The sequence below is a fragment of the Ipomoea nil genome, unplaced genomic scaffold, assembly GCF_001879475.1.
Source record: "Ipomoea nil cultivar Tokyo-kokei standard unplaced genomic scaffold, Asagao_1.1 scaffold0415, whole genome shotgun sequence".
In the NCBI taxonomy this organism is placed as follows: domain Eukaryota; kingdom Viridiplantae; phylum Streptophyta; class Magnoliopsida; order Solanales; family Convolvulaceae; genus Ipomoea; species Ipomoea nil.
In genome coordinates this window covers 579,714-651,802 of record NW_017616843.1, presented here as the reverse complement: position 1 = coordinate 651,802, position 72,089 = coordinate 579,714, and the positions used below count along the sequence as shown (strand labels likewise).

The 72,089-nt window shown below is 34.5% G+C and overlaps 5 protein-coding genes and 1 non-coding gene across 12 annotated transcripts; 3 read left to right on the top strand and 3 right to left on the bottom strand.

The window, feature by feature from the left end:
- The first annotated feature begins 8,891 nt into the window (after positions 1-8,891).
- Positions 8,892-12,674, top strand: LOC109172239 (cyclin-dependent kinase D-1-like). Of its 2 annotated transcripts, none has more exons than XM_019321389.1 (8): positions 8,892-9,278; positions 9,446-9,744; positions 9,829-9,937; positions 10,257-10,382; positions 11,046-11,281; positions 11,354-11,668; positions 12,193-12,311; positions 12,392-12,674. In XM_019321389.1, exons 1-7 carry the CDS (start codon positions 9,171-9,173, stop codon positions 12,248-12,250), a joined length of 1,251 nt encoding a protein of 416 aa, XP_019176934.1. In that variant the 5' UTR covers positions 8,892-9,170; the 3' UTR covers positions 12,251-12,311; positions 12,392-12,674. The 2 variants fall into 2 exon arrangements, with proteins under 2 accessions (XP_019176934.1, XP_019176935.1); XM_019321390.1 differs by having other exon boundaries at positions 12,380-12,674.
- A 12,906-nt stretch (positions 12,675-25,580) lies between these two features.
- LOC109172240 (cyclin-dependent kinase D-1-like) lies at positions 25,581-28,864 on the top strand. Of its 2 annotated transcripts, none has more exons than XM_019321392.1 (7): positions 25,581-25,915; positions 26,312-26,610; positions 26,694-26,802; positions 27,130-27,255; positions 28,003-28,238; positions 28,325-28,628; positions 28,748-28,864. In XM_019321392.1, the coding sequence occupies exons 1-6, from the start codon at positions 25,805-25,807 to the stop codon at positions 28,506-28,508; spliced, it is 1,065 nt and encodes a 354-aa protein (XP_019176937.1). In that variant the 5' UTR covers positions 25,581-25,804; the 3' UTR covers positions 28,509-28,628; positions 28,748-28,864. The 2 variants fall into 2 exon arrangements, with proteins under 2 accessions (XP_019176937.1, XP_019176936.1); XM_019321391.1 differs by having other exon boundaries at positions 28,740-28,864.
- LOC109172238 (protein DETOXIFICATION 16-like) lies at positions 28,808-35,366 on the bottom strand. 2 transcript variants are annotated; one of them, XM_019321388.1, is made up of 9 exons: positions 34,940-35,366; positions 33,608-34,152; positions 32,977-33,063; positions 32,835-32,891; positions 32,480-32,718; positions 32,211-32,329; positions 31,972-32,058; positions 30,768-30,848; positions 28,808-28,896 (listed from the first exon to the last, which is right to left on the bottom strand). In XM_019321388.1, exons 1-8 carry the CDS (start codon positions 35,210-35,212, stop codon positions 30,789-30,791), a joined length of 1,467 nt encoding a protein of 488 aa, XP_019176933.1. In that variant the 5' UTR covers positions 35,213-35,366; the 3' UTR covers positions 28,808-28,896; positions 30,768-30,788. The 2 variants fall into 2 exon arrangements, with proteins under 2 accessions (XP_019176933.1, XP_019176932.1); XM_019321387.1 differs by lacking the exon at positions 28,808-28,896 and having other exon boundaries at positions 30,467-30,848.
- An 8,764-nt stretch (positions 35,367-44,130) lies between these two features.
- On the top strand, positions 44,131-46,095 carry LOC109172138 (mitochondrial inner membrane protease ATP23-like). 4 transcript variants are annotated; one of them, XM_019321283.1, is made up of 2 exons: positions 44,131-44,350; positions 45,264-46,095. In XM_019321283.1, the coding sequence occupies exon 2, from the start codon at positions 45,320-45,322 to the stop codon at positions 45,890-45,892; it is 573 nt and encodes a 190-aa protein (XP_019176828.1). In that variant the 5' UTR covers positions 44,131-44,350; positions 45,264-45,319; the 3' UTR covers positions 45,893-46,095. The 4 variants fall into 4 exon arrangements, with proteins under 4 accessions (XP_019176828.1, XP_019176829.1, XP_019176827.1 ...); XM_019321284.1 differs by having other exon boundaries at positions 44,131-44,394; positions 45,291-46,095; XM_019321282.1 differs by having other exon boundaries at positions 44,132-44,350; positions 45,293-46,095.
- Positions 46,096-47,882: 1,787 nt separating this feature from the next.
- On the bottom strand, positions 47,883-47,963 carry TRNAL-CAG. The gene has a single exon. It is a non-coding gene; the product is annotated as a tRNA-Leu (tRNA).
- A 796-nt stretch (positions 47,964-48,759) lies between these two features.
- On the bottom strand, positions 48,760-60,613 carry LOC109172320 (DExH-box ATP-dependent RNA helicase DExH3). The gene is made up of 19 exons (XM_019321503.1): positions 60,147-60,613; positions 59,262-59,416; positions 59,057-59,144; positions 58,708-58,950; positions 57,681-57,776; positions 56,552-56,740; positions 56,304-56,463; positions 56,093-56,223; positions 55,602-55,769; positions 55,252-55,524; positions 54,424-54,618; positions 54,040-54,243; positions 53,673-53,742; positions 53,396-53,544; positions 51,860-52,165; positions 51,522-51,581; positions 51,272-51,424; positions 50,985-51,095; positions 48,760-50,028 (listed from the first exon to the last, which is right to left on the bottom strand). Exons 1-19 carry the CDS (start codon positions 60,489-60,491, stop codon positions 49,546-49,548), a joined length of 3,579 nt encoding a protein of 1,192 aa, XP_019177048.1. The 5' UTR covers positions 60,492-60,613; the 3' UTR covers positions 48,760-49,545.
- Between the last annotated feature and the right edge of the window lie 11,476 nt (positions 60,614-72,089).

Genomic DNA, 72,089 nt, shown 5'->3' with positions numbered 1-72,089 from the left:
AGCAAATTTGCAAAGAATATGATAATAATCCGAGGGCGAATGTTGATCGATTCGGGGTACATCAATTATACCTTCAACATTGTTTTGAATATCTGCAATAAGAAGTTATTTGTGAAGCAAACAACTATCCTTTTATAGGGAGGAGATCTGAACTAAGCCACAGAAAAATACCAATGAGATAGTCAGATATAAAGCTCAAACAGTGAAGTAACTTAATATTTACCTAAAACAAGCGGGGAGATATGTCACTCAATCATTCACTGCCCTCTGATGGAAATTATGTACTATGACAATGATTTTTATACCCTTGGAAAAGGGGAGATTTACCAAAAATATTGGGTGGCGAGGCATGCTGAGCAGATGACCCATACTGTCTTGGTAACCAGATTTGGAATTGTGAACGGCATCGAATGTTTCGAAGTGAAAAAGTTCATTGGCACCAACTGCGGAATGATGGCTATGGATTGATTGAAGTTGGTAAAATTGAATGGTTTGGTTAAATAAGAGATGTGTATAACGTGGAAGCATGACCCTAGTTATTGTTTGAAAACCCATTCATTAAAAAAGGCATATCCCACACCCAAAATCTTGATATAGACAATTGTATTGAGACCCACATAAAAAAAAAGCTTATCAGAGCCCGACACATTAGGGAGTACATGTAGTAAATCTCTTTCTATTCTTTAGGGAATATACTATGCGTACTCCCATTCTATACTCCTAATTTTTATTCCACACACAAAATCTTGATTTAGACACTTGTATTTGGAACGACATGAAAAAAATGGCTTATCAGAGCACGCCATATCAGAGAGTAACATTTGGGAGTACTTGTAGTAGAACTCTTTCAATTTTTTAGGGAATATACTATGCGTACTCCTACTCTATACTCCTAAGTTTTACTCCCACACACAAAATCTTGATTTAGACAATTTACTGGGAGCAATGAAAAAATGACTTATTAGAGCCCGCCACATCAGGGAATAACATTTGGGAGTAAATGTAGTAGAACTCTTTCGATTCTTTAAAGAATATTCTATGTGCACTCCACTCTATATTTTCAATTTTTATTCCCACACACAAAATCATGATTTTGACAATTATTGTGACCCACATGAAAATAATGGCTTATCAGAGTACGCCATTGGAAGTTCATATAATAGAACTATTTCTTTATGGAAAATACTATGTGTACTCTCACTCTTTACTTCTAATTTTTACTCCTACACACAAAATATTGATTTAGACACTTGAATTGGGCGTTCAACTGTGGGACCGAGTCCTTCTTGCTCGACGGTACAATCTGCTGAGTTAATGGGTATAGTCTATAGCTATGGCATAGGCAGCACGCATATTCCATTGTCTAGCCAAGATTTGATCGATTTTTTGTCCAGCAAATTTGCAAAGAATATGATAATAATCCGAGGGCGAATGTTGATCGATTCGGGGTACATCAATTATACCTTCAACATTGTTTTGAATATCTGCAACAAGAAGTTATTTGTGAAGCAAACAACTATCCTTTTATAAGGAGGAGATCTGATCTAAGCCACAGAAAAATACCAATGAGATAGTCAGATATAAAGCTCAAACAGTGAAGTAACTTAATATTTACCTGAAACAGGCGGGGAGATATGTCACTCAATCATTCACTGTCCTCTGATGGAAATTATGTACTATGACAATGATTTTTATACCTTGGAAAAGGGGAGATTTACCAAAAATATTGGGTGGCGAGGCATGCTGAGCAGATGACCCATACTGTCTTGGTAACCAGATTTTGGAATTGTGAACGGCATCGAATGTTTCGAAGTGAAAAAATTCATAGGCACCAACTGGAGGAATGATGGCTATGGATTGATTGAAGTTGATAAAATTGAATGGTTTGGTTAAATCAAGATGTGTATAGGGTGGAAGCGTGACCTTAGTTATTGTTTAAAAACCCATTCATTAAAAAAGGCATAATTCCACACACAAAATCTTGATATAGACAATTGTATTAAGACCCACATTAAAAAAAAAAAGCAGCTTATCAGAGCCTGACTCATTAAGGAGTACATGTAGTAAATCTCTTTCTATTTTTTAGGGAATATACTATGCGTACTCCCATTCTATACTCCTAATTCTTATTCGCACACACAAAATCTTGATTTAGACACTTGTATTTGGAACGACATGAAAAAAAAATGGCTTATAGGATGAAGATCTGATCTAAGCCAAAGAAAAATATTAATGAGTTGGTCAAATATAAAGCTCAAAATAGTGAAAGTAACTGAATAAATGTATATTTACCTGAAGCAAACGATGAGATATGTTACTCAATCATTCACTACACTTTGATGGAAATTATGTACTATGAGTCTTTGACAATGATTTTTACTTCCTTGAAAAAGAAGAGATTTATCAAAAATATTGGGTGCGAGGCATGCTGAGCCGATGACCCATAGTATCTTGGTAACCAGATTTTCAATTGTGAACGGCATTGATTGTTTGGAAGTAAAAAATTCATGGGGCACCAACTGGAGAATGATTGATTGATGGCTATTGATTGGTTGGGATTGGTCAAATTGGATGGTTTGGTTAAATCCAAGTTGTGTATAGTGGGGAGGCGTGAGGCTAGTTATTGTTTGAAAACTCGTTCACTAAAAAAGGCATACTCTCACACACAAAATCTTGATTTATACAATTGTATTGAGACCCAAATGAAAAAAAAAAATAGCTTTATCAGAGCCTGTCACATCATAGAGTAACATTTGGGAGTACATGTAGTAGAGCTTCAATTTTTTAGGGAATATACTATGCACACTCTCACTCTATACTCCTAAGTTTTATTCTCACACACAAAATCTTGATTTAGACACTTGAATTTGGACCGACATGAAATAATGGCTTATCAGAGCATGCCACATCAGGGAATAACATTTGGGAGTACTAGTAGAACACTTTCGATTCTTTAGGGAATATACTATGCGTACTCCTACTCTATACTCCTAAATTTTACTCCCACACACAAAATCTTGATTTAGACACTTTATTGGGATCAAAAAAGAAATGACTTATCAGAGCCCGCCACATCAGAGAATAACATTTGGAAGTAAATGTAGTAAAACTCTTTCAATTCTTTACGGAATATACTATGTGCACTCCACTCTATACTTCCAATTTTTAGTCCCGCACACAAAATCTTTATTTAGACACTTGTATTGTGACCCACATGAAAATAATGGCTTATCAGAGCACTCCATTGGGAGTACATGTAGTAAAACTTTTTCTTTATAAAAAAAAACTATGTGTACTCCTACTCTTTACTTCCAATTTTTACTCATACACACAAAATATTGATTTAGACACTTGAATTGGGGTCCAACATTGGGACCGAGTCTTTCTTGCTCGGCGGTACAATATGTTGAGTTGATGGGCATAGTATATAGCTATGGCATAGGCAGCGCCCATATTCCATTGTCTGGCCAACATTTGATAGATTTGGTGTCCAGCAAATTCGCAAAGAATATGATATAATTCGAGGTCGAAGGTGTTGATCGATTCGGGATACATCAATTATACCTTCAACATTGTTTTGAATATCTGCAACAAGAAGTTATTTGTGAAACAAATAACTATCCTTTTATAGGGAGGAGATCTAATTTAAGCCAAAGAAAAATACCAATGAGATGGTCAAATATAAAGCTCAAACAGTGAAAGTAACTGAATATTCATCTGAAATAGCCGGGGCGATATGTCAGTCAATCATTCACTGCCATCTAATTGGAATTATGTACTATGACAATGATTTTTATACCATTGGAAAAGGAGAGATTTAACATAAATTTGGGCTGGTGAGGAATGCTGAGTCGATGAAGCATACTGTCTTGGTGACCAAATTTGGAATTATGAACGGCATCGCATGTTTTGAAGTGAAATATTCATGGGGGCACTAACTGGGGAATGGTGGCTATGAATTGGTTGGAGTTGGTCAAATTTGATGGTTTGGTTATATTCAAGATGTGTATAGGGTGGAAGAGTGAGACTAGTTATTGTTGGAAAAATCATTCATTAAAAAACGCATACTCCCGCACGCACAAATCTTGATTTAGACACTTATATTGAGACCCACATTGAAAAAAATGACTTATTAGAGCCCGCCACATCAGGGAGTAACATTTGGGAGTACATATAGTAGAACTCTTGTTTTAAGAAAAATACTATGTGTAATCTCACTCTATACTCATGAAAACACATATCATATAGTCTTTCCTCACTAGTTTTTTTTCCACTAGGTTTTTCTAGTGAGGTTTTAACAAGACATGAGTGGGAAATAGTAATGTCGAATGGGGAAATTTGCGAATAAATATTTAAATATACAAACCCCACAATCCTGAAGATTATACCCTGAAGGTTTATGATTAGTTTATGGTTGTACTTTTTTTCCCCTTAACTAGGTTTTTCCCACTAGGTTTTTCTTAGCCTAAGGTTTTGAATGAGGCAACCTCGTATAACACATATTCTGAAAAACATCATGTACTCTTTTTCCCTGATTAGGTTTTTCCTCACAGGGTTTTTCTAACAAGCTTTTTAATGAGGCATGAAAATGTACCGGGATCTTTTCCTACTGATTTAGAGATGTTAGTTTTCTCTCTTTGTTTTTTATATGATATTATGTAATAAGACTTCCATTGATGATGAATGTGAAAAAGGAAGATCATATTTTATAACATAAATAGTAGTGTCAACTATTTGCATCAAATCAATATTAATTAATTCCAATAATCAATTAATAAAATCAACAATGGTTACTTCATACTCTTCAACATAATGGTGCATCCTCCTCATATACCAAAGGACAATTTGAGATAAAATTTTACTCTATGTATGTACGTAAAAAGACTTTTATTGAAATTGAAAAGTAGCGTCGAATTTTTTTTTTTTTGTGAAAGTAATCAGCCGCAATATATTAATGAACGAACATAGCAATGGAGTCAAAGCGGGACGGAGTCCCAGTACATAGAGTGAGCTAAAGTATGGACGTGTAAATTAAGCGATCTAGAAATAAAACTCAAAGAGCAATGAGAAATAAAGCCATAGATGCCCTGCATTGGTCCACAATGACTCCAACGTAGGACGTGATGGTCGTTGAGTGTGATAGGATGGAATTCTTCAGTTCTGAGCAGTCGGTTAGGAGGTCCACATCTGTTTCGTTCCCTGAGCCAAGATAGTGCCTCCTTGCAAGCTAATACCTCTGTCATAAGCGGGAAAAAACAGTCTGGTAGCTTTCCATTTGTCGCTGCTATGAAAGAGCCATTCGGAGAGAGCAATACAACGTCGTATGTAGCCTCCCCAGACGCCGGCTTGAAACCTGCATCGATATAGCAACGTGGCCGGATAACATGCGTATCTCCTTCGGCGTTGGGTGTCTCGGTTCGCTGGGAGCGGCTGTGGTGAGTCTGCTGATATGCAAGCATCGCCGCAGCTGCTCGTCTCCAGGTTTGGCCCGGCCGTCGCAGTGCTCCGTTCCATACGGCGGAGTTTCGGGCAGTCCACAAGTAATAGAGCACAGCCACCACACGTCCGTAATTCTCCTCCGTTAAAGCATTCATCACTCCCATAAGCCATACTAGAAAATAAGTTGTTACAATATTTGTGATAGGTAGCTCTGAAACATTCCACACAAGCCTAGAATAATCACAAAATATTAATACATGCATAACATCTTCATGTGCCAAAGCACACATTGGGCATGTAGGATCCACTTCTACTCTTTAAAAGCAAATTATTGGTGGTGGGGAGAATATCACATAAAGCACTCCATAAAAAAGTTTTCCATTTGGGAGGAACCTTTAGTTTCCATAATGTAACCATTTATCAAAAGCACCATTCACCCGGGTTATGCTCGTACTGGCCAACAACTTGTTTATAGGCATTCTTTATTGTGTACACCCCTTTGGGGTCATCTAACCAATACCACGAATCTTCATAATCTGGGCTCCCAGGAATCCCAGAGATACGAGTCACATCACCAGGATCAAACAGGTCAGACAGAATGTGAAGATCCCATGTATTAGTCTGTTGATCAATTAGTCTTGCCACCAAAGTTGTCCTCAGTTCTTCAGGCATAATCGTTGTATAAGCGGTTAATGTGTAATGAGTTGTGATATGACTAATTAGAATTGTCAATACCATAGGTATACTTCTCACATATCGAACTCATCTTTGAGAAAAGGGGGTTAGAAGGAGATGCAAACACCACATATTTGATAAAAATGCTTCAATGGCCTTGAGTTATTATCATGAGATTGGGGCTTGAAGGTAATTGAGAATCCAACGACCACGGTGGCGTTGACACCTAGTAGCATCTTTTTAATTCACTTGACAATGTATTACATGAGCTCTAACCAAGGATATACTATATCATCTACACTTAAATGGCATAGTCTAAGCCCTTAGTTTTACTATTGCTTGTTAATTGCCTTAATTACTTGTTTTATCTTTACACTTTGCACTTAGTTGTTCGTTGATATCCCTCAACTCATTCTTTGAATTAGCTTCCAAACACTCTACATTCATGTGATTAACCACCTACTATTCAACACCATTCCAGTCCACTCATTGAGACGATATCCGATGTGAGGATACCCTCTCACACACACTCCATTCCATCGCCACTTTACACAACTTTCAATATATAAAATATTATTTATGTATTTCATGTAAATATCTGTTAGGATATTTGTCATTTTAATCTAATTATTCTTAACTTTTTAAACAAACATCTTTTTCACAACTCTAACCACAACCGTTCTAATCTAACTTCCACACTCCAATTGTTGGGGGTCATACTAGGAACTTGGCAGTCGGCTTAGAAGTGGTTGGCCGGTTCGTGCTCTCAGGAGTTGCTCAGGCCACGGCCCTCGGCTTCACCTGCGAATTGGTGATTTTCGAAGGCTCGGAGGAAGTATAAAAAGATGCCGGAGGTCGGAGCCACGGGATTTGGAGGATCTTCCTTAAAATCGAATTATGGAACTAGTTACTTTATTTGCTTTGCTTTCCTCTTGTATTTTAGGGAGTAATTTTATAGCTTAAAGTCATACTTGGTAGGGAAATTTTTAGGAAATTAGTTTCCTTGTATGTACTCAGTTCTCTTGTATAAATGCCCTTACCCAAGATGCAAAAATGAGTCGAAAATTTTTGGAGGCTTAAGACAATTTACTATGAAATCATTGCTTTCTTTGCCTTCTATTACTCAATTTTACGCACATTTACTTCATTTTTTAACGATTGTGTAGGGCTATCCTAAAGAGATCCAAGTAGTTTTCCAAATTTCAGGAAAAAGGGATAAATATTTTTCATTTCAGTTACACTTGTATTAGACCGTCTCACGAATTATTATTCATGAGACGGGTCGGGCCGAGTTAATATGAAAATGTAATACTAATTAGAAATTAAGTATTACATTTTTTTTAGAGTAAATACCCAAAATGGTCCCTCGACTATAGCTAAATTCACAAATTGGTCCTCAACTTTTGATTTCACCCAATTAAGTCCTTAACTTTGTAATTTTAACACAATTTAGTCCTCTGTCTATTTGACCGTTTGTTGACTGTGATTTTTGAGGATATATATGTAATTTCATGGTCCATCGTCGGTTTTTTAAGGTTCCGGTTGCATTTCCAGACCGCACTGTTACATTTGAATCCACTATCGAAAGCAATCTACCAAACCCGGTCACCTTCTTCATCCTCCCTTTGGATTCAATGTAGTTGAATTCGTACAAGAGCGAAGAAGACGACGTGTTTCCGAACCGGTGCAACGTCATCCTGGAGGCCTCCACGTGCTCCGACGATAGCTGAAGGTTCTTCTGGAGATCGTCGATCACGGTCAACAAACGGTCAATTAGATGGAGGACCAAATCGTGTCAAAATTGCAAACTTAAGGACTTAATTGGGTGAAATTGAAAGTTGAGGACCAATTTGTGAATTTAGCTATAGTCGAGGGACCATTTTGGGTATTTACTATTTTTTTTAAATGTACACTTTCTCATATAAGTAATAAATTAGTATTACATTTTCTAGTATAAGTATTACTTTTTATATTGATCCGACTAATATTACGGACAAGAATTTGTAATTTGTGAGACGGTCTCACACAAGTTTTTATCTTTAACAAAAACTTGTGTGGGACCGTCTCGCGAATCTTTATCTGTAGGACGGATCCAGTCAAGATGAAAACTAAATCATGAATAAAGTATTACATTTTATCTTGACTTGATCCGACCCGTCTCATGGATAACTCACACAAGTGCAATCGTTATACCCTGCACCACGGCGCGCATAGCACTGTGCGCCCCGCGCCTCCCAAAACGACGCGTTTTGGTAAGTTATGTAGGGAGTTGACATGATTATGTGTATTTGTATATACAATTATGTACATTTTTTATACAATCATGTACATCTTTTTTATACAATTATGCGCATCCGAAATAGGAAATTTATGTGTATTATGTTAAGAGTTGATGTTTATTATGTTAAAAGTTTATGTATATTATGTATTATGTTACATTATATGTATTATCTTTTAAAAAAAATATGTGTATTTTATTATACAATTATGTACATTCATGTATACAATTATGTGTATTCTAGTATAAGATTATGTACATTTTTGAACATGAAATTTTTTTTGAAAGAAAATTAACCGTCAACACAGAATAGTGAAATTTCAAACAAAAATAAAATCTGAAACGACGTTATTTTGCATCAGGGCGCACTACAATACGCGCCCTAGTGCGGGATATAAATTGCCACACAAGTGTGACCACCTTTTCATTTTCTATCTCTCTTCTTTTTCTTTTTGTTTTTTAAATACAAATACACATCTTCTATAATCTATAGTATTCCAAAAAAAAAAAAAAGCCGTTTTGCTCCAATTACTCCTTTCGCTCATTTCTGTCTTCTTCTCTTTCTTCTCCTCAGCTCTCCTTCTCTGATTTTGTCTCCCTAAAACCTTCTTAGCTCATTGCGGTAGCTCTTCTATCTCAAGCTAAGGCTTGTTCTATGCATTGACGGCGACAGCGCGGCGAAGGGGAGTGTCTACTCCGGGTAAAGCTTCAATTAATTTTCATCTAGAAACTACTCTTTCTACAACGCTAGGGTTTGCTTTCCTTTATCGATAAGGTCATGTCGGAAGCTCTAGAGGGTAGTAAGAAAGTGGCGGATCGTTACCTGAAGCGCGGAACTCTTGGTGAAGGTACATATGGTGTGGTCTTCAAAGCCATCGATACTAAGGTAAATTACTCACAGTAAAGTAATTGATAATCGTTTGTTATTTAGTCTTCAATCACTGCATCTTAAACTTGACAAGGCAGGTTCTTCAATTTCTCAGCTTGTTTTAGCTAGTAATTCTTTACTTAATCTGCAACTTCTGCCTCATACTACAATTTTGAATTATGCAGACAGGTCAGACAGTTGCCATTAAGAAAATTCGCCTTGGGAAGGAGAAAGAAGGTGTGGATTTCACTGCCTTGAGGGAAATCAAACTATTGAAAGAGCTAAAGGATCCTAATATAATTGAATTGAGTGATGCATTTCCCCATAAGGGGAACTTGCATCTTGTGTTTGAGTTCATGGAGACTGATCTGGAAGCTGTGATTCGTGATAGGAATATATTTCTCTCACCTGCGGATATAAAGTCGTATCTGCAGATGACACTGAAAGGACTTGCATTTTGCCATAAAAAGTGGGTCTTGCATAGGTATGATCGTCGCTTGCAAGTTGCTTACTTAGGCTTTGATTTGATTGAAATTCACTTAATTTCATTTTTGTTTCTTCATTATAGGGATATGAAACCAAACAACTTATTAATTGGATCAAATGGGCAGCTCAAGCTTGCTGACTTTGGCCTAGCCCGTTTATTTGGCAGCCCAGATAGAAGATTTACTAATCAGGTGTTGTGTCTCTTACAAGTTATAAATATTTACGTGTTCTAGAAGCAGTTGTTGGCAAAGGCACACATTGTGAATTACGGAGTACTTTTTTGCTCAAAGTTATGCTTGTTGAAACAAATATTTTCAGAATATGCTATATAGGTTCTAAAAGTAATTAAAAATAGTGTCTAAAAGTGTGATTGATCCTCTTTCAATTTTGTAAACCATGTGTTTGTTTTTTTCTTTTTGACATGGTAAAGTCATCTTTTCTCACTTGCTAATCCTGTACTGATTGGGATAATAAAGAGTAATTATTCAAGTTTTTTTTACAAATTGTTAGGTCTTTGCAAGATGGTATAGAGCACCAGAGTTATTGTTTGGTGCCAAGCATTATGGACCTGGAGTGGATGTATGGGCTGCTGCTTGTATTTTTGCAGAACTACTTCTACGAAGACCATTTCTTCAGGTGAATGTCAAAAGTTATTTATTCTTCTTTTTGTCTTAATAACAACAAATTTGTCATTGTCTGGTAACACTTATTTTTATAGGTCACGTTATTTTGAAGCTCTTTATTGTTGTTTTGCTATATATTATAAGATCTCAGCTTTTCTATTGCCTAGAATCTAGATTGTGTAATTATCACGCATTATATTTTCTCCTAAAAAGAATAACACTCTTCCCTTTTATTCATTCTGGATTACTTTGAGTGGAAGGAAATGTTAACATGATTAATCAGCATTTAACTTGTATTGGAGTTTTCCATAACATCAAAGCATTTGGGGCCTTGGGGGATCTCTCTTTTGGCTGTGTTGTATTATATACCCTATATTGTGTCATTCATAGTTGTCCTTTACATAATCTATATTACAATCTTCTCCTCCTTTTTAAACTGGGATTTTACAATTAGCTGGTGCTACCTGGAGAAATCCATTATACCTAGATTATTAGAATGGCAAAATATCCCTTTCAGGGTCACTGTATATTTGTAAAGAAAAGAAACGAAAACATATTTCTCTGCTATTTTTTGCAATAATATGTCTTCGCTTATGTTCTGTGTAGATAATTTTCTGTCACATACTCGTTATGTACTTCCTGACCTGTTTGTTTAAATCTCATGGAATCTCTTTAGGGGAACAGTGATATTGATCAGCTGGGAAAGATTTTTGCAGCTTTTGGTACCCCAAAATCCTCCCAGTGGGCTGATATGGTTTTCCTGCCTGATTATGTGGAGTACCAATATGTGCCAGGACAGCCTCTGCGCACACTCTTTCCTATGGCTAGTGATGATGCTCTAGATCTATTGACAAAGATGTTTCTGTATGATCCAAAAGCTAGGATTTCAGCACAACAGGCATTGGAACACCGGTTTGTTTTGCATTACTTGGTTATTTACTTAATAATTATCATGCGGAGTATACTCAGTGGTTACCTGTGTAGGTACTTTTCATCTCTCCCTCCACCAACTGAGCCCGCTTTGCTCCCAAGACCTCCACCGAAACGGGAATCAGGCAACCCCAAAGTTTCAGATTTTAATCCACAAGATGGACCTGTTGTATTGTCTCCGCGTAGAAAGTCAAGGAGAGTGATGCCTACTCGTGAGGGATTTGAGGGAAATGCCTCTCAAGCAGTTAGGACAGATGTCCATGGAAATGAATTCAGACAAGCAGCTGGAGAGAGGAGTGAGCAGGCTCCTATGTCCTTGGATTTCTCAGTCTTTGGGGCGGGACCACCTTCTAGGCCAACAATTAACAGGTAAATCATTTAGGCTCTTTTCTAGTTACTAGAGGAATAATATTCTGTGAAGTATGATCTATTTGAAAAGATGATTATCATTGGGTTGTCTGTACTTGATATATTTGAAAGCTTTGAATGATTTGATCTAAACTTCCTTGCAAATCTGTAGATGCTAACATTAACCAAGTGGCAGAATCTCGTAATGCAATCCCATCAGCCTTTTTTTTTTTTTTTTTTCCTATTTGTTTTTCTTATTTTCCTTTCTTTGATGACCACTAGTGAGAGAATTGGTAGGGAAGGCTTCTAGGTGAGGTCTATGTTATCCTGTATCAATGAATGAAGTTTTTTTATATTCTGAAACTATTTGGGTGGTTATTATTCAATCCTTGTTCTTCTGTTAAGTAATTTCTTATTGTATTATGCTAATATATGAATAGCTATGTAAATATACTGGTTTATCATGAATTGCATGTTGCAGTATCCCCTTCATTTATATGAGCTCGTACTGAATTCACTATCAATCTCGTGTTTATTGTGTGCAGTGCTGACAGATCACATTTAAAGAGGAAATTAGATCTTGAATTCCAACCAGAAGACTGAGTTATATATACATGCTGTGGATATTTGACCTCCTGTTTGGTGATGCAACATTTTTTGTGAGGTTTGTCTGGACTTTTTCTTTTTCGTTTTCGTTTTGTGTATGTTGATTCTTATTCTTATTGTGTTTAGTTTGCGTTTCAGACTTCCCGCCATTGCTGTCCTTGCCAAAGTGTGCCAATTTTAACAAATTCAGTCTTTCAAAAGTGTCCTGTATTCACACTTGCCATAGGCCATCAAAGGCCCAAAACTTCAAGTTGCAAATATCATTAATGATCTTGATTTTTAACATAATAATTGTAATACAATAGTATACTTATTATTTATTTTACTTGTATAACTGAGTAAACATTGTTTTTTTTTTTTCAATATTGTTTAATGAATCCTTTGATTGTTGTGTGAAATCACTAAACCTATGCTGTTTCTATATGTGTATTTGAACTTTGAAGACTGTACTATGTTGTTTAATACTGGCAATTAGGATTGAATAGTTCAGTGCATAATTTCCAAAAAGAAAAAGAAAAAGAATATAATGTTCCAAAATTCTTCTCCAATCTCCTTATTGTAATTAGTCATTTTGATGGGGTGCATCAGAAACTATCTCAATTGGGATAGAAGAATGGTGGTCAGATTCTTATACTATAGTGTTTTGTTAATTTGGTCATTCTACCTTAATTTTGTTCAATTTAGTCCATGTATTTTTAAAAATGGTATAATTAAGGACGATAGTTTATGCGTCACCGACATTATAAAATAAAATAAAAATCTGAAATCGTCTATAGAACAAATTAACATATCGTAATATATAAAATTTTAAATACTAAATATAATAACAACAATTAATACAATAAAAAATTTTTAAAAAATAAAAGTAAAAAATATAATTATAAAAATAAATTGTGGAAACAGCCTTGAGGTTGCTGTTTAATATACTAGTTTTTTCACTAGGATAATGGTCAATGATTATTTTTAAATAAGTAATTCAAAGTATATCAATGCAATATTATATAGGAGATGTTTATGCATATGTAATTGAATGTTGAATTTGTTTATTTAAATCAGTAATTCAAAGTATATAAATGCAAAATAATATATGAGAGATTGATTATAATTGTCGCTAAAACAAATGTTTGCAACTTCGTAATAACGCTAGTCTAAATACTTAGTCTAAAAACGATAGTCTAAATAAATATGGAGTACTACTTTTGGTTTAAATTTCTCTAAGTCTTCTTAATTCTCTTTTGGGTAGCATTGTCATTATCTTCATCGTCAGTACTTGTCCTCTTCTTTTTTATTGGTATTGTGTCATGTGCAATTGAGTTACTAGTGGTAGTATAGAGAGTAGCGTCATGCAATGATATTATGGTGTATAATTTAGATTTGCATTGTTGTGTATATGATTAGGATCTTAGTTGTACTATGAACTCTTTATCTTGTAAGCGACTGTTAATATTTGGCAATAGTAGTTTTTCCCCCTACATGTTTCATGTGTTGTGAGATGTGTGTCATAGATTATAATGTAAAAGTATTGAACAAAATATTAATATTTATCATATTTGTACAAAGTACTCGGTAAATAAATATATAACATATTTTGTATTATAACTTTGATACTCCGTATTTAATTACAATATAGTGTAAAAAGAAGACAATGGATAATGTAGTGAATATAATTAATTAATGAATTTGAAGGTAAGGAATCTTTGAAATCCCCGCCCCGTTTTTTATTTATGCCTATTAAAAAATAAAAGACTAGTTTTTTTTTTTTAAAAAAAAATTAAATACTAAACAGTTTACAGTAACTACAAATTTTAATTCCTAAACAGTTTACTACACTAAACATTTTTGCACTAAATACTAAAATTACTAATTGAAATTCTTAATATTATTAATATTACATATTATATATTATATATTATATATATATATATATATATATATATATATATATATATATATATATATATATATATATATATATATATTATTAGCCGGGGATTCGAGGACGGGGTCGGTGATCGGGGATCGGGGACGGGGACGGGGAGGGCATCCGCCGGGGATTGGGGAATTCTCGTCATCCTCGCCCCTGTTCCCCGAAATAAATCCCCGAACCCGTCCTCGTCGGGGCGGGGGTCGGTTTTTCCCGTCGGGGCGGGTTCAATTGTCATCCCTAAGGCCTCCGTTTAAAAAAAGAAGGGAAAATGGTACATTTTTTCCGTTGAATTATAGTCATATAGCATTTTTTTTCCCTAGTGTTATTTATGCATTCACATTTGCACCCTCAATTATTTTAAAAGTAACCGTTTTTCCTCCTTTGATGTTAAATGGATATTTTTACCCTTAAAATAATTATTTGACTCCGGTTCGATTTGAACCAACACTATAACAACCGAACTGAAATAGTATGGACGGTTCTTGTTACGATTCAGAACCGTAAAAAATAAAATAAAATAAAATAATTGTTGAATTTAGACTATTTTATTCTGATTCCAATTTTTAAAATTTATTTATTTATTTTTATAAATTTTATTTTCTATTTTAAATAGTCTAAATTCAACAATTAATTTTATTTTGTTTCAGATTCTAAATCATAACAAGAACTATCCCTACTATTTCAGTTGGATTGCTAGTGTCCGGTTTGGTTCAAATCGAACCATAGTCATCCCTACATATAAGTAATAATTTGTTGGAGAAGAAAAATAAATGAAATAATTATTTTAAGGGTAAAAATGTCTATTTAACATCAAAGGGGAAAAACTGCCGCTTTTAAAATGATTGAGGGAGCAAATATGGATGCATGAATAACATAGGAAAAAAAAATGCTATAAGCCTATAATTCATGAAAAAAAAGTGACATTTTTCTTTAAAAATATATATAAAGTAGAGTGAATTGTGACGCGAGCGCCACGTGCGCTTGCGCTTTTTTCCTATTTTTCTCCGGAGACAATTGTTTTCGAGGATAATTTTTCCTCTATTTTTCTCCGGAGACAATGGTATGCACAAGTACAAAAATGAGCATATAAATGTTAATTTTTGTTACTCTTTATTAAAAAAGAGCAACAAAAAATAAAATTATAAATTTAAAAGAAATCGCAACTCTTTTTAAATTAAAGGGATGCAATTTTTTTTGAAAATACATTAAGTTTCGACATCCTTATTGATAGGAAGAGTTACAAAAACACGGTCAATTAAAAAAAATATAATTTTCGCGACCCTATTAAAAAAGGATAGCAAATTTTTTTTAAAAAAAATAATTAACTTTGCGACCTTTTTTATATAAATATCTTTGGAATTTCTTTGTTAAAATCTCAATGGTAATTTGCTTTTAATCTATTGGATTGGATTTCCCTTTTCAAAATCTGCACCGCATTAAATATCCCGGATTTCTTTTTTAGGAAAAATATCCCGGATTTCTTTTTTAGGAAAGATATCCCGGATTTCTAGATATTCTTCTGTCGCACTCCTAATTAAATAGAGTAAGAATTATTTTTCTCATCAGATTTCTTTACACTAGAATCGCTTCTCTCCCTTTCCTCTCGTCTTTGTCCATTTCCATCGGGGTTTGGTTCGTTGTTCCGGCGATGGATTGGCGGTAATCACCCTGGCCTCCGGCGATAGCTCGTCTTCTCCGGCGATCTTCCGTCAAAACCGGTTGCATGTAGAGATTGTTCGCCCCATCCACCAGGTTCTCTCGTTCCCTTTGTAATTTTTCTCTTGATTTTTATAGATTTCTATCTTTCTACTCTCGCCAGCGTTTTTGTTGAGTCTATCAGGTTACGGCGGTGATTCCCGTGCGATTTTCTGGCCGAGCGATTTGTGGTTCGGAATCAATGGATTTCTTCTCGATCGGTTAGTGACTTTGGTCAGACCGGAGGTTCTACCTTACTCTGGTGAGGTTAGATTTATCGGCTTTGTGGCTAGATCTATAATACAGTTAATACATAATAGCACTTTTAGCAGTAATATTCCAATTAGATAATAATGTCTACCTGATCAAAAGACCCTCTCATTCTTGATGCTATTTCATCAGCCTGCAAATTAAAGGATGGAACGTAACTTGTTGAGTAACATTATGAGCTTAATGCATCCAACTACCATAGTGTGTAATGTTTATGAGGGCAGAAAATCACAGTTGAATCACAATGAGCATAAATTTAAAATCTAGGATGACACGAAATGAATGTTTTTCTTGCTTAGATTTACATTCTAATACTTAATGTCAGGCCACCGGCCATTATAAAGTTAAAACCATTTTTTAAAAGTAGTTTGTTAAATGCTACCCAAACCATTTTTCAAAACCATTTGTCAAGCAATGCACAGCCATTGATGATAATAATCTATATATAATCTATATATATCAAGGTTGCAAAAAACGCTTAGGTGCCCCCTAAGTGCCAAGGGGGTGCCGAATGCGCCGATTTATTTATTTAATTTTTAATTTTTTTTTAAAAAAAAAATTAATTACAAATTGTGAAATTCACTAATAAAATATAGGGTTCGTCTAGTTTTTTCTTACAAATTATTTATATAAGTGGTTGTAAAATCGTTTTGAATATTGTTAAAACCATCTAAATACATAAAAAAAAATTAAAATTAAGAACAAAAGAAGCATTTTTTGGAGAAATTAGAAGACCAAACCGCCTCGCCTTTGGCCGTTTGCGATGTATAGATCTTAAAACAATATGCGATTTGAAAAAAAAAATTGTCCAAAACGGACAATCGAGTCAAAAGTTATGTCTTATCGAACTTTCTACACTTTTCAACAAAAAAAAAAAATTAAAAAACTCCGGTTTGGCCGGCTGGTTAGGCGCCCGGTTCGATCGATTAATTGCCGGTTCGGCCGATTAATCGCCGCCTAGCCACCCGGCCGCGGAAGAGGCCGATTCTGGCCGAATCATCCGGGGCCGGCGGCGCCTAGCGCCTAGGCGCGATTTTTGACACATTGCTATATATCTATATATTCTATATATAAAAGCAAAATCCTCTTATTTTATTTTTTTACCGAAACTTTTGTAGTCAATTAATTAAATATTTTATTGGTCAAATAATTAATAATTTCGTGTAGGAAAGAAGTTAATTAGGTAATTCAGTAATAACATAATAGCATAATTGGTAATATTATATATGGTTTTCTATAATATAATTGGTAATAATATTTTCATATTCACGTATAGTAAAGTAATAACATATCATTCTGCTATTTAAATAGACCATCCTGCTAAATGTAAAGTTGTAAGCTTCCAACGTATTTCTGCCTCTATACTCTCCTATTTTTACCGAATAGCAATAGCTTTAACTCAAATTGAGATCGTTGGTCGTAAACTTCATCCTAGACACAAAAGGAATAAAATTAAGTTTATAGTGCTATCGACTTCTAGAGATAAGAGATTATGAAACAACCAACTCTATAAAGTGTGTAGTCCATGATGTTATGGTATTGTTTTTGTACTATTGTTTTAATTTTTTGTATTTCAAAAAGTTTAGATTATGCATATGTTTTTTTTTTTTACAACATTTCTTTACACTACAATTTCAGGGAACTTTTCTACTTATTCATATTCCTAAAATGTTTGTTTAAAAGTGAATGGAGAAATTTAAAGAAGTGGAAGTTTATCGAATTAAATTTTTTTAGGTGATTTATAATTTGTATATAAACAAAACAATCACTCACAAATATATGTTGCAGTTTTATTCTACTACAACTTTGGGGGTATTACAAGATGCAGTTCTCTTTACACATATTTATGATAGAGAAGATTATGATTTCTTTGAAGAGGTTATTTGTTTGATATTTACATTATTTTTCTTTTCGTATTACTTAATTGAGGTTTTTTTTTTATTATTTATTTATCTTTCACGACTTTCTGAATAGATAGGTGCCTAAAATTTCTATTTGAAATTAGGAGCCTATCAGTATTTAATTAATTTTGATAGGCTCCAAATTTTCAGTAAGAATTTCATGCATCTGTTCGTCAGAAAGTGAGAAATAAGTAAAATAACTTAATAAAGTAATACGAAAAGGAAAATAATGGAAGTGCTAAACAAATAACATCTTCAAAGAAATTATAATCTTTTTTGTCATAAATATGTGTAGGAAATCTGCATCCTTCAATACTCCTACACTAGAATAAAACTGCAGCATATACCTGTGAGTAGTTGTTTTGTTTATATACAAATTATAAATCACCAAAAAAAATTAATTTGATAAGCTCTCTCTTCTTTAAATTTCTTCATCTATTTTTGAGCAAGTATTTTAGGAATATGTAGAAAAATTCCCTGAAATTGTAGTGTAAAAATATCATATGCATAAACTAAACTTTTTGAAATACAAAATATTAAGACAATAGTACAAAAATAATACCTCAACATCATGGATTACACAATCTATAGAGTTGATTGTTTGAGAACCTCTTGTCTCTGGAAGTCGATAGACACGCATCACTCTAAATTGGATTTCATTCCTTCTGTATCTAGGATGAAGTTCACGACCAACAATCAAGATTTGAGTTGACGGAGAGTACAAAGGCAGAAATACGTTGGATGATTACAATTTTACGTTTAGCAGAATGATATGTTATTACGTTACTATACGTGAATATAGAAACAATATTATCAATTATATTATAGAATACCATACATAATATTATCAATTATGTTCTTACCTAGTTAATGTCTTTCTACACGAAATTATTAATTATTTGATCAATAAAATATTTATTTAATTGACTACAAAAATTTAGGCGGAAAAATAAAATAGGAGGATTTTGCTTATATATGGACTTCTATATAAGTTTAGGTTGTTAGAATTCTTGAATCATTATCACGAACTAATTTAAACAATTTATAATTTTCTCGTACATATTTCTGTATACATTCAAGATAAAAGATCTGCAATTATATTTAATTATATGGTCAATCGACTCTATTTTGTAATTAAGGCTATATCTTTATATCTTTATTTATACAAATAAAGAAGGCATAATAAGTTTACAAAAATACATATATATAATTTTCAATGACGAAATCAATTAACCGTACCTTTGAAGATTTTGATTAACTTGAATAACTTTTGGCTCATTAATGAAAACTACACGACCAATTAAATTTGTGAAAACAATCAATAGCATAGGAAGATTGCAGATACGAATGAATTAAAATAATATGAAAGAAAAATGTAAATAACACTAAATATAGAATGACGTTGTAATGATAACTTACCAATATAAGTGGTTACAATCAACACCTCATTGAGTCTTCAAGAATTATATTCCTTAAATTAAAACATGTGTTTGGAAAAAACGGAATCATTCTAATTCAAAACACTGATCACCATGTCATTGTTTACTTTTATATTGTTTTTGTGCTCGCATGACTTAAATCTCACACGAGACGTATGTACAATGAAATTCTAGATGTTATAAACTTTTCCTTCCTTCAAAAGTTTACTGAATTTTTTGACAAATTCTTTTGAAATTTATAAATGGATGCAAATTCCCTATGGGAATCATTCATTAATTAAAATTATTAAGTAAATTAAGTAAATATTTAATATTTAAATATTTAATAGAATAGAAATAAATTGTTGTTTAAATCCTATATATAATAAAGCCATATGGTCTTGTGAAAATTAAATGGTGATAATCAATATTTAATTTTCACAAGACCATAATAATATTGTTAATTATAATATCAATAACAACAATAATAATAATTGCAATAATAATAATGCTAATAATTTCCACTGACAGTTTCATATATATATATATATATATATATATATATATATATATATATATATATATATATATATATATATATGTATATTTATTTATTTATTATATTCATTTATATTTCAATTTCTACTGACAAATTATTGTGTGAACGATGGTCCACATAATTGTATGGATCATGAATATCAAATACATTTTTAATATATTAAAAATAATTATTTTTATATTGAAAGTACCTTACATACATATATAATGTACCCTTACTCCCTTAGTATATTTAAAATATAATTTTTATTGCATGCAACCCCAAAGTTCATAAGTTTGAAATTAATATATGGCATAGCTAGGCGGCCTAATATTTAAGATTGTTGATGTGCATATTGAGGACTACGGAGACAAAGATGCGTTATTTGTGGATTCATCGAATACTATCCAACAACAATCTCCAACTTAATTGACGTGAAGTAGGCTTAGTAACATTAAGATTATATTCTCGAATTATTAGTTCTCATCTTTTATTGATTACACACTTAATTCGATAGTATTTGGAAGAAAAAATCAATGTTCGAACTAAGATTGTGATTTTGGTCTTTAAAGGTCAATTGTATGTTGCTACATCTAGAGTTAGAAATCTCAAATGTCTAAAAATTTTGATCCGTGGTGACTCTAAAATTGTAATTCAATTACTATTGTAATTTACTAAGTTCTTAAAAATTTGTAATATTAAATACTATGTACTAAATTTTTAATATAATTTAAGATTTGTAGTAATCACACACCTTAAATATTATTTTAATTGTAAATATATTTATATTCATAATTTTATCATAAGAATTCACACATAATAATTATTAAATAACAAAAATTTTATATATGAATAAACCTCATATAGGGTATATTTTTATAACATATTTTTCGTGCATCGCACGGGACAAATACTAGTAATGTATAATACATACCCTATAGTCATTAAATAAGGACTCTAGAGTTTAATTAGGTGATTCAAGGGTTTGTGTTTATATTCTCTAAAAAAATAACAACGCATTAACCGAAGGCGTATAAATGTTTTTCGGCCTTGTCTTAGAGAGTGATCGGATGCAGAAAGAAAGTTTGAATCTATCACTAATTAAAAGAGAGAATATATGCTAATACACATGAAATGGAAGAATACATCGTATGTAGTTGTAGAAAATGAAAATGATCCCTTTATAAGTAAGAATTTGCAAGTAAAAAAATTGACCAATAAATAGAATTTGTAAACAATAATGTTACCAATTGTATTAAAGAATATAATATCATACATAATATTATCAATTATGCTATTATGTTATTACCTATTACCCAATTACCTAATACCTAATTAATATCTTTTCTATACGGTATGTAATTACATTAATACATGAATATGGAAATAATATTATCAAGTAATATATTTTAATTAATTTCAATTTTTACATTTACTTATCAAATAAATTTTATTAATTATTTGACTAATAAAATATTTAATTAATTGACTATATAAAAGTTTGGCGGAAAAAGTAAGTATTAATATTGTATATAAATAAATGAATAAATAAATATAAGGAAACTAACAACGTAATGATAAAAAAAATAAATAAATAAAAAAAATAAAAAATAAAATTGACCAACTTACCATGATATCAATTACCAATATCAAATATTCATAAAATATTCTTACAATATATTAATTAGGGTATACAAAAATGAATATATAATTGATTATTTATTAATATAATAATTAAGTAATTATAAAATTCTTAATTATAAAATTATTATTATTAAGTAATTAAATAAATTAAGTAATTATAAAATTATTATTATTAATATTAATTATTAATTATTATTTATTATTATTATTATTATTAATTATTAATATTAATTATTAATTAATTAATTAATTATTAATATTAATTATTAATTATTAATTATTATTAATTAATTAATATAATCCAGAACATTAATCTTAAAAGTATAATAAGGAAATATATACGGAAAAATTATAAATTGGATATATTATAACTTTTCTTCTTCCAGGATATATTATAACTTTTAATAATTCTACATATTCTACATATTGGTCAGTTTTTTTTTTCTTTTACTGACAAATTTACCTCTGTATTGGATGCTTATCACCGAATAATTTAAGTAATTTATAATATAACCAATATATATATATATATATATATATATATATATATATATATATATGCTAAGGCCTCACGGGTAAATTACTTATAAAAGGATTATAAAGTCTTTTATTTTCTACCACTATATACTTTTTATTGTTCCATTTTATTTGTATTAGCTTTCTCTCCATTAATTAGTGACGGAGTAAAATTTTCTTTCTGCATCTGATCTCTCTCCTAAGACAAGAGAAACATCTAGACGCCTTCGGTTAATGCATTGTTATTTGTCTAGAGAATATCAACGCACACCCTTGAACCACTAAACTCTGGAGTGCTTATTTCTTGACTATAATGTATGTATTGCATTTATACATTATTTAAACAGTGTGCATATGTTCCGTGTGAGGTTAAGTCGTGCAAGCACAAATACAATATGAAAGCAAACAATGCCACGGTGATCATTATTTCGAATTAGAATGATTCCATTTTTTCCAAACGCGTGTTTAAATTTAGCAAATTTAGATCCTTGAAGACTCAATGAGGTGTTTATTGTAACCAATTAATTGGTAAGTTATCATTACAACGTCGTCCTACATTTAGTGTTGCTTACATTCTTCTTTCATATTATTCTAATTCATTCATATATGCAATCTTCCTATGTTATTGATTGTTTTCACAGATTTGATTGGTCGTGTAATTCACTAATGAGCCAAAAGTTATTCAAGTTAATCAAAATCTTCAAAGGTTATTGATTTCGTCATTGAAGATTGTAGGTATGTATTTTTGTAAAATTATTATGCCTTCTTTATTTGTATAAATAAAGATAGATAAATATATAGCCTTTATTACGAAATCGATTTGTTTTTATTCAGGGAGAGTTGTCGACCATAACCATGTGGGATGGTTATGTGGATTCGATTTTGCTATTTCTATAATGTTCTTTTAATAAATCCATTGATTGTTATACTACAACTTTGTAGAGCCAGGATCACTGATGGTAAGTAATAACACAATAGTAGACTTAAATTAAATTATTTCGAATATACCTATTTTAAAATGTTTTTCATATTAGTTGGGGAAGTTAGGATTTCCAGTTTCTACACTACAATTAAGGTTTTGTTCAACTACGAATACTTTTAAGGAGAGGTATTGGGACAGTTTACTTTTTTTTATGCACCATATAATTTGTACTTCACAAAATCTTTTACAATTACAAGTTATCTGTTTTAAGTAGTTTGCCTAGGTTCTTTACTCTTATACGTAGTATAAGCTCAAGTTCAAAAATCACTGGATCTAGATCGTTGGAAGTTATGTCGAATAAGAATATCACAGTCACTTCTTTGAAGGGTATTCATGACGATAAGAAGGTCAAAATCACTGATATTCAATTTATATTGAATTCGTTTAAATATTCAACTGCTAAATTGCTAACGCATTTTAAATATCATTTATATGTAAAAGAATTTTGGGTCGTTGGAGAAATTTTAGATATTGAACGCGATTGGTGCTTCACTGCATGTAAGATTAAGGGCTGTGGGAAGAAACTTCAAGAAAATAAAGATAAAATGTACTGTAAGGCATGTGACAAACAGTTGACTGACAGAATAATTAAATATAGAGTGGTCATTGTTATTCCGGATGTTGAGCAAGATGGCCAACTACTACTTTGAGATAATTTGTGTTCGTCTCTATTAGGGGTCACTGTTAGCGAGTTGAAGAGGAAATATTCTGAGGTTAGTGAAATCACCACTTTGTTTTAGATCATGTTAATAATATTATCTGTTTTATACTATTTATTATTATTTTTTGGTTGACATAGGAGGGTTGTATGCCCAATGAAATTGATGATTGATTGGAAAGACCATGAAGTTTAAGGATAGTCCCACGACATGATCAATTCAATTATAGGGGAAATGCTGCTTTTATTGTTCTAGTAGTGAAAAATGACGAAGCAATAGGTAATTCGGTCAAAAAAAGTGAAGAAGGAAGTGTTATTATGAAGCTTGCTGATGAAAAAGAGTTCAAGAAAAATTTTATGTACTGTTTTAAATGTTTTTATGCTAACGTTTTTAATCGTTTATTTTTATTTTTTTTTTTCAAATAGGGCATTGAATCACTGGAAGCTATATCTTCATCTAATCCAGAAGTCATCTTTGTTGATGAAAGAACTCCTGAGCAACAATATTTGAAGAGAATAAATATGAACTGTTCATCATCTCCAAAGACTTTAAAAAAACCTAAGAATGAACCCAATTCATACTAGCATTCAGTAACGCTCTGACTATTGTGATTTTTCAAAATTGGTTCTAGTTTTTTTAATTTGGACGAATAAGACCCTTAACTATCAGATTTATTCCAGCATTGGTCCTTCCATTAACCTTCAGTTTGTTAGGTTTTAGTGTAGGGGCTAAAATTGTCATTTCTTTAGCTTGCTTTCTTCTTCCCCACTGCATACCTCTTTGAATGTGCAAGGTCCAGTCTGATCACTAAACTCGAGGGTGTTGGAACTCAAAAGCCACTTCTCAATCTCATCCCCACCAGATTGCATCCACAGATACTAGGAATGAAGATCTGGGCAAAGGTGTTTGGAATTGAATTTCCAGGCTTAAATTCTCGCTTCAATTCTTATAATTTGGTTGATTGCAGTCATCCTCAATCTTCCCAACCTCTGTCCCTCGAGTATTCTGTTCTTGACACCCACAGAGTCCAAAAGGGAGCTTAATAGTTTTTGGCTTCTTAAGAGTGGATTTAATAGTGTTTTTTATCCGAGTTTTGAACATTTTTTTTTTCTGATCGAATTGAACTGAAAGCAAAACAACCCCTAATGTGAACCCTTTCTTCTCGAAGATCTATATCTTTTTACAACAAATCGAGACGCTATCAAGTGCCCCGGACATGGCTGACCAGGAAATAGAAGAGTTACAAGCAAATGTGAGCCTTAATACTTCACCATCAGAGACTTCTTGTATCATAATCGCTGGGTGATCCTCCATTGACGCTTGCTCTATCAATTTGACGTGTAGAAACACGTCCTTCATTTCAAACCCAGCTTGCGAATAGCTAAAAGAAGAAACCCACTAAATCACCAAAAAAATGGAACGTAAGAAGTAAATCTATAGCACAGTAAGACATGATGTTAAACCTTAAAGATAAAAAATCGTAATGCTTGCAAATGTTGGAAAAGAGCTTTTCGGGAAGCTAATTGCGGGGTAGAGTTGAGTCGAGCTCGACAAAATGCTGTCCAAGATTTTCTAACATCTCAAACAGGGGAAGAAGAAAAAAAGCTAAAGAAATAATTATTTTAGCCCCTACATTAACGCCTAACGAACTAAAGGTTAACAAAAGGATTAATAAGGATATTTTTTGTCTAAATTAAAATATGATGATCAATTTTAAAAAATTAACATGGTTGGAATTAACTATGTTTAAGAGAATAAGTCCTATCCTCCTTCAAACTCAATCTTACTTTGAAGTTTAAACCGATCATCTCTTCTCCTCCTTCACCTTTAAGCGGTTTTGGAGCATGGTGAACGGCGATAGTCGGGGGAGCATTGACGGCGACAGGCGGTGAAGGGAGTGTCTACTCCGGGTAAAGCAGCTTCGATCATTTTTCCTCTAGAAAATACTCTTTCTGCAGCACTAGGGTTTGCTTTCCTTTATCGATATCTTGTGCCAAGGTCATGTCGGAACTGCTAGAGAGTAGTAATAGGAAAGTGGTGGATCGTTATCTGAAGCGCGGAGCTCTTGGTGAAGGTACATATGGTGAGGTCTTCAAAGCTATCGATACTAAGGTAAATTACTTGCACTAAATTAATCTCTGTGTGCTTTTCTTTTCTTTCCCTTTCTGATTTCTTATGTGAAATGAACCCGGCAATTTGGACCCTTTAGAACTCAATTGATATGCCTTCTAGCTTGGCAACTAGTACAATATAAATTCTGTAGTTACTGGAAAGAAATTGGACACATTAAATAAATTGTAACAAGATAGGCTCTGAGGTCTGGCAGGTTGTTTAGCCACTTTGTTTTCCTGATTGTAATTTGTTATTTAGTCTTTAAGTACTGCATCTCAAACTTGACAAGACAGGTTCTTAGATTTCTCGGCTTGTTTTGGCTACTTTGTTTTCCGGGTAGTAATTCTTTAATCTTTAATCTTCGGAACTGTCCATACTACAATTTTGAATACGCAGACAGGACAGGTAGTTGCCATTAAGAAAATTCGCCCTGGGAAGCAGGAAGAAGGTGTGGAGTTCACTGCCTTGAGGGAAATCAAACTATTGAAAGAGCTAAAGGATCCTAATATAATTGAATTGACCGATGCCTTTCCTCGTGATGGGAACTTGCATCTTGTGTTTGAGTTCATGGAGACCAATTTGGAAGCTGTCATTCGTGATAGAAATATAGTTCTCTCGCCTGCAGATATAAAGTCATATCTGCAGATGACACTAAAGGGACTTGCATTTTGCCATAAAAAGTGGGTCTTGCATAGGTAAGATCTTCATGAACAAGTTGCTTATTTAGGCTTTGATTTTATCCTGATTCACTTAAATTCATTTATTTTATTCATTACAGGGATATGAAACCAAACAACTTATTAATTGGACCTAATGGCCAGCTCAAGCTTGCTGACTTTGGGTTAGCCCGTTTATTTGGCAGCCCAGACAGAAGATTTACTAATAAGGTTTTGTGTCTCTTACAAATTATAAATATTTCCATGTTCTAGAAACAGTTGTTGGTAAAGGCACAAGTTTTGAACTCTATTTTTCCTCAAAGTTACCTTTGTTGAAGAGGATATTTGCAGAATATGCTATATTTGCTCTAAAAGTAATATAAAAATAGGGTCTAAAAGTGTGATTGATCCTCTTTCAAATTTTTAAAGGACCATGTGTGTGTTTTTTTTTTTAATTTTTTTTTTTCTGACTTGGTAAAGTCATCTCGTCTTGCTTGCTAATCCTGTACTGGTTGAGATAAGAAAGAGTACTTATTCAAGTTTTTTACACATTGTTAGGTCTTTGCCACATGGTATAGAGCACCAGAGTTATTGTTTGGTGCCAAGCAATATGGATCTGGAGTTGACATATGGGCTGCTGCTTGTATTTTTGCCGAACTACTTCTACGAAGACCCTTTCTGCAGGTGAACATCACAAGTTATTCGTTCTTTATGTCTTAATAACCTTTTACATTTATCTTTGGCGGGTAACACTTGTTTTTATGTGTCAAGTTGTATTGAAGCTCTTTATTGTTGTTTTGCTATATATTATAAGATCTCAACTTCTCTATTGCCTAGAAATCTAGATTGTGTAATTATCATGCATTTTATTTTTCTCCTAAAAAGAATAACACTTCCCATTTATTCATTCTGGATTACTTTGCGTGGAAGGTAATCTTAACATGGTCAAGCAGCACTAAACTTTAGAATGCCTGAATATTCAATTAGGAAAACTGTTTCATTCCTTGACCACGTTTTGGTTCTGTGTCTTGTTGCTACTGATACTGATACTTGAAATTTCCGTAACATCAAAGCTTTGGATGATCTCTCTTTTGGTCTTGTGTGTTGTATTACATACCCTATATGTACTGAATTGCAGATTTTCCTTTGTGTCATTCATACCGTTCTTTACATAACCTATATTACATTCTTCTTCTCCTGTTTAAACTGGAATTTTGCAATGAGCTGGAGCTTCCTGGAGTAATCCATTATACCTAGAATATTAGAACTCAAAATTATCCCTAGTATCCCTTTCAAGATCACTTTTTATTTGAAAAGAAAAGGAAGAACATTTTGCTCTGCTATTTTTCGCAATAATAGATCGTCTCTCTTATGTTCTGTGTATTATGTATTTCCTGACCTGTTTGTTAAAAACTCATGGAAACTCTTTAGGGGAACAGTGACATTGATCAGCTGGGAAAGATTTTTGCAGTTTTTGGTACCCCAAAACAATCCCAGTGGCCTAACCTGATTTACCTGCCTGATTATGTGGAGTTCCAATATGTTCCAGGACAGCCTCTGCGCACTCTATTTCCTTTGGCTAGTGATGATGCTCTAGATCTATTGACAAAGATGTTTCTGTATGATCCGAAAGCTAGGATTTCAGCACAGCAGGCATTGGAACACCGGTTTGTATTGCATACGTTCGTAATGAACATAATAGTTAGCATGTGGAATTGTGGATTATACTCAACGTTTACCCTGTGCTGCTTAGGTACTTTTCATCTCTCCCTCCACCAACTGAGCCAGCTTTGCTCCCGAGACCTCCACCGAAGCGGGATTCAGAAAACCCAGTTTCAGATTTTAATCTGCAAGATGGACCTGTTGTATTATCTCCAACAAGAAAGTCAAGGAGAGTGATGCCTACTCGTGAGGGATTTGAGGGAAATGCCACATAAGCGGATAAGAGATGTCGATGGGAATGAATTCATATGAGTGAGCAGGCTCTCCTATCATCCTATGTCCTTGGATTTCTCAGTCTTTGAGGTGGAACCATCTTCTAGGCCAACAATTAACAGGTAAATCATGTCGGCTCTTTTCTAGTTACTAGAGGAATAATATGGACAAATAGCTATATAAATATACTGGTCAATAAACACATGCTGTTATTTATCGTGAATTGTGGACAGCCTTGCAGGAGCCTCTTCATTAATATGAGCCATACTGATGTCACTCTCAATCTTGTGTTCATTCATGCAACAATTGAACAGTTCATACATAATTTCGAATTGAAAAAGAAAAGAAAAATGTTCCAGAATTCTTCTCCATATTGTAATTAGTCATTTTGATGGCTGCATCAGGAAACTATCACAATTGGAATTGCAGAATGGTAGACTCTCTCCCTGACCTTTTTTTTTTTGCCTTTGTCATAATGCAAGTGATTCATGCTACGAAGCATTTTTCATCATAAAAGCACTTGTCAAGTGACCGTAAAAGTAAACAAGGCTTATGAGCTTAGTGTAGTGCCCCCGAGCCACTTTGCCACACATTTTGGAGGTTAGTTACATCGTTCTAGACATTTTCTGCAGTAGTACATAGTTTCCTAAAGTTTGTATAATTTTCGCGAATCATGTATGTAGCACTAGAGATGCAGAGATTCATAGAATCTTTTAGAACCCATATGATTGTATAGAATTTTAAAGAGGATTTTAGAGAAAGAATCATAATCGTAGGATCAAGTAGACATTCATCGTTTGTTGAAGAGGTAGAATGAGTATAGATATGCCTCATGGGGGCTCATTTTATACCCATCCATGTTCTGAGTAAAGGTTACAAGTTCTTTGGAACGTTGGAAGGACATATTTTGGGGGAGCTTGACAAGGTCTAAGAGTGCTTGGAGGGATACATTGTCCCTAAAAACAATTCTGTGATATCAAAAATAATTTTAATTTTTTACAAATCTCACTTGCAAAGAACTAATCATCATCAAACTGTATTAGATGAGGAAAAACTGTATTGTAAGGCAAAGCAAATAAGTGGAGTTTTACCTAGTTTTAACATCAAGAGACAACTTTTTTGAAGTCTGAATACCTAATTATCTAATACGGAGTAGTATATTTAATCATTTCCCCTCTTTTTGGAGTAGATGTTGACACTATCACGAATTATTTCTCTTTCCCAATAACACAAAATATCTTGAACAACCAAGTTTATTAGGCAACACAATGTATATGCAAAATTTCACCGCCTAATAAAAGAGCACTAATAATAATAATAATAATAACTCCATCTTTGGTAAAGAAAAAGGGGTAGGATTGTCAATACAACACCTTTTTTTCTTCCCATCTAGCTTCGAATCCCCATTCTTGGGGAGGCGTAGGGTGGAATTTTCAATTCCATGAAATGAGGGGCTTGGTTATTATTCAATCCTTGTTCTTCCCCCAGTTAAGTACGTAATTACTTATATGGTATTATGCTAATGTATATATTACGGAGTATATATGAATAGCTATATAAATGTACTGGCTTTTAATATGGACAAATCTCTTCAACTGCAACTTCTGAGTGTGAACATATATGCTAATACATGGCCCAATGAATACTAAAAGCTCAATAAACGCAAGCTGTTATTTATCATGAATTGCATGCATGCATGTTGCATTAGCATATTGATGTCACTATCTATATATCTTGCCCTAGTACAAATATGATCATAAAAATCTAATAATTTGCGTCTAGAGTTTAACGAGGTAGCTAGATATTTGACCTCCAGCTTGGTACAAAATGTATGAGCATCCTCATCAGCTCTTGATTTTCACAATTTTTGAAGTGTCAATTAGGAGATAGAAGATAAAGGGAAAAGGGGAAGAAAAAAAAAAGATTTAAAAAGAATCTGACAAAAAAAATATTGAAAACGTTTATAAATATGCGCCCAGCAAGCATAGGTAGAATCCCTGTGTTGTTTTCCATTTTCTCTCACATTTCGGGCCCCACAAAAAAAAAAAAAAAAAAAAAATAGCAAGAGAAAAAACCAACAAAAAAACACTCCACATTTGTTAAAAATCAAACCTCTAATTTTTTACTGTTTCAAAAACCATGAAAAAAATCCTATTGAAAATGCTCTAACATTTGAACAGATCATACATTATTTCAAATTCAAAAGGAAAAAGAAAAAAAAATGTTTCAAAATTCTTCTCTCCGGCCAGGCCATATTGTAATTAGTAATTTTGATGGGTGAATCAGGAAACTATCTCAATTGGGATTGCAGAATGGTAGACTCTCTCGCTGGCCTTTTTTGCCTGTATCATAAAAGGATAATAATGTAACATCATAAAAGCACTTGTCAAGTGACACAAAGTAAACAAGACTATATATATGAGCCTTTTAGGTTGTCTTTAGTACCATAAAGTAGGATGAGAATGAGTTTGTTTTTCCATTCTAGTTTTGGATTATAGCAAAATTTAACTCTAATTGGTGTAGAGGTGCAATCGAGCTGAGAATAATTATTTAAACACTACAAGTTCGAAATTTAGTTTGATTTGAAATTTGAAACTCAAGGCTAGTTTTATCCAAATTCGATAGCTTGAGTTGCGCTTGGCTCAAGTCTAGAGCTGCTCACTTGTTTAACTATGAAAGCATCTTTTAGGGTTTTAAATTTAAAAAATAAATAAGTATAGAAATACATTTTTTTTTAAAAAAAGGAATAAGGGTCAAATATGCCACTGAACTGTACATCAAATTGCAATTAGGTCATCGAACTCAAAAGAAATGCAATTGGGTCCCCGAACTACACAAATTCATGCAATTAGGTCCAAAATGACCTAGCTATATGCACCCTGTTGGGGCAATTCATAATACTAAACAATACAAACGTCTTCACTCAGTTTCGTTGTACTGAGACCTTGTTCGGTAACATAGTTAGCTTATCAGTCAATTTTAGCTTATTTGACCACTATTAATTGTTTGACTGAGTTAACAACCAATATACGTGTTTGATTAATTAGTTTTAACAGTTTATTGCTCCAAAACGCTAAAATTTAAAAAGCTGTTCAAAGCAGCTTTTTGAAAAAGTCATCTTGCATGCGTGTAATAAGCTATTAGCTAACAACTAATTTATCAAAGATCTTTCTACAATTAGCTAATGCTATCAATTAGTGAAACCCACTAAATCAATCAACTAGCAACTATTTACCAAACACCTCAAAAAAAGTAAGTGTTAATTCACCTTTATACACCCCTCAAAGAAGTATGTGTTAATTCACCTTTATATTTACTTTAGCAATTTCCATTCCTTGCCTATTATTGATCTATCATTCTTTCTTTTAGGGAAAAGAATTATTGTAATTTGATGTCATCATACCAAACACAACCCACTTGATGTATAATAAAGTAAATATATATGGTGGGATATGATATGCTTACTTCTTGTTCCCAGTTTGTCCGAATGGTGATAGTGAGAAGAGAAGCCACTTGCACTGTCAATGCACATATAATCCCTAACCACAGGCCCTGTGCATAAATCATTTACTCTGTTACACTATAGTATATGTCTATAGGTTCGAACTTGTGGCCTCCCAGTTATGCCATTCGACCACAAAGTCTTTGGCATTAGTCAAATTATACATTTTCAAGGAAAAAAAAAACAAATATTTAGAATTTACCCTTCCTTCAATGTGGAAAATAAAAGCCATCAAAACAGCGGAAGGAATCCCCACAATATAATAAGATCCAAGGTTGATAATTGCTCCAATCTTTTGCAATCCACACCCCCTTACAGTCCCTATACACAAGTTTATAAAAAAACCAAAACAGATGAGGAGTTGCAACTTGCAAATTCCAAATTCAGATAATAAAAACTGAAAAATTAGAAAACAGAAAATAGAGAGCAGTTTTCTGAAGTAAACGGATTCTGTGTTTTACGAAAACCAACCTGAAAGCACAGCCTGGAGTCCATCTAAGAAGTTCGATAAAGCCAAAATAGGCATCATGGACGACACATACTCAACTACTTGTATGTTGTTGCTGTAAGCATATCCCAAGACATCGCGTATCAGTATCATCACCGACCCTATCAGAATGCCCAGACCAGCCGTGATTGCCAAGACAACACAGATAGCCAACTGTGCTGTCCTCGGGTGCCCCGCTCCCAGTTCATTCGACACTCGTGTGCTGCATTATTGCATAACGCTATGTTAATAGTCTTACTGCTCTCGGTCCCAAAACGTCATCAAGCTTTTCGGGATTCAACAACGTTAAGAGGAGCTGTAGGTATGTGTGTAACTGACCTTACTGCAGCCCCGAGCCCGAAGGGGATTGTCCAAACTGTTGCTGCTGTGTTGAGGCTGTGAATTACAGATTATTGTTATAAATGGTGTTCAAGAAATTGAAGGCATAAGATTCATATATAGTTCTGTGTTCTGATCTAACCAGATTGAAAGCACTGAAGTCTGTAATTCTGGATTTGGGAGAAGACCGGAGAGCAGAACCATCATTTCAAATGACCACATCTCCAAGCTATCAACAAATGAGATAAGTGTTGAGTATATAAGTAGCCCGAAGGCCTGCCATCATATTTTCAAGAGACAGGGTGCTGGACTTGGCCTTTCACTGGCTTCTGCCCAACAAACTCCTAACCCGTGACCTGATACCACTTGTTAGGAACAAGCGCTTACCACTAACCACTATGCAAAAAGCTATAGTTGATAGTGAATGTGCAACTTTATTTCCTTATAAACCGACCAGCCTTCACATTTTCGAAAGGCTGCTAGACTTGGCCCTTCACCGGCCTCCGCCCAACAATGACCTAGCCACCAATTGATGAACTTAGCCCTTTACCGGCCTCCGCCCAACAATAGAAACATAAATGTGCAGTCAAACTATCATCTTAGACTTTTAGTTGAGACAGAGCACATCTTTCAATTTGGTATCAAAGCCAACCTAGATATGGTTTCAAATAAAAAAGTAATTGACCTGTACACGTGAGGGCGTGTTGAGCATATAATATATAAACATAAATGTGTAGTTAAGAAGCACATCCTTCAACAAGGGTAAAACATACCAGACCATGACAGCAGAGGGAACTGCAAGCACAACGAAAGTCCTCATGTTCTTAAGCGCCTCCCTCGAAAACCCAGTCCAAGTCTTGGAACAAGAATCTGAGAACTTGACATAAAGAGCAAGCAACAACACATTCAACCAATAGGACACCGAGGTAGCCAGAGCAGCCCCTCTGCTTCCCAGCCCAGACTTGGAAACGAGTACCCAACAAGAAAAAATGTGGAGCACCGTGGTGATCCCGGAGGTTAGCATCATAGGAAAAACGTTGTTTTGTGTCTGCAAGAACCTAACAAGACACTGGAGGAGGCCATAGGCGAAAAGGCTGGGAGTCATGAACCGAGCATAGAGACCGGCTTCGTCTGCAATCTGGGGTTCCTGGCCTAACGCTTTCAAGATTGGGGCAGTGTTGAGCCAGATAACCGAAAGGGGAATGCTTACAAGTAAAAGAACAAGCATTGCTCTTTGCATTTGTATGCCCAACATGTGGTACTGCTTTGCTCCATAGGACTGCCCACACAAGGTGTCTAGTGCACTAGACATCCCCATCTACTTCATCCACCAATCAAGTCAATAAACAAACAAGAGATTTAGGCAGCTAGCTAGCTTCAATTCAATGATATTAAAAACAATATGGGTGTGTTCGGTTCATGAGGTTAGACACAAGAAATGGGGATGAAAGTCACACACATTGTTTGGTTCCACAACTTTTTTAAAAATACAGGTATAGGATTTGATTACTTCTATAATTACAGAACTCATTACCCAATTTAAATCAAGTATCATTCCATTAATTCAGTTTTATCCCTCCTCATTTCATCGCATTTTCACTCATCTCTCCTCACTTCATCGACTTCCTCAATCTTTTAATTTTTTAATTTTAAAAACTTTTATTCCGATTATAGAGTTGTAATCAAACATCAATATTAGTAATCATTCCAATTCGACCATACTACCAAACATGCAAAATATTTTCACAAAAACCCATTCCAATTACTAAGTTCTCGTTCCGTTTCCGATTCCCATGTTTGAACCAAACACACCCTAAATTTATTTTTTTTAAGGTTACACCACACTAGGTGTCTTGAGCAGGCCCTAACTGTAGGAGGCACCTTTAAACTCGTATCATACTTAAACCAATCTCTATCTCTGTTCGCACCGGGCCGGCCCAATTAAGATAAGTGCTGGCCATTTTGGTTTTTCCATACAAGAAGGGGTTCGAACTCCCGACCTCTCTTAAGAGACAAGAGTGCACAGTCACTCGCGTCAACCAAGCTGGTTTACACATCCTAGATTATTGGTGAAAAGTATAGTAGAATTGAAGAATGAAACTGACCAATAAGCTGAAACCAGTAACAGAGGCAAAGGAAGTGGCCATGGAAGCACCAGAAAGAGGCAACTCTCCAAGATGCCCAACAAACATCACAGATATTAGCTGCAAGCAAAACTGCAAAAAGGTTACACCGATCAGTGGTCCGGCTAGCCATACTTGCTTCTTCACTTCCTCCACAATCTCTTTCCTGTCTAAACATCCCTTGTTATGAACATCATTATTTTTCTCTATCAACTGTTCATTAATGGAGGATGACATCCCATGTTGCTCTTCCATGTTCTTTCTTGCACTCTCCCTCCTTGCCCACAAAATATTAGAGAGAAGTGTTAACAAAGGGATGATGTTGCAATTTGCACCTCTCAACTTTCTCTTTTCTTTTTGGTGTGGAAATATACTACCCAATACCCATGTGATGCTGTAATGATATTCATTCAGAGGTAATGGAAAAAAAATAATAATAATAATAATTGAATAAGTGGCAAATTTTGAATTTTCTTACCCTGCCCACAAAAAAGGCGGTGTTGTAAAAGATATTCTGAGATTTTTATTTTTTATTTTTTGAAAACAAAAGATATTCTGAGGTTACTTTCAGAAAACTTATGGAAGCAAACAAAAATCATAATAAATGGAAATTTTTAGTTAATACCTAATATAGTCATTGATTATAGTTGTTTATTCAATTTAGTCCTAAATGACTTTTTGTGCACAATTTAGTTCTCGACGTTGATGGTTTTACATAATTTAGTCATTTGTTAAAAATTTTGTTAGTTGATTGTTAGAAATAGGGTCCTAATGGTAATTTCTCATCCTTCATCCCATTTGGGATGATTCCTTCTCCCCCTTATTATTAAGATCCACGCAAAAATGTAAATTTTCGTAACTAAATATTTATTTAATCTGTATTTATTTATTTATGGTTGAAGTTGATTTGAGTACGAAGATTCCATTTCTACGTGGATCTTAATAAGAGGAAGACAAATGAATAATCTCAAATGGGATGAAGGATGAAAAATTACCATTAGGACCCTATTTTTAACAGTTAACTAATAGAACTTTTAACAAAGGACTAAATTGTGTAAAACCATCAAAGTCGAAGTGTAAATTGAGCACAAAAAGTCATTTTTTGAGTAAATTGAGTAAAACAACTATAGTTGAGGACTACATTGAGTATTAACTCGAATTTTCTCGCTCTGCTCCTGAGGTTAGAGGACTATTGCTTGGTACCACGTTCGTATTGAGAGGGTTCAATTTTGCGTCTTTGCCCACAATCTGATCACTTAGGAATCAACTGAATTTATTCATGTAGATGGATTATGCATTTTCTTGAGACATAATGTGATCAGGCATGCATCCGAATGGATGAAAATCATGAATTGTGTTTCTCTGGGTCAACTAATTAAAAAAAAAAAATACTTACTCCATCCCATTTTATGTGTTAGTTCGTTTAACGAGAATTAATTGAAGTTATTTTAATTTCAATTTTTTTTTTTAATATTGAGTTTAATATTAGTATATAAAATGTATATATTTAGAAACTACATTACAAATATTATAAAACATAAAAAAAAATTAAATTAAAAAATACTAAAGAAAATAAGCAAAGAAAAAATATTTGATTTAAACAATGAATGGTAAACAAGATACGTCAAATCGAACATGGAGAGTAATAATTTAGGGATACTAATAAAATAATAAGCAAAGAAAAAATATTTAGTTTAAACAATGAATGGTAAACAAGATACGTCAAATCGGACATGGAGAATAATAATTTAGGGATACTAATAAAATATAATAATATAGAGTGAGAGTAGTCAAGTTTATAAAGAATGAAATATTTATTATGAAAAATGTAATACTAATCAAAAATAACTTGATGATCACTTATGAGAAAAAATGTGATAATTTTTATGAAAATGTAATACTTTTAAATAAAAAATATAATATTTAGGAGTTAAAGAGTTACTTATGATAAAAAAAAAAAAAAAAAAAAGTGTAATACTAATCAGAGATAAATTAAATGATTATTATTTATGAGAGAAAACATAACAATTATGATGAAAAGTGTAATACTAATTATGGATAAATTGATTATTACTTATAAAGAAACATGTACTCCGTAATACTTATTAAGAAAAATGTGATGCTTTTGAGAAAAAATGTGTAATGTTTTAACATAAAAATATACTCTCTGTCCCATTTTATGTTCTATTTACTATTCATTGGTCAAATCAACTCTTTTTTTTTTGTTTATTTTCTTTAGTATTTTAGACTCATTTTTAAATTTGATTTTTTGTGTTTAATAGTACTTTTAGTGTAGTTTCTAAATATATAATTTTTTATATACTAATACAAAACTTAATATTATGAAAAATTAAATAAAAAATAACTTCATTTAAGCCTCGTTAATCGAACCAGACACATAAAATGAGACGAAGGGAGTTATATTTTGGGGTTTAAGAGTTACTTATTAGTTATGATGAAAAATGTAATACTCCGTACTTATTAAAAAAACTTGACCTGTCTCATGGATAAAGATCTATAAAATGGTCTCATAGGATATTTTGTCAATATATATATTAAACATAAGTCTTTTTTTACCCGCTCATCTTAGAGAAAGATTTATGTTTTGAAATTTGAAATCGATTCCCTTTTTTTGGGGCATTAAATAACAATATATGATAAGTTAATTTTTGAGTACTACTGACTCTGTTACAATATAGTATTTGTTCATAACTACTTTATCAACCTACTGAAGAACAAAGCGCAAATTATGTTGTGCAACTGAATGCACCATGCGCATGGTGCATACGATGCAAAACGACGTCGTTTTGGTTAAAAAACGCGCGTCCCACTTAAAAAAGAAATCAGGTTCGATTCCCGGCAATAGCATTTTTATATATCCATAAATTCATAACTATATATCCATAAATTCATAACTATATATCCACAAATTCATAACTATATATCCACAGTGAATGAATGAAATAAAAATTCACAATAAATGAACTAAATATCCACAATGAATGAACTAAAGATCCACAATGATTGAACTAAATATCCACAATGAATGAACTAAAGATCCACAATGATTGAACTAAATATCCACAATGAATGAACTAAATATCCATAAATTCATAACTATATATCCAGAAATTCATAACTATATATCCATAAATTCATAACTATATATCCACAGTGAATGAATGAAGTAAATATCTACAATGAATGAACTAAATATCCACAATGAATGAACTAAATATCCAGAAATTCATAACTATATATCCAGAAATTCATAACTATATATCCACAATAATGCTATTGCCAAGAATCAAACCTGAATTTTTTTTTTAAAGTGGAACGCACGTTTTTAGTCAAAACGACGTCGTTTTGCATCGTATGCACCATGCGCATGGTGCATTTGGTTGCACAGCATAACTATTGAGCACAAAGAGTTAATATCATCCACAGGAGATCGAACCCAGACTTCCTATGCATTACTTTTATGGTAACAAATTTCAAAATAGGTAAAATTTAGTTATGATTTAAGCTATTTTTAAATTTTGAACCGTGAAATTGAAATCAGATCATAATGAGTCTAATTCTAAGGTGAGATCGAAACCTACAATCTTTATAAATTATAACTGTAGTTATCTACTTTTTTTTTTAATCTCTGAAACATTTTCTTCTCAGATTTGGAATATATATGAGAAAATAATTTTGTGGTCCAAGAAAGACAGCAAACTCTTTGACGACCAAACATACGGATGTGACCCCAACTCAAATTTGATTTGGTCAGTGTTTGTTTGTTTGTTTGCTGATAATTGTTTTCCAACTAATGGAAGTGATTGAAACATATGTTTTTTTCAAACAAAAGGAGTGGAAGACGTGAATGTAGCAGTTACACTTGTTTTTGTCTTGTTAAAAAGGTCACTTTCCTAGCTAAAATAATTGCTCTTTACTCAGTAATTTTTTAAAGTGATATAATTATTCATGCATTGCACTTAATCATATTTATCAGCCTAGTTGATCACCTTATCCACACGATATAATAAACATGAACAGGAACGGAGCCAAAGGGACAGGGGGTCAGCTGCCCCCTTACCTCATTCCCACCTCATATATAATTTTTGTATGTATATATAATATATGTGTTAGTATTAGTAAAATAAAACTATTAAATATCAACAAGAATTGATTTAGATGAGTTGGTTGAGCACATGTTGAGTTATGATAAAGGATAGGGGTTTGAATCTTGACATTAACATTTTATTTTTTTTGACTCATTTCCTATGGTTTTAACATAGTCGCGTTTTTAATAGCTGTTTAATATTTAATACACATACATATATATAACATTCTTTTATATTAATAATGAGATGTGTTTATTTTTTTTTTTAAAAAAAATTATCTCTTTTGTTTTAATGTTTCGTCTTTACTGGAAAAAAATATGAATCATTCCCTACTTCTTTGTCCCCCCTCCCAACCGAATCTTTGACTCCGTCTCTGAACATGAATTTTGTGTATTATGTTAAGTGTTTGTGTTCTCAGCTCTATAATACACAGAATTCATGTTCATTATATCGTGTTCATGTGTACGTGTATTATGATTTATGAACATAAATTATGTGCATTGAATCAGGATCCAAAGTGCACTATGGATCCTAGTCCACGTTATAACGATTGCCGATAAAAGAGGTTGGCCATACTTTTAGCCAACTGCTAAAATAACACAGTTTCTTCGACCCACTAATAAGTTACTTAAATGTTATCGAAAGGTGTTGGTAATAAGAGATCCTACCAATATCATTTCCCAACACACTTTCTCATTGATCTGGTTGGAAGACCAGCTTGTCATTTCCTCAAACACGTACCAACTCAGAAATGCACTCCAACATATCAGCAGGGCCGTACTATCATTTTATAGGTCCAGCACAAAATAAAAACAAGGGTCCTTAATATATAAAGTTAAAAAATTATATTGGTTAATTAAAAATAATTACATAATAGTTTTAAACTTTTGTAAACATATAATTTTTTTATTAAAAAAAAAACATTTTAGAATAGCCTTGGAATAATGTCATTCAAACTTTGGGCCCCTATATGAAGTGTAACTATAAACTAATTCAACGTTCGTTAATATATATTTATTAACTGATGAGATAAGTATATCAAATGGTTGTAATTGTTAAGTAGATTTAAAATTAATAAATAATTTTGGAGTCATGGATTCAAATCTTTGCATATGCAAGCATTTTTTTTTAACTTAATCAAAAGATAAAAGACCAAGTTAGAGGGTCCCTCCCGACGTTAGCCCAGGACGAGTGCCCATCTCGCCCGCCCTCAGGGTCGGCCCTGCATAACAGCCAGCTGATTGGTGTATATCAGTTTCCCAAGCGAGTGGGTGGGGCCTCCTGAGGCTAGGCGACAATTGACATGTAGTTGGGTCATCAAGGGTATGGTCAGACTAGCTCGGCAACACTAGGTAAGAGTGACACTTCTTACCATATAACAACATCATCATCAAGACAAGAAGCAAGAGACCGCGGGGAGGGAGACTAGTAATGGGGATATACATCACCCTATGTAAGCCCCTACCTGATCCAACCCCAACTGAGCCACGGATGACCCGTGGTAACTTGAGGAAGAAACCCTAAAGCCGAGAATACTTGTGTGTACTTACTAGCCACACCCGGTTAGCGGCCTGCAAACACACTCCCTGACCCATACCAAACTCAATATGACGTCGTGATCTATATCAAGGTTTGTCCCATGTCTTATTGCACCCTTTTCGTGTTAATCAGACCTTTAGCGACACTTGGCAAAATTGACCCAACCTTTAAGGCACGTGTAAGTTATGTCGGAGTGTCGACATGTGTCCTAAACCCCTCTATACCGCAAGATCTGCTCAACCAGGGAGGGGAGAGAACTCGAGAAGCTTTGAATCATCTTAGCCTTCCTGACTTAAATCCTTAGTTTTATACCTCGTATTTTAGTAGACGATTTTCACTATTAACACTAAATAAATTTCAGAGTGCATCCACTGATAACTAACCGCACACTCAAGTTTAATGAAATGATATGTTACAATGTAATGAGCACATGTGCACTTTTTGAGATCTTGAGTGCGCTCTTAATTACCCGTTGATGCACTATTAGCTATCAAGTGATGCACTGTTAAACATATTTAGTGCACATCCAATGTTTGTAATAGTTATAAAAACGTCCCCGCATTTTCCCCTTATTTTTAAGTTTTAACCATTGGTTGTCCGATAATTCTAGATGGACGGTTGAAATTATCCCGCATTTTTTACAAAAATACATGTTTTCACTTAAACATGTCCACATATATATATTGATAGGGAATATTCCTCGGGTATACCTACATATACGTACTGTATACCTGCTCAGTATCAAGTCAGGTCACCAAGAGGAATTATTCTCAACCTTGACCGAACTTAAAACTAACTGACCTGACCTAAGTGTCAAGATCAAGCAAATGCTTCGTCAACATTAGGCTTTTGTTCCTCCTTGGGGTCGACCCCGACCTTCTTAGGTCGGAAAGTTCGCCCCGAGCAAGACTACTTAAAGAGTGAAAGATCAGGAATATTGCAACACGTGGACATTGTGGCGTTGTTCCCGAGCTAGCCGATTGCATGCGCGACAGATGTCAGGCATACCGAGAGCCGTGCATGTGTCTTCTTTCTTCCCCTATAAACATCACATTTAATGTTGAAGGAGGAGATTTTTTTTCGTGGGGAGGAGGGCGCGGGGGGGGGGGGGGGGGGGGGAAGGGGGGGATCTTCACCTACCAAACCAGAGCTTGGGACCCTCAAACCTCACGTCATTTCCCGAACTTAAGACTTAAACCAACAAGTAGACTATTAAAGGACCCATCTATGATCCGACCTTGCGAACGGTACAAAAAAGTTGTTTATCACGCTCATACTGATCTCCAACCATGTATCCATACTTGGATTTCTTTCATGAACCTGAAGCTGAGGATAGTAACTTCGATTTACAGTCATATCCCCCCGTGCTTGGAAGGAAGGGCCCGAACAGAGAAAAGAAAGCAGAACAACTCAAGGGTGCACGGGATATCGTGTCGGGCATAGATTTGAGGAAACCATGCCAGAATGCGGTGGGAATTCAAACTGATCTGACCGGAGAGAACCCTGTAGAATTCAAGGAAGGAGTTGAGAAGGTGGGAGAACGGGAAGGTTAGAGGAGCTTTGAGGGAGTCAAGGTGGATCCCGATCCACTCTCCCCGATGTCGTTCTTTGATGTTCCCTAGGTTTCGCCGGGTATCAAACGTCACTCAGTCGGTTAAAAGGGAGGATATCTCCTCAAGCTCGATGCGGGTGAGTAAAGGGAGATGTTTTTCCACAGCTTCGCTGCTTAGATATTTATGCTTCCCACACGTTAAGGTGAGAGCTCGAATTTGTGGATATGGGCCACCAGTAGAAGAAGAAACTAGGACAATAGTGGTGGCCCGGGGAATAGAAGCATGAGGTCGGGAAGAAGATAGTTTAGGGTTTAAAAGTGTCGGGCCGTTGGTGTTCGTCCGGATGGCAATGCCTCTTCTTGTTTGGGTAGCCTTACTTCTCTCAGCCGGTCCTCGGTGGGAACCTTTGCGACACTTGGAGATGTGCCTTGGACCTTGGAAAACTCTTCCACCTCACGGAGGGTCGAGTCGTAGGAAGAGACTTCGAAGGATCCGAACTCAACCTCATCGTCGTAGTCCTGAACGGAGGTGTTTTAGCTGTCAAAGGTTAACATGTCTCATTTTTTTAGGAGGGGAAGACATGTTAGAATGAAAAAGGCAGGACGTGCATAAACCCTAAGTATAATAGCAAAGGTAGGGAAAGTAATTGAGACCGGGAGAGGATTCTTACCGAGAAGTGTAGATGGAAGCAATGCTAAGCTTTGGTATGAAATCCTGTTCAAGTCAACTAGCTCGGGAAGCTCTCGAGTTTGCAAAGAAGAGAAAGCGTAAATTTGGCCTACCACCATGCTCTATTTATGTCGGTGAGCGGTGGGAAAATTTTGAAAATTGGAACGAATCCCTAGACGATCAGCAATTTGTTGACACGTGTCTGACGACGAGACACGAACGGTGATCCACGTCTCGACCAGTGAACCTGCACTATATTCCATTCAGGCCCTACAAAAGGGGTTTCTAGAGTTGTTTTGATCGGACATTTTACATTTTATACGTACTGTATACCTGCTCGATCGGACATTTTACATTTTATACGTACTGTATACCTGCTGACTCTGACTTTAAGATTGACCGACCTGACCTAAGTGTGGAGACCGAGCAAATGCTTCGTCAACATTAGGTTTTGTTCGCCCCGAGCCTAAACCAACTACCAAATCAGAGCTCAAAACCCTTTGACCTCACATCATTTTCCGAGTTTAAGACTTAAACCAACAAGCATACTATTCAGTGGCGGACCCAGGAATTTTTCCCAGTGGGGGCGAAACATTAAAATAAAACAGATAGTTTGAAGAAAAAAAATGAAACACTTAAAAAAGTATAGCTATAAATATTGTTAGATATAAATGAAAAGTAAAACACATAAAACTTTTATAAAAATATTCATAACAAAATATGAAACATAATTAATTTGATAAAATAATTCGAATAAATCACACATCTCATTAATAATAATAATAATAATAATAAAAAAGGTTATATAAGCAAAGGATTCGAACCCTTTCCCTCCTCATAATTACACATGCCTCTTGCCAACTAATCTAACACCACTATTGTTTGTTATTGTCAATTTTCTTTTACTTATTTTAAATCCTGTACTATATATACATACAAAGATTATATAACTGAACATAAAAGCCAAGCGTTTGGTGGGGGATTCGAACCCTTGCCCTTCTCATAATTAAACACAAATCTTGCCAACTGATCTAACACCTCTATTATTTACTACTATCAATTTTCTTTTACTTATTTTAAATCCTGTACTATATATACATATATACATACAAAGATTATATATGGGGTGGGGGTGGGGGCAGCTACCCCCATTGTAGGTCCGCCTCTGATACTATTAACCGAGAACCGACCCTTTAATAGTCTAGCTCGAACCCAACACCTCTCACATAGGGAAGCAAACTTTTTACCAGCGGACCACAAGTTCCTTGGTTATTATTATTATTTTTTTGATTGATCTAAAATCTGACCTAATTAGTTACCTAAAATTTTCCCATTCGGTTTTTTTTTTTTTATTAAATCCCTAATCGCCATACACGCACGCGGCACGGCTCTAAGCCTACACCGGCACCTGCAGCGGCAGTAGCGCTCGCCCTGCAACCTAGCAACGTCAGGCAGTCCTCCCGGCGACACCAGCACACCGCTCACGGCTTCAGGCAGTCCACGGCAGACGGTCGACGGCACTGGTAATTTCTGTTCCTTCTCAACTTATGGATGGGTGTACGATTTTGGGCGAGTGGGTTACTGGGTTATGGTTTAAGTTTGCATAATTTCCTAAAATGTTTATGAAATCCTTTATCATCTTCATTCTTTAGTAGCAAAGGTATACTTTTTATTTCAAGGATATTTATAAATTGCTAGGATGCTACAATTGTGGCTGAGTATATTTTTGGAGGAGTTTCCTTCAATTTAGGAGTTTTCTTCTTTAGTAGAAAACATGTGATTTTCTTCTTCTCCCAAAAGGTTCCCCAATCCCAAGGTCCCACATCCCGGCCTACAGAGCATTTTGTAGGGTGTAAATCATGGTAATTCAATAGCCAAATGTCGGGATCAGCCCACTTTCTGAACATCGGTCTCTTCTTTCAAATACTGTCTACTGAAACATGTGATTTTCTTGAGGATATGTATGTTTGCTCATATGCTATGATGGGTGGGTGAGTGGGTTAGGGTGCAAGTGTGGAGTTATGAAATCCTTTAGGAGTTTGATTCTTTAGTATATAAGACATTTTATTTTTTATCATGTTTATGTGTATTTGCTAGAGCCTTCATGCTGGTGGAACTTAAGTGCTATGGTATCAATTTAAAGATCTTTTCCTGAACAGGGAAAGGCTTCTGAAAAATTCTTGTTCAGTATTTGAATTTGGTTATATTTAATATTGGGAACATGAATTCTCACCAAGAATCCCCATCCCCACATAATCCCGGCGGGTGTGAGGATGGGAAAATATATCCTCGAATGCAGGGGCAGGGATCGGGATGGGAAGTCAGGGTAGTTGGTGGTTGCAATTTTCCCCGAGTTCTTTGTAAAGTAATCTTTTTGCCTCTTATCTACTCGGGCCAAAGCATGCACTAAATAGAATTCTTATTTATTCATTGAAGCGGTATTGTAATCTAAAGATCGTTCCCGGAGTTTATAGCACTAAGGAGCGATAGAAATGGAGGACGAGACTAGTAGTGGCATTGGTTCTACTTCTAAGGATGGGATGCCGGTGGAGGAATGTCAAAACATGATTCAAAAGAGTCTCCAAACTCCAACGGTGAAGTTCTTGATGGAACATCTGAAGAAAGGCGGTTGTGAGATCAGCAACAATTTCATAAAGGCCGACCATTGTGATGGCAAGATTAGCGGCGGTTATGTCCAGGGGAAAGGAATAGTAATATGTAGCAACCACTTGACCATGCAAGACGAGGTAAGCCAGGTCATCAAACACGAGCTTATTCATGCATACGACGAATGCCAGACCGCAAACCTGAACTGGGCCGATTGTGCTCACCACGCGTGTAGTGAGATTAGAGCTAACCATCTCAGTGGCGACTGCCATTTCAAACGGGAGTTGCTGCGAGGATACCTGAAGATGCGTGGCCACGAGCAAGATTGTGTGAAGCGAAGAGCGATGAAGTCCGTGAAAAGTAACCCTTACTGTTCAGAAGCTGCTGCTAAGGATGCCATTGAAGCAGTCTGGGATATTTGTTACAATGATACTCGGCCCTTTGATCGAGCTCCGTGAAGATATGATAATCGCGGTTAGCTTCTTAGAGAGATACAAAATTTTTGGTAATATTGCTCCACTTTTGACTTGAAGCATTGCAATTGAGAATAGAAATTGTATTCTTTTTGTGATAATCTTGTGGTTTTGTGTACACATTAGATCTTACATTTGGGTCAGTTTATGATATGAGATATGATATGGTAGACATAATTTGATATTTTGATAGCTTTTATTGACAAAAAAAATTAAAAAAAAAAATTAAAAAAAAATTAAAAATTAAAATTAAAATTAATTATAAAGAATACCTGTGAAAATACAATCGATCTATGTTGCATGTTCTCAAGCAGTGTGTGAATGGCAATCTTTGGAATTTTGTTACTCTTCTAACCTTGCATAGCAGTGCCATATAGTTGCACATAAAGGTGTACTGTATTTTCTATCTTTTCCAAAATACATGTTAGTAGGGATCTCAATCCTACTCGGAGTTCAATTGGCTAGCCCGATAAAATTGAAAAATTTTAGGGTTAGGCTTAAAATATTTTAGCCCGATAAGTCTAGTGGCATGAACTAACTTGAAATTTTGTGGTCTAGCTTGATAGTCCGAACCATTTAAGGTTATTTTTTATTGTAGAATAATACTTTTAAATTCTAATACAAATCATATTTAAATTAAATAATAAACTTGGGGTGTCGGTAAGGGTGATGGGTTATACGGGTTGGCTTGTGGGTTACACAAGCCAACTTGTATAACCCAGGTACCCCTATGGGCTAAATAGGTTGGGTTGTTCGAGCAAGTTGGAAAAATATACAATTCGGTCCGCTTAAAAACCGAACTAAACGAGCCCAATCTACGTCGGTTGGGCTAGTTTTGACAACTCTAAATGTGCATATCCTCTCTCAATTTTTAATTTTAGTTCACTAGTTCAGTCCACCCGATAAGTCTGATAGCCCGAGGTTTAGGGTTAGGACCACCCGAACAAAAAAATAAAAAGTAAATAAAATAAAAACCAATAAGTTGGACTGGACTAACCCGAAATGGCGAAATTGAGCAAGCTAGCCTAATTGATATCCGTACATGTTAGCTTTTGCATGTTCTCAACAACCAAAATACATTTTAAAAATTATAAATATCTTTTAATAATAGCTGACCGCGGGTCAAATCCTCAACTGGCCTGACGAGCTGTAGTAGTCATGCACCGACTCCTTACCTACACCGAGGCAGGAGGCAAATTATGATGTGCAACTGTGTGCACCTGTTGCAAAACGATGCCATTCCAAATTTTTTTAAAAAAAAAATTCCTTTTTCATTGCTGTTAATGGCGTTAGGCGGTTTCCTTTCGCATTCTAACATTCCATTCTCTCTTCACAATTGCACAGTTTAGATATTATGAATCTACTGTATTTAAATTATGAATCTACAGTATAGAAATTATGAATCTTCCCAGATGCTCTGTCGGACCGGGGTGTGGGGGGCCCATGGGGTTGGTGATTCAACCTTTTGAGAAGAATAAATATATGTTCATAATTATAGAGGTATATGTTCATAATTTTTTATGTTCATATTCCCAATTGTTGAACTCTGTATTCACAAATCACAGAACTATATGTTCATAATTTGATAACTATACAGTTTATAAATTATAAATCTACAGTACAGAAATTATGAATCTACAGTACAGATATTATGAATCTGCAGTATAAAAATTATGAATCTACCGTATAGAAATTATGAATATTGTATTTAAATTATAAATTTACGATTTAGAAATTATGAATCTACAGTATAGATTTAATAAATCTACAGTATAAAAATTATAAATTAGAATCGTGCACACCTTACACGTTTCGAGACAGGACCACCAAAATACATTTTAAAAAATATAAATATATCTGTTAAATAATAGCCCGAGACAGGACGGATAGGCCCGGGAAGCAAAATTTTAACGGCTTTATTTATAAGAACAATCGTTGCATGTGAATTAGAAATGTTTGAACATAAAAAAAATTTTGTCAAGAATGGGATTCGAACCCATGCCCTTTCGGACCAGTACCTGAAACTGGCGCCTTAGACCAACTCGGCCATCTTGACGTTTTGTTTTGTTTATGTTCTTTTATCAATTTATTATGACCTTTGAGAGCTTTAGATTAAGGAACATTCCTTCAACTAAATTTGTAATTGGTGATTGATTAATTATTTATCACTCGTTAATATATTAATTATTGTTTAGTTATATGATTTATTATTCATCGTCTTGGCATAAATTATCTCATTTATTAAATTTAAGATAGACACTTAATTTGTGATAAATTAATTATTGCATTCGTATTCTTTGGTTGAAATATGAGATCTAAATAAAAAAATATTTCATTTAATTTTTATCATAATTAATTCAATATTAATAAATAAACTTTATAACTTATTATTAGTAAAAGAAAATTTGTAAAAACTTATGTCACAATATAATTAATTCGTATATAATACTATTGTCTAGTAATTAATTAATTAATTAATATAAAATTATTTAATATTTAATATAATAATAATAATAATAATAATAATAATAATAATAAATGTTTTATGAGTCTTTGTATCACATCCCTATTAGTCACGAGTTCTACTACATAGACTTCCAAATCATACTCCCTGATGTGACAAGTACTAATTGACTACTTTTTTTATGTGAGTTCCAATACAAGTGTCTACATCAAGATTTTGTGTGTGGAGTAAAAATTGAGGGTAGAAAATAAGAGTACATGTATTTTTCGCTAGTCAATAATAAACCTTACTATTTATCTAATTAGTAATGGAAAAAGAGGTCCACAAGAATAGCTCAACAAATCACAGAGATCAAAGATTAAGTCTCAGCAACAGTATAGAAACAATCTCTCAAAACGAATCTAACATCTATTAATCAGTTGAGTCACCATAATTTACCCCCACAAACTTGACGGGCCGGGGGAAATCAAGGTTGACTAAGGCAAAGATTATGAATCGCACAATGTTAATCTACATAGGACTGTAAACCAACCCAACCAACGAAATTAAAAGCATTGAATACTGTCTTCCTCTCTATCTATATATTTATACATAAGTTACTGCCTGTCCATATAATAAATGAAAATGAAATCTATCAACTATTACTGATCTATCTAGTGCTACAATATATTGCTACAATATCCCCTCCCTTTCTCACACAATGAAATGAGACAGCCAAAGAATACTTACTAGCACAGTTGCATCATATCCCATAAGTAGAATAAAGTTGTGAGTTCCACAACTGGAGATCAGGTTCAACAGGCAGGCTTTACAGGAAGCAGCATGAAAGAAGAATCAGACTTGCGTGTGTACCTGCTCGGTGCCTCGGTCTATCTTTTGTTAGTTTGCCCATGCCAGTAAGGCCAGTTTCCGAGGACAGAATAAAAAGTTAACTGCCACCACTTGGAGTAGTTCAAGTCACTTCTATGGGATTCAATGTATATAAATATGTATGGTGCTGCCAAGTTAGATTTTGTTAGTTTCAGTACTAGCAAATGTGGGATTCTCTATTCTGCCTGCCCTGCCGCCTCCAAAGCAGGCAAAAGGTCACACCTCGCAAGATTTGCCGAGATGCTTATTCAACCCAATCAGGAGCAAATGGCTGTAAGATAATTTTAAGTTTGTTTTATACACATCACCTCCACCTTGAAGCAGAAAGTTGTTTCTTTTTGCTTTTCTTTAGAATTGCAGACATGTGTTCAACAGTCTTCTGGGAAGACTGGGTCTCAGTGGTCTCACCAGTCAACCACTGCAAAGCTTCGGAGGCAGCAGCCTTTTCTGCTTCTTTCTTACTACCGCAAGGCTGCCCAACAAAATCCAACCCATTGAACATTACAACAGCTCGGAATTTATTGTTTTTTAGTTGTGTAATCTTGTAACTGGGAGATTGATGTCCGGCTCGGACAAGCAGCGTTTGGAGATGAGACTTTGGATTATCACCGCCACTACCCTTACTCGAGACCATGCCTGCTTCTGCATCTTTTCTAGACTTGATGGCAGATGATGGTATCTGACGCCCAAACACAAATCGACCTTCACATTGATCCTCTGAAACCAGCATTCTTACTGCTGATATGAGCTCATCATGATTTCCTAGGTTTAACTTAGGATTCAGAAGCTGTACCAAGACAAAAGGTGAATTCATCATTGGGAAATTTCCACTTAAACAATAAGCCTGCACAAAACTTGCACTGGCATGCACAGAAAGGATGAACAGATGGAAGAAATTAAAGTGCTGCTCCTCACTTGACCGGAATTGAGAGAAACCTTAAAACAATTATGTTTTTTAGAGTACAAGTAAGAATGTGTTGGATCTTTAGTCAGAATAGGACTATCCATGCTATTGTGTTAGAATCCTAGTTATCCAATGTTATGTAAGGGTTTTATGTCTTTTTTTACAAGAATTTTCAACAATAATAATATACATTCCATCATGCCAATGACCTTCTGGTCTAGTGGCATGAAGTGGCTCTCCCAAATGGGAGGTGGTCATGGGTTTGAGCCCCAGTGGGGCGGTATTGACTCTGTGTTTCAGTAGGCTGAGAAAGTAGCTATGAAGAGATACTACATTGTAACAGAGTCAGTACTCAGAATATATATATATATATATATATATATATATATATATATATATATATATATATATATATATATATATATACACACACACACACACACATTCCATCATAGTACCAATAGTATGGTAAATTCCCTTATTCATTGTGTCAAGGAATATCTACTCTTTTATGTTGTCACAACATGAGAACAATGGCATCTCTCAAGTATACAAGGTGCAATTTATAAATGCGAATCAACAAACTTTCACGAGGTTCACATGCTCAGACTGATGGGAAGGTTTAGATTATGAGTAGAATTGTAGTTAGGATAAGAAAAGACTATCTATACTATTGGGTTTCTTAATTTTAGTTTGAATATTATCTAATGTTATGTAATCCTTGTAGGAAGGGTCTTTACGAGTGATTCTTATGTAAAAGAATTTCCATCAATAATAATATATTCTATCAATCCTGAAAACCTAAAAAACCAAACTGTCAGAGAGCAAATGTTACATACCTTTTCATGGATTAGTTCATAAAGTTCCTTCTTCAACCTTACATATGTGGTTGCTAGAGTGGGATTCATGAAAAACTCCAAGTATCCTCCCAGCATTTTTAAGTGCCCGTGCTGTTCACACACCAAAACAAAAAACAAAAAGAAGAGCTATAACAGTGTCGGTAGAGGCACATTGCATATATAATTATTTAGGACTCAATTAAGTTATTATAAGAGCACCTTAAAAAGGAATACTTTTCAATTTATTTCCCCAAGGAGCTAATTGTTTAAGGAAGAAAAAAACTTACAGCACTGTCTCTCGTAATATTTCCCCCAAATAAGATAACCATAGAATCTGAAACAGCTGTAGAATCACGGAGGAAGACTGCATTAACTTTCACTTTTTCATTGAACACAAGCCACGGGTATGGAATTCTAGGTTCTAGGCCATTCACAGAGTTCTGTGACAGAAAAAAGCAGAAAAAAAAAACACAATATCAAAATTTAGATTCTGAAAAAACAAATAATATCTCCATGACCGAGAATTAATCACTTTACCGAGTACAAGAGAACTGCTCCATCCTCCATTGTTTTCAATGATATTGACTTCTCCTTGTTCTGTCAAAAATATACTTCCATAAGTTCTCAATTACCAAAATAATTACAGATGCAATGATTTCCCAAAGAGTTCAGTGAGCATCTATGAATGAGTGTCGGCATAGAAACATTTCATTCTGATAAATCAATGACAACATCAAACACCCTATGTTTATTGAACAGACCAGCAAGGCCACATATTTGACAAACACTATAATAGAATATAGAAGTTTCAATTGAATAAATAAAGTTTGTGAATATAAATGACAGGTTTTAACCCATCTAAGAGGACTACTGACCACAACCGAGCATATTCCAGGAAATAGACCCGCACAGACAATTGCTCGAACAAGATGTTCATCATGGCTCCATATATTGCAACTTTCCCCACTATCTACTAAGCCAGAGTCCTTAAGAAGGTGGAAAAATTGCTTCCTAAGGGAATCAATAGCTTTTAGAGTTTGTGGAGAAAGAAAATTCTTCCAACAGTATTCATAACCAGATTGGTTCCTCTCAGCATCTTTCCAACCTTCATAAGCGCGGAAAAGAGTGAGGTGGTCACTGAAGTCACGAGCAGAAAACTGGGCTTTTGCTGATTCCGCAAGCTGCAAAAGTTACCAGCCACTATTAAATGGTGTTTCTCAAACTGCAGCAACCATTACGGTTGCATGTGTACTCTAATATTACATATTATAGAAAGTCATGACCTATTAACCCCAGCAATTTGGCAATAAATCTACAATAAAAACATAGGCTCAAATCTAGGAAAGTAGGAATGATTAGGCAATGTAAGAATTTCAAACAACGCACATTACTTGTAGAACAAAAAAACTGGAAATCTATTCAAAGTGTATTTTAATGATATTCAAGATGTTATCCAAAACTAAATAAACAAATTAAAATCAGGTCAATATCAAGAAATTCTAAACAGAAGCATCAACATGGGGGATTGATGTCAAAGTAAACACTATGAAGCTCACATAGCTATACGAGTCTCAACGAATATTATTTACACCTGTGAGTGCACTTCAAAGACCAAAAACATTACAAACATTAATAACAGTTTTAACGAACAATTTATCACACATGATAAGCATTCACTTCAAAGCTAGCCATGATATAATTTGCTCAACAATTATCTGGTCAGCAGATAATAGAAAAATAAACTCTTAAGAAAGTGAAAGATAAGAAAGCACTCAAGACTGAGAAGAATTGGGTATTTGGGTTACTAAAAATCTGGCAGCATATTAGGTTCACAGAATGAAATTTGGAGAAAAAGGAATCCTATCCATAGGGAATGGGCCAGGAATAGACTATTCTATTCTATTGTTCGGTCTAAAAGAATATACTTCAGGAATTGTAATCCAATGTTTGGTTGGTTTAAAAAATAAAAATGGAATAAGCATTCAAAAGACAAAGATATCTATATATCTAAATGCATACATAAATAAATACACACACACACACATGTATAAATATATGTATAGACATGGTTCTATATTATCTGTTATATAGAAGTATAAAGAAAAGAGCATTTTTGGTATTATGAAAAATAGCCGAAAAATAGCTACTCTTGAAGACTCGGGAATAGCTAATACCAAACAATGGAACAGGTCTATTCCCAAGAAAGTTATTTCGTTCTCAACCTATTCCATGAAACAAATGTGCTGAGTGACTAAATTGAAGCTTTCTAGGCACCATAGATATCTATATTTTTCAAATTATGGAACTTCAAACAACATAATCATAGAAACACACAAAGCTATTTCAAACAATGTAAAAGCATTACTGCCTGAGTAATTAGTTTTAATATCTGAAAATATTAAATGACTTACATCTTTCTTGTCAAATGGCATCAAGAATGGATCTCGTAAACTTAGGCCAGCAACAATAGTCATTATAGGATCAAGGCAGTTAAAAATTGAACCTAGTATGAGCATTTTTCCAAGTTTTGGTTCAACTGGAAGCATTGACAAGTTGCGTCCTATAAGCAAAATGGCACATTAGTCATGCAATTTTATCTAAGAATTGTACATCTAAATTATCACATGGATTGAACTTATGAGAAATAGATTGACCACTCCTCCCTCAAGAAAAAGAGTTCTCCTTTACCAAGAAGTGTAAGATTTTCATCTTCATCAAAGGCACCAATCATCTTCAAATACTCAATGGCATTTTGAACCTGCAAAATAATGTCACCATAAGAATGTAATTAGGAACAAAATAATAATAATAATAATTATTATTATTATTATTATTATTATTATTATAATATAATAATATAATAATATAATAATAATAATAATAATTATTATTATTATTATATAATAATAATAATAATAATTAGCCAGGATAATGAGGCTTAATAGGCACATGAGCAAATAGAATGTGCTAAATAAAAAGGAACACAACGAGATACAGATAATAAGGGGAGAAAAGAAAGATAGCATTAACAAAGCCTGTTTTAGTACCGACTTACAGATAAAGATTCTGGTGGCTGCAAAGCCTTAGACAGAAATTCTGAAATACTTCCAAGTTGTAAACTTTTAATTTGCAGACATAAAGACTGAAGTGGCGTTCTCAAAAGCTCTGGCATTTGATATTCTGCAAAAGTATCATGCACACATCTAGGATAGAGATGATAGCACTCCCCAGGTTGAACACGACCAGCCCTTCCTTTTCTCTGTCAGGTTAAAAAATTTGTTAGCAACTTAGCACTAGCAGTACAAAATCACTAAATCAGATTCCAAAAGTTGAAGTAGTGGTCAATATGAATAAAGCATTCAAAATATCTGGGTGGATCTTTAGCATTAACATCAGCAAAGAAACTAATTAAAAATATTAGAATAGAGAAAAATCATACTTGCCGAGCAGAAGCTTTTGAAATCCAAGAAGGAAGCAAACATGGAGTGTTATTGAGTGCGTCATAAGATGTCTCTTTTGCCTTTCCACAGTCTAGCACAAAGACTACATCATTTATGGTGATGCTTGTTTCAGCCATATTGGTGGCTAGCACTATCTTCCTCACTCCATCTTCAGGCTTATCAAAAATAAGTCTCTGTTTTGCATACCGATAAAAGTCAATAGAAATGAAAAGTTATAGTGTAGCTAAAGCATCATAACATTCATTCCATGTATTATGTCTGTCAAAAGCTAAAAAGCACAAAAAGAAAATGATAAGAAAATGAGTAATCAGTCATCGTAAACAAACACTGAGGTGAATCTTTTACTCAGAAAATGAAGTCTATATTTACCTTAATGCGGCAAAAAAGATGCATTACATGTTGACTCTGATATCTTAAATCATGTATTTTTGAGCAGGCACATATATAGCATCAGTTTCTTCTTTTTCAATAGCAAATATTTTATTATAATGCCACAATATATCATTATTTGGGTTGTTAGGCATCCATTGAGGAAGTAGCAAAATAAACACGATTGAAAAGAAGAAAAAATAAAATAAATAAATAAAAGCCAAGCTAAGGAACTTCGAATGTGTAAGTAAATGGAAAACAAATTTCAACCACTGTTTAACATGATATTTAGTCAGTGGAGAAAAGTTAATACTCAGAGGACCCCAAATATCAAGAATTCTTTATCTTGCAGAAGGTTGATCTTCTAAAAGAATTCAGAAAGACATCACTGGTGAAATAAAAATGGAAGAGGTTAAGGGTATTTAAGCTGAGAAAACCTGCTCTGTGCTGGCCATAGAACCATGACAAGCAAGCAACAAAACTCTACTGGAATCTCCCAATAGTGGATTCGCTTGGAGCTGATCCTTTAGAGCATTTATGTCATCCCAACCGGTCATAAATACCAAAACAGCTCCAGGCCTTTCTCTTCTACATATATGGCAAAGAACATGCTCAATGAGGTTAAAGCCAATTGAATCTGGATTCCAGCACGATAATGATTCCCGAGTCCTAGGACTATACTCCCTAAAACTTGCAGTTTCAAGTGCATCCTGGCCCAAAACATGTAATTCAATTTCAATAGCAAGAAAATCAAAGCATGAGATCTTAGCATATAAGACATTTTTACCTCTACAGCTGAAGCAATTTGTGTTTTCCTCTTCCTAAGAGTTTGTTTCTGCATTTTCCACATCTTATCTTGACCATAATTATCAATCTGATTATATGGAGTCAATCGATACCCAGTCATTTCCAAAATATTCTCTAGGAAATGACTCCGAACTGGATAAGTAAAACCCTGAAAATGGTTATGACATAGTTGAATACATAGGAACTACAAAAATTTTGAGATTTCAAGAGGTATTTTTTACAAATTTCTTTATATATATGTGTGTGTGTGTGATTTCACTCACATTGCTTAAGAAAAAATTTGGCCAAATTGACAAAAAAGCAGTGTTATGACCAATAACTTTGGGTTGAGGAAGCAGTAGAAAATTTATTGAACTCAAGGAAAAGTTTGGATAAGTGGCATTCTTAATTTGAAGAGTGGGAGAGTGAATACTTAATATTTGTAGATAACCGGAATTGGATAAGCTGTTTACGATTGTATAGTCAACTTACAGGAATGTGAATCCTAGGAGCACCACCAAAATATGAGGAGAAAAGCTCAGCATTAAGTGTTGCACTCATCAAAATCAACCTCAATTCTGGCCGGCGATGAAGGAGGTCTTTGAGAACAATTAAAAGGAAATCTGAAATAAAAGGAAAACCCAGTAACATCATTGAAATTCACAAGTGAATCAATATCATAAATAACCCATTTATGAAATACCTTCATTCATTCCACGTTCATGAATCTCATCAACAATAACATGGGTAACACCCTCTAAATTCCGATCAACAAGCAATCTCCTTAAAAGGATTCCAGTAGTGCAAAACAGAAGACGTGTATCCCTCCCTTTCATCCCCTCAAGCCGAACTTTATAACCAACCTTTGAGAAGATTTTAAATCAGTAAGAGTAATTGAATCTTCCCATGACAAGATACAGAAAATTAACAGTAAAAGCTAAAAAAACTCACAGATTCTCCCAAATTCTCACCCCGCTCTGCAGCAACTCTTTCTGAAACTGCCATAGCAGATATTCGCCGAGGTTGAGTACAAATAATACTGCAGGTAGCTCCACGAGCAGCTTCAATCTCGGATTCTAAGATATATTGAGGCAGTTGTGTGGTTTTACCACATCCAGTTTCACCAGACACGACCACGACCTGCAATGAAGCTCAATTATTATCCTCATGAGAGAAGCTGGGGCATCCAATAAGGCAATAATTCGTTAAAATCCTACCAAATTCTCAGAAGTAAAAGCATATATCTTTACAAAATAATAAGTAATAATTGCATTATTGCAATAAGTCAGCCTACATAATGGGTTTTAATTTTTCTTTATTTTTGTAGAAAATAAATGCATTTGACTGCCCAGTGTTATCTTTAGTCTCCCAGGAGCTCTATTGGCAAGGAAAAGCCACCTTGGGCAGACCTTGCATTTAAATTTGGCTGCTCTATGTCTACTCAAGATGGCTATAAATATTTTACACCTTTGCTTCATCAAAATATCAATTAGTAAACTCCTTTTTTCTAATTTTTTTATATGGAGTAGGTCATAATAGGTTTGATATTTGTTAGACCTAGTAAAAATATAATTCAATTGCAAGTTTAGGGATTATTCAGTGTTCAGTAAATAGAGAATTTTTCCTTTTTTTTCTGAGAAATGGAAAAATAAAGGTTTGTTCCAAGTGCAATTTGTTTTCCCAAGTGAAAATGGAAAACAATTTTCAAAACTTTCCAACTTTGATAGAGTTGGAAAACAAGCTCAAAATTGTTTTCCAAATTGGAAAACGCAGGTGAATAATACCCGTGGGTACTGTTTTATTCTGTTCATCATTTTATCTCTCCAATTAAGAGAAAAGACTAGCCTATGACTGAGATGGATGACAGAAAACCATGTAATTATTCCAGGCTAAGTATTGTCACTCTCTGGCACAGATCCTTCATCCTTGTGAGATGCAAAAAGTCATGTTAGACCTAGAAATATATGTTTCTATACACACACACACACAAATACAGACATATATATACACACACAGCAAAAGCAGAGCTATAATTGCAAAAGCTAATTCAAATAAATCAAAGGTTGAATGAACAAGGTACCTGATTCTGAGAAATCGCATTTAATAATGATTCCCTCTCTTTATATGCAGGAAGACTCCTTCGAAATTCTATCATCTTTTGACCTTCTAGAGACTCCTATAAAATAAGATGGTTGTCAAACCAAATATCAAATAAAATATAAAACCATGTGAAATAAAACATATGAACCGATATTATTACTAATGTTTCTTTCCATGTCAAAGAGTGAAAGTTTGACCCACCATTTCAGCAGTAGAATTGTAGAAAACACTGGTTTTCACATCTATATTCAAACCCTCACTACATTTCCAACAAAAAAATTTTGCATGTATAACAAATAACAATCCATGCCAATGAATTGTTATTGAATCAGAAATGATCATATCACCCCAAAATCCCAAATATTCTCTTAATTCTTAGAAGGTGTCAAAAGTTCAAATGATTAGGGAGATATAAAGGAAGGAATTCAATACGCCAATGATATTTAAAAAACCAAAAACTAAAAAAAAAAAAAAAAAAAAAAAAAAAAACAAAAAACAAAACAAACATAACCCAGCAAGATACAGCAAATAAAAGACACAATGATTACTCAGTGAGTGTGTGCCGTGACCAACATTGCATCACTGTCAGTATTAACATGGACTTACATAGTAATGAATAAAAAGTGCAAACTTTAGGTTACAACAAAATTTTTTATAGTAGTTGTATGCCTCATTTATACAAAAAAGGGAACAAGTAAGGAGTAGTTGAAAAACCAAAGTATATGTAATAGATGTTCCCACACTAAATTTTTACAGGCATAAACAAAACATTCACAGTATGCACTAAATGTTTACATAGTGTATATTAAATGTTCACATAGTATGTATTGAATGTTCAGAGTGTAAAGTGCACATTCAAATCATATGAAACAAATGTTGAAATATTACGAATTGTTAACAAGTATGACAACAATGGTTAAATCATATCTAAATGTGCACATCCAAGGCACACATTGCACTGTACACCCTAATTGAAAGAGAAAGTTCTTTCATGGTGAAGTATGAACCTGCCAATTTTGTTGTTTATATTGCATGTCCAAGCTCCTCCGCTGAAGGATTCTCTCAGCAACGATATTTCGTGAAGGGGGCTTCTCATTCTCACAAAGTTCATTGTCATTTGAAAATTTCTGGCCATTGCTAGATCTTGAAAAGTAATTATATTCTGAGCTTGTGTTATTGATAGACTTTTTAGAACAGTATGCTTTCAGAAGGGCATTTACACGATCTTGCAGTCCATGAGGTATGACCACCTATGAATTGTAAGAAAATTGAGTTACTTATCAAAGGAAACATATAGGGAAATTACACCATCAGCAAGAGCACAAGTGAAAGAGAAGAATAGAATGAACTCATTACCTCCCTCTGTGGACGCTTAGCATCCAGATCTGGTCTGTAGTTTGGTAATGGAACTTTACTAAAGACAACTACTTTATCAAATTGACAACTGCATCAAATTTAGGATTGAGATTACAAAAGTTAAAAGGAAGAAACACAATAAAAAATTTAATGGCATTCATTAATTGTAGAGGCAAAAACTATATGTAAAACAAGTTTGATATACCAATGTAAACCCATTCTGGTTGCTAGTGTTGATAGATGCCCAAAATCACGACGATCCTTTTTCTCTCTTGAGATCACTTCTTGTTCATTTTCATTACGCAATAGCATGGTTAACTTCCATCTCCACTCTTCAATATTACCAAGAGTTGAATCATCCTGTTACAAGAACACCAATTAAACCTAATATCTAAAGACCATAGTTTTTGGATATCTAGTAGTAAGAACACTAAGCAACACACTAATGTTCAGGGGGAAACTAGCAAATATTTCACAACGTATTCAGATAAGGGAAATATGCTGAGCAGACTGCACATTTGAAGCTATTAACTAAACTGTGGAACTGTAATATTTGCAATGAGTTTAGTAATACTGAAACCAATCGTGATCATATATTGTATCTAACAATCTGTACTTACCAGTATGACTCAAAGAGACATACATCTGCATCTGAAATAGAAATCTGTTTATGCCGGTGAATTATTAGGTGAATCCTTGCATTTATTTGCTACTAGTTTTCATAGCATTATGTAACAGAATATTTAAAATTAAGAAGACCCTAATCCTTAATATTTATCTTATCTTTCTATCATACTTTTTTGGCAAATATTAGGATGCATTTCACTCTTCTATTGCACCAGAAGAAAAGTATAGCTCAAACATATGCAAAGTATAGCTCAGTACTTTACTCCCAACAAGCCTTATTCTCAACAACTCTGCAGACAAGCCTAGTAAAATCCAGCAACATTTTTTTTATATAATTTTCCCAGCAAGCAGGGAAATTAAATGAGACAAAATTCAGTCTTTTAGATAGGAAGGTAAGCATTACGAAAAATCATACAAATAAAAAGAATATACATAGTATATTAACTAAAAGCTAAACACTTGCCAACTGCTTAGACTCGGGCTCAAATTCCCGATCAGACTCAGACTCTGAAGGGTACTCGGGGTACGCAAGCCGGCCAAACCCGAAATTCTGCTGATAAATATACGGCAAATTGAAAGGAGAGGACGCATTCCTGTTCCGCCTACGTATGATGGCTGCAGAGCAACAGAAGCCGAAGTTATGCAAGCGGTGGGGTGGCCTTGTGGTACGGAGAAGAATAGGGGATTTGTTTAAATGGAAGCGGCGGTAGAGCTGAAGAGAGACGGAGGTAGTGGTGGCGGCGGCCATAAGTGGAATGGCCCTTGGCCTTAATCTGCGGCAATTGTGTATAAGGTTAGAGTAGGCCATTGTTGAAATTTAGGAAGACATGGCTGAATTTCTGTGGATAGGGTTTTGGCGAGCGAGGGGTTTTGGAGGAGGGAAACCTGGCCGCTGGCGGGTCACTGGTTGGATGCTTGATCTTGTTGGAACCGGAAATAAAACATGGATGTATGACACTATTTGGTCAAATAATTAGTCAATCGATCGATTTTAAGTTTTTAACTAGTTTAACTTAGTTAAATAACCAATATGAATATTTGATAAATTAGTTTTTTTGTAATAATTTATTACTCTAAAAAACTAAAAGTCAAAAAGATGCTCAAAGTAACTTTTTGAGAAAGTCATTTTGTATGTAATAAGTTATCAGTTAACAGCACTCCAATCGGAATTTCCATAGCTAATTTCCTGAGAACATTTCTCACTGTTAATTAGCTCCCCTGACTGTACCATTCCACCTTCATTTGACTTCCCGGTAACCTGACCTAAAATAATATACTTTATCATAAAATATTCGACTTATATAATATAGAATTGATCGAAATTTTAATAATAAATCAAAATCGATCCGTTCGGTTCAAACCGAATAACATGAACTGTATTGACAACCCCTATATGGATGTGTAAGAAATAATAGGCACATATACACTTATACATCATTGTATATGTGATAATAAGGACTAACCTCCAGCCATAGTAGTTTGCTTAATTTGCCTTGTAGTTGATGTAGAATGCCTTAGTTGATTTCTGCAGTGATTTGGACAGAGTGACTCCCACTTGTCTCAAGTATAATAGGATGGTGTATATTTTGTCAGGATAATGACAATACTTGAGTGGTGGGAGGACCTTACTTATATAGTCTATCTAACCATCAATATAGGCTTTGTAACAGTTGTAACGGTAACCGTTACAGCTGTTACAATTAGCACACCTTAATGGCTATTAAGGCCATAATAACCTTGCACCAATCATGGAAAAATGTTACATTCTCCCACTTGGTGCAAGAACAAACTTAAAGAAACAAAATACATGAACTATAGAGATATGTCCTCTTAATACGAGTAGTATCTTCTATAATCACAATGCAACTTGTTCTCTAAGTACTTTATGTGCTTTAACCAAAACTTAATGGATAAACCTTATGTTTATTCCAGGTCCATAAGATATATATTTTCTCAACAATATGTGTACAATATAATAATGAGAAAATATCTGAATGCTTTAAGAATTGCATAAAATAACTGTATGTATACAAACTTTACAAAGTGGGCGCAAGTCCCATTTTCTCAACAAAATCCCTAAACTTGAATGGTGGCATGCCTTTAGTTAAGGGATCAGCAATCATCAACTCAGTGCTTATATGCTTAATGACCACTTTCTTATCTTTAACACGCTGCCTGATAGCTAAGTACTTGGTGTCGATATGCTTACTTCGACTCCCACACTTATTGTTCTTAGCCAGGAAGACTGCAGCTGAGTTGTCACAATAAACCTTTAATGGCTTAGAAATAGAGTCCATAACTCTAAGCCCCGAAATGAAATTCTTAAGCCATACACCTTGAGATGTAGCCTCAAAACATGAAACGAACTCGGCTTTCATGGTTGAAGTGGTGACAAGAGTTTGTTTAACACTTCTTCATGAAACAGCTCCACCGGCCATGATAAAAATGTTCCCCGAAGTTGATTTCCGAGAATCAACACAACCGGCAAAGTCCGAGTCAGAATATCCAACAATGTCCAAAGCGTCCATCTGTTTGAACACAAGCTTATAATCCTTGGTACCCTTGAGATACCTTAAAACCTTCTTTGCAGCTCTCTAGTGGTCTAAACCCGGATCACTTTGATATCGTCCCAGCATTCCAACAGCAAAGGCGATGTCCGGCCTAGTACAGACTTGAACATACCTGAGACATCCAACAACCGAAGCATAAGGAATATTCTTCATGGATTTTCTTTCAAAATTATTCTTTGAACATTGCTCCAAACTGAATTTATCTCCTCCCACTATAGGAGCTGGACTCGGTGAACAATCCTTCATCCGAAATCTTTCTAAGACTTTGTTGATATAGGTTTCCTGCGATAGTCCGAGAATACCTCGGGATCTATCCCTATGGATCTTTATGCCAATGACATAAGATGCCTCGCCCATATCTTTCATATCAAAGTTCTTAGAAAGGAATTGCTTAACCTCGTGCAACATTCCCTTATCATTTGTTGCAAGTAGAATATCATCCACATATAAAATAAGAAAGCAAATTTTACTCCCACTTGTCTTTTGGTATATGCAATGATCTAAGGGACTTTCAACAAATCCATATGAAGAAATGACCCCATTAAACTTTATATACCATTTGCAGGAAGCTTGTTTTAAACCATAGATGGACTTTTTTAACTTGCAAACTAAATGCTCACCTTCACTAGAAGAGAATCTTTCAGGTTGTTTCATATAAATCTCCTCTTCTAGATCACCATTAAGGAATGCCGTTTTCACAACCATTTATTGCAATTCAAGATTGAAATGTGCAACCAAAGCCAAAATTATACGAAGTGAATCTTTCCTTGACACATGAGAAAATGTCTCCGTGTAGTCGATTCCTTCCTTTTGAGTAAATCTTTTAGCAACGAGTCTAGCCTTGTATCGCTCGATGTTGCCTAATGAGTCCTTTTTAGTCTTATAGACCCATTTACAGCCAATGGCCTTGGCCCCATTAGGTAACTCAACAAGGTCCCAAACCCTATTGCTTCGCATGGAACTCATTTCTTCCTTCATGGCTTCATACCATAAATCTTATTCTTTACAGTTTATGGCTTGTGAAAACGTTTCTAGATCATTTTCGGCTCCAACATCAGACTCTTGCAGATACACTATATAATCACTAGGAATTGCCGGTCTTTTTCCGCGAGTAGATCGCCTTAAAGTTGAACTACCGTCTTCTTAAGAAGTTAGCGGTTCAACTACCGCTTCAGGAATTTCCTGAATTGGTTGATCAATTGGAATAATATCAGCATTTTGTGGAACTTTTTCAATAGGTCGTTCAATACCCGTTTGAACTTGAGGGGTGTTTGAAACTAGAGTAAATACCCAAAATGGTCCCTCGACTATAGCTAAATTCACAAATTGGTCATCGACTTTCAATTTCAATCAATTAAGTCCTTAACTTTGTAATTTTAACATAATTTGGTCCTCTGTCTATTTGACCGTTTGTTGACTGTGATTTTTGAGGATATATATGTAATTTCATGGTCCATCGTCGGTTTTTTAAGGTTCTGGTTGCATTTCTAGACCGCATTGTTACATTTGAATCCACTGTCGAAAGCAATCTACCAAACTCGATCACCTTTCTTCATCCTCCCTTTGGATTCAATATAGTTGAGTTCGTACCAGAGCGAAGACGACGACGTGTTTCCGAACCGGTGCAACGTCATCCTGGAGGCCTCCACGTGCTCTGACGAGAGCTGGAGGTTCTTCTGGAGATCGTCGATCACGGTCAACAAACGGTCAATTAGATGGAGGACCAAATCGTGTCAAAATTGTAAAGTTAAGGACTTAATTGGTTGAAATTGAAAGTTGAGGACCAATTTGTGAATTTAGCTATAGTCGAGGGACCATTTTGGGTATTTACTCTTGAAACTATTAGCAACCTATCTGATGACGTAGAAGGACATGATTCAGTATGATCTTGATTAGACATCAAATCATTGAACCGATCCCTCCCACTAATCATGTCATCTTCAAGAAACTTAGCATTTCTTGATTCCACAATCCTAGTTGAAATAGATGGACAATAAAATTTGTATCCCTTGGAGGACTGTGCGTATCCAATAAAGAAACCACTAATAGTCCTCGGGTCCAACTTCTTTTCTTGTGGGTTATATATCCTCACCTCAGACGGGCATCCCCAAACACGCATATGTTGCAAACTCGGTTTCCAACCTTTAAATAACTCAAACGGCGTCTTTGGGACAGCATTGGTTGGAACACGGTTTAATATATACGTAGCCGTCTTAAGTGCTTCGGCCCATAAAAACTTATGAAGTTTTGAGTTGCTAAGCATACTTCGCACCATATCAATAAGCGTGCGGTTTCTTCTTTCAGCAACACCATTTTGGTCCGGAGAACCAGGCATGGTGTATTGGGCAACAATCCCATGTTCTTGAAGAAACTTAGCAAACGGACCAGGTGCTTGTCCACTTTCAGTGTACCTATCATAGTATTCACCACCTCTGTCGGATCTTACTATCTGTATTTGTTTCCCACATTGGTTCTCAACTTCAGCCTTAAAAGACTTGAAGGCATCCAACGCTTCATTCTTATTATGAATCAAATACACATAGGTAAATCGCGAGTAATCATCAATGAAGGTGATGAAATACTTTTGACCTGGCATATCCATATCTGGACAGCAAATGTCAGTATGTATGATTTCCAATATGCTTGAACTCCTTTTGGCACCTTTCTTAGACTTGTTCGTCTGCTTTCCCTTAATGCAGTCTATACAAGTCTCGAAATCAGTATAATCAAGAGTACTAAGTACTCCATCATTTACTAATCTCTTTATACGTTCAAGGGAGATATGACCTAATCTCTTTACTTAATTTGTTTTTGTTTTTTTTTTTTTTTTGGTTTTTGTTTTGGAGATCACTTAATTTGTTTTTAATTAAGGGTTATTTAATCCTGAAATGACTTTGAGAAGCTTTTTTTCCATATTTTTTCGTATTTAGGTAGTGGAATTAATTGACCCAAGTGGTCCAAATCAACTAAGCCCTAATGGAATACAAGAATTAAATGATAAAGAAAATGAGGAAATAAGACAAGTATTTTGCAAGAATATTCATTGGATTGATGTTGGTGTATTATAATATCGTGTAATGATAGAACACGATTCTGACAAGACAACGCGTTAATTATACAAGCTAATCTAAAAACATAATAAGTTTCAATTAAAGTTATATCCCTCATTTATGTCCATATTTTTAATGCTAATCATTTGTACATTATGCTTTTAGAGTTGTACTATATAAATTCTTGGACAAAAATACCTCTACTGTTATAACTTCCGTTATTTTTTCCATTATTGTTATCGCACACATGCATCCACCATATATTTTCTTATATTCTTTAATGATAATAATATTTGTAGACATTATATATTGAATTATTATAATAAATAAATTTGATTTCATATAGATTTTAATTAGTAGGGATTTGTTAGTTATTTTAAAAGATATAAATATTGAGCATATGTTTTTGCGCATCGCGCATAGAAACGACTAGTATATTTAATAAATTCCATGCATAAAAATGAGGCAACCCCTTGAGACTAGTTCAAGGCTCAACCATTCTCGCCCTGCCCTAAACAGACAGATCGTAAAGATTAATCGTGATTGTCGACCCAAGGTCAACCGTTCTATGGTTTTTTATGCCCGCTCAACCCTTTGCGTCCTGCCTAGGCAGCTCCCGCTCTTGGGCCTTACTCATTGGCCTCACACACTTGGGTTTCTCTTTTTGGGATGAACTAAATTCAATTAATTTGATTAGTTTTGCTCGGTACTTTTTTTTATTATTATTATAAGGAAGGGGATACCCTACATATACACACTATTGCCTCAATGTGGTTCGAACCTTACACCTCCCACTTAGGGGAGCAACCTGATAGCAATGGACTACAAGCCACTTAGTTTGCTCGGTACTTTATTGCTAGCATTATGTGTTCGTAACAATATTCGGTACTAAGGAGAAGAAGATCAAGAAACAAAATTAGAGGAGTGAAATTATTTTTTTGCCCTTAAATTTAATAACTTAGGGATGGAATTTGATTGGAGGACTAAATTGACTAAGATTTTCATAGTTAAGGACTTAATTTGGTAAAGATGATAGTCGAAAATCAAATCGATAATTTCACTAGAGTCAAGGAACCAAATCGGTCATTAACTCTAATTTTATTTTGTTACTTACATTTTAAAAACATATGTGATATTTTATTCAACAAATTACAAATTTTTTTTTTTTTTTTGCCAATGTTAATGCCAAACAGGATTACAACTCATATTTAACTGGTATAACAAGTGGTTACCGATTAATGAACCTATATGCATCAAAATTACTACTTAAGGTGTTTAAATAGTTTTTTTTTTTTTTAGGTGCCTAATTATTTGGTCATTGACTATTAAAATTTTCTAATTAGGTGCATGACTAAATAATTTGTATCACATTTGGTCATACCATCCAATTTTTAGATCAACTATTGTCAAAAGTGTTCTTTCCGGAATAAGTAATGCATGCAATGCTCCTTCTAGAAGTGGTCATTCTAGAAGAAGCAAATGCAACACTTCCGACAATAGTTAGCTTGGAAATTGGACGACAAGACCAAATGTGATACATATTACATAGTCATACACCTAATTATAAAATTTTAATAGTCAAGGACTAAATGTGATTCATATATAATAGTCAAGGGACCAAAAATGATTTTTTTTCTAAATATTATAAACATAGTACGAGATGAATGTTATTAAACATAATGCGTCTATGTTAAAAATAAAAGAACTGAATAGAAAAATCCCAGAAATGCTCTACTCTCTAACGCCGTTTAATTGAGACAAGATCCTAGTCACCTGAAGTTCAAGACTTGCTTGAACGTAGCACAAAGAAAATGAAAAGGAATGAACCCCCACCGTCCCAAGCACTTCCAATGGATACTAGCATGCCGGAGATAGTCCCGGAGACTGTGTTACCAGCAGGCGTCAACTTTTCTGAAGAGGGTGTTATTCCTTCCCAAGCGATCAACTACAAGGTGATCTTACGAAATTTCAAGGTTTACGAGAAAGATGACCTCCCTAAAGAGGTGGCCTCACATGAAGTCACATTTGAATAATTTTAATCCTAACCGCATTTGAATAATTTTAACACAAAAGTATATAATTTAAATTTGTGTACATTTAGTTTAAACTTTTAAATGAATTACTTAATTTAAATTTGTGTACATTTAGTTTAAAATTTTAAATGAATTACTTAATTTTGAATGATTTAATATTATCAATATTAAATTAGTTTTAATAATTTGATATTAAATTTGTAAATTAATTTTCAAAACTTTTGGGAGGCATAAGTAAGGGTTTTCATTTGGTTAATTCGATTAATAATCAAATCGAATTTGTAAAATGATTTTACTGTTAAGCGAACCAAAATTCTTATTTCTGAATTAACCAATTTGAAAAAAATTTCAATTAATTGATTAGTTAATTGATTAACCAAAATATTTGAGTCCAATTTAAAAACTTTAAAATTTATAAATAAAATTTGTAAATGCATAGTTTCATACCTAAAAAATCCATTACATCAATATATAAATGATAAATTTTGAAATAATAGTCTAATAGTATTATTTTTGAATTATAAAATTTAAAACATATATATACACACACGTAATTCAGCTGTTAAGAATAATTGGTGTATAGATTTTGATGTTATTAACTGTCTTTATGAATTTAGACTTCTCATTCGTCCTTGTAACAATCATATGAGAAATTACTCAGCCGGCCGACCTTAGAAGTATGAGAGTGTCCCAACATATGTAAAAGGTTGCCTAATTATAGTTGACTCTATTCACTATCGGCAGACCTCTCGGTTTGTGAAGGACAAACAGTAGGCCTAGGTTATATGTTGTAAAGGTCTTTCGATAGATGTTTTATCATCTGTTCTTAACCATGTCAAAAGTTCTAAGTATAAACCTGACACATCTTCATTAGGGTTATTCAATAGTGAAGTATGAAGTGTACGATGAATAGTTTTTGTCATTTTGTGATGAGAGCTGTTGGACACTGTAACACCCCCCCCCCCCCCCCCCCCCCCAAAAAAAAAAAAAAAAAAAAACAAGCTATAGAAAAGCCTTAACGCATGCAGATAACAAAACAAAACACTAGCACAGCGGAAAAAAAGATAACTGGATAACAAAGAATCCAACGGGGGTGTTATGCCACGCTTATCAACACGATAAACGCTACGGCCAAAAATCTGCATGGTCAACATCTATCCAAGAGTACATAAGTCTAAAAACAACCAAACCGGCTCACAGGCCGTACAACAAGGGAAAGGTACTACTCTATCGGGCACTAGACATCGCGCTCGACTAGACATCACCTGTAGAAACACAAAGATAAACATGGGACGACACCCGGTCAGCGAATAATGCTGGTAACCCACCAATACCGTTAAGTATCATACATAGATATAGTATATATACAAAAACCATTTGCGAAACGGAATACATACATATATATATATATATATATATATATATATATATATATATAAGTTCAAAATCGAGAGAAGTAGTCAACACAAGACTCAACACTCTCAACGAACAATACGAGAACACATCCCAAGACCACAAGCACAACACGACTCACAAAAGAGTCAAGGCGCGATCTATCATCACTCAATAGACCGCAACCTGACAAGTACAACGTTAAGGAAATAAGACACACACAACCGGCAACACATGCCAAGGCCACACCTGCCTTTGTGACTAGACACGTCACAAGATAAGATCACACAACACTGGCTACAATAGCCCTCGCGACATCACCCATCACGAGTTGGTATACCTGCCTTATACCCTGTTCCAATGTTATGGCTACCCCCAACCTTGTATCTTCTTTCCAACCATTACCTCCAAGACCCCTGTACTTCTTAGTCCAACCTTTTACCTCAGGGACCGTCGTCCCCCACCAACGACCACCAACGAGACCACCAATTTCATAGTACACGAGGGTACCGTACACACACACGGCGACACACGCCTTCCCAAGAAAATACGTGAACCTGACACATAGGTCACAACTCCATAATCACGTCACGGCCACCACGAGGACCGCTGCAATACCTTGGTGACTAGTGTCTCATACCACTAATCGTGCAATCCAGGTAAAGCCACACACGCACCACACCTCAACAGGAATTAATCAACGGATTGCAACGAAGGTATGAAACATACTCAATCAAGGAATGGGTCACAGCCCAACAACAACAACGATGAATAACACAAGTTATCATCAACCAATCGGAAGGTACAAACAACACACATGCTAGCATTTAGACACCGAACTAGCATGCTTATTAATGGAGAAATCCAAAGATAGTTCCGAGGAACACACAAGACACTTCACGGTCCAACGAAACACAATGTTGAACACTTAGCACGATTCAAGACACCAAAGTCCTACATGGACACCTACCATATAGTTCTAGACATACGAAACATCAAGAAGACACTCAAATAGTTCCACAAAAGAATAATGGGAAGTTAAAAGACCAATTACCGAGTCAAAAAAATCACGGGGAACAAATCCCTTCACATCACCACTGTGTTCCCCGCGGGTAGACCCACGGGTAGGCTCCCACCCGTGGTTCTGCCCGCGGGTACACACCCACCGGCTTATGTTCCCTGCGGGTGGGCGGCGGGTGGAGCTCGACCCGTCATTCCGCCCGCGGGTACATGCACCTGTGCAAAATAATCCCTTCGGGTATTTTTATCTCCAAACTCAAATTCAAGTCCAAAACATGCCAAATCTCACCCAACACAACAAAATGACTTGAATCAAAGGAAATGCCAAGCAATGGCACAAAGGAACCCTAAACACAAGCTCTAGATATGCATTTTCACAAGATCATGCATCAACACTCACATTTCATAGCAAAACACATGTAGAATCCAATAAATCACATATAGGTAAGCAAAATAGGTTTTATAGAGCATGGGTTACCTCTTGTAGACCAAAAGACTTCACTTTACACCACCACAAGCTCCCCACAAGGCTTACTTTCCAAACCCACTTCAAGATCAAACCAAAAGATCATAAAGATCCTATCTTTAAGAAAAAGACAACTAGGATGGAACCAAAAAGACAAGATAGACTTAGATCTTACCCTCCTAGATGCCCAAATAGGTGAAAGGTTGAATCTTGGAAGCAAAACTTGGAATCTTGACAAGGGTCTTAACTTAGCTTGGAGAATAAACTACACTTCTTTCTAGAGAGAAGGTAGAGCTAATTTCTAGGAAATGTAAGGAATGAAATGAAGAAGTCTTCTAGGTTAGGTTACAATACTAACTCTTGGTGAAAAGTCAAGAATACCCTTACTAACCTTTAGAAAGTGTAAGGAACAAGGGAACTCCCCTCAAAGCTCAAGGTACAACACAACTTTAAGATTGACTAGTCAAATACTAGTCCTTGAGTATTAAAAATCAGGATTTTAGGAATTAATTCCTCAAATGAAATAGGATTAATTACTCAATTAATCCATGGATTGAATGTGGATTTTCGGGGTGTCACATACACGCTCTCCAAGGACAACTGACACCAAGATATCTTTTGACAAGGAGAAAATATACTCTTTAGCCTCTATATAAACCAGTTAATGTCGTGCTCAAAAAAGAAAAATAAATAACAGCTTTTGGACACCTACCATTTTAGAAGGTGCCAAAGCAAATTTTTTAAATGTTCAAATCTCGAGGCCTTCAAAAGCTTGAAGAAATTATGAGCAATAAGATACGAGTTCATAACGAAAAAACTTCAAAAGCTTTCAGCTTTCAAGCTTTCAACATTTTAAAGAATCTTTCAGTTCTGTCCAAACATTTAGTTTCTTAACTAATATTTCCAAGGATTTTCTTCAACCTCTTTCAAGACAACTTAGTGGACAACCCTTGAAGACAGTGGTGAGACAATGGGGAACGAGTAATTTAGTGAAGAAAGTCGCTCATAGAATGTCATTGCTGGATTTATTTCACTTGTATTTGGAAATACAGGTAAAAACCTCGCGTGTTAATGAGAAGAGTAGGGGATTACCCGAACCACTATAAAAATCTTGGCTTTTTTTTTTTTTTCTCTCTCTCTTGGTAAAAGGTTCAAATAAGCCCTCAAACATTACCTAAAAGTGCAATTAAGCCCTCCAACATTAAAAAAGTTCAATTGAACACACAAACTTGTCCACTGGAGAAGACGAACGGACGGTTTGGTCGTGCCGGCGAAGGTGATGATCATTTTTCCAGCGAAGGTGGCTGTAAGCTGAGCATTTTGAGCGGTGAATAACTGGTAACCTCTTGGTTACTGGTAAACAGGGTTTATTTGATCTATTTTGACAAGTTTGTGTATTCATTGAACTTTTTAATGTTGGGTGGCTTACTTGCACTTTTGGATAATGTTTGAGGGCTTATTTGACCATTTTCCCTTAATTTTTTTAAAGGATTTTTAAAATCACAAAGGCTATTCAACTCCCTGGTCTAGACTTTCTCACTGTCGTGGACAAACATCGACTAACCAATCGGTTAATTTGGTTAACATGCATTATTGACTAGAAAGATGGAAAAACATCACTAAATGTCTCATTGTTGATGCATTATTAAATTCATTACTAATTATCATCACTAAGGGCGAACATAAGAATATAAAAATATAAAAATTGACTGGGTGAAGATTTCTTTACTGACGTAATTCTTATTTCGTCACTAATTAATCACACTCATGACGTATATAGAAAAATGCAACAAAAAAAAACATGTAGAAAATAACTTTTTAGTAACGTAAGTTTTATTTTGTCGCTCACATTTATTGATGTTTTACTATATTTTT

What these genes read in the sequence shown, in the direction of transcription:
- LOC109172138 (XM_019321283.1), top strand. Translation starts at nt 45,320, where the DNA reads ATGGAGGACGAGACTAGTAGTGGCATTGGTTCTACTTCTAAGGATGGG.
- LOC109172238 (XM_019321388.1), bottom strand. Translation starts at nt 35,212, where the DNA reads ATGGAAGAGCAACATGGGATGTCATCCTCCATTAATGAACAGTTGATA. An exon ending in TTACTGGTTTCAGCTTATTG is followed by an intron (nt 34,153 to 34,939) that starts GTCAGTTTCATT and finishes TGGATGAAGTAG; the next exon opens with ATGGGGATGTCTAGTGCACT. An exon ending in TTTTCCACATTGAAGGAAGG is followed by an intron (nt 32,059 to 32,210) that starts GTAAATTCTAAA and finishes ATTTATGCACAG; the next exon opens with GGCCTGTGGTTAGGGATTAT.
- LOC109172240 (XM_019321392.1), top strand. Translation starts at nt 25,805, where the DNA reads ATGTCGGAACTGCTAGAGAGTAGTAATAGGAAAGTGGTGGATCGTTAT. An exon ending in TACGAAGACCCTTTCTGCAG is followed by an intron (nt 27,256 to 28,002) that starts GTGAACATCACA and finishes GAAACTCTTTAG; the next exon opens with GGGAACAGTGACATTGATCA. An exon ending in CAGCAGGCATTGGAACACCG is followed by an intron (nt 28,239 to 28,324) that starts GTTTGTATTGCA and finishes TGTGCTGCTTAG; the next exon opens with GTACTTTTCATCTCTCCCTC.
- LOC109172239 (XM_019321389.1), top strand. Translation starts at nt 9,171, where the DNA reads ATGTCGGAAGCTCTAGAGGGTAGTAAGAAAGTGGCGGATCGTTACCTG. An exon ending in CAACAGGCATTGGAACACCG is followed by an intron (nt 11,282 to 11,353) that starts GTTTGTTTTGCA and finishes TTACCTGTGTAG; the next exon opens with GTACTTTTCATCTCTCCCTC. An exon ending in TCTAGGCCAACAATTAACAG is followed by an intron (nt 11,669 to 12,192) that starts GTAAATCATTTA and finishes TATTGTGTGCAG; the next exon opens with TGCTGACAGATCACATTTAA.
- LOC109172320 (XM_019321503.1), bottom strand. Translation starts at nt 60,491, where the DNA reads ATGGCCTACTCTAACCTTATACACAATTGCCGCAGATTAAGGCCAAGG. An exon ending in ACCAGAATGGGTTTACATTG is followed by an intron (nt 59,145 to 59,261) that starts GTATATCAAACT and finishes AATTTGATGCAG; the next exon opens with TTGTCAATTTGATAAAGTAG. An exon ending in GAGCAGTTCTCTTGTACTCG is followed by an intron (nt 51,425 to 51,521) that starts GTAAAGTGATTA and finishes TTTCTGTCACAG; the next exon opens with AACTCTGTGAATGGCCTAGA.